The sequence below is a fragment of the Nicotiana sylvestris genome, chromosome 12 (assembly GCF_000393655.2).
Source record: "Nicotiana sylvestris chromosome 12, ASM39365v2, whole genome shotgun sequence".
Taxonomy (NCBI): domain Eukaryota; kingdom Viridiplantae; phylum Streptophyta; class Magnoliopsida; order Solanales; family Solanaceae; genus Nicotiana; species Nicotiana sylvestris.
The window spans coordinates 55,797,680-55,869,768 of NC_091068.1; the positions used below are offsets into that span (position 1 = coordinate 55,797,680).

The 72,089-nt window shown below is 38.0% G+C and overlaps 1 protein-coding gene and 1 long non-coding RNA gene across 2 annotated transcripts; one reads left to right on the forward strand and one right to left on the reverse strand.

Moving 5' to 3' along the window:
* Positions 1-35,733: 35,733 nt before the first annotated feature.
* On the reverse strand, positions 35,734-41,185 carry LOC138884137 (uncharacterized). Its single transcript, XR_011404272.1, has 2 exons — positions 40,737-41,185; positions 35,734-36,151 (listed from the first exon to the last, which is right to left on the reverse strand). It is a non-coding gene; the product is annotated as an uncharacterized lncRNA (long non-coding RNA).
* A 26,060-nt stretch (positions 41,186-67,245) lies between these two features.
* Positions 67,246-71,904, forward strand: LOC104244791 (delta(3,5)-Delta(2,4)-dienoyl-CoA isomerase, peroxisomal). The gene is made up of 2 exons (XM_009800284.2): positions 67,246-68,025; positions 71,444-71,904. Exons 1-2 carry the CDS (start codon positions 67,392-67,394, stop codon positions 71,632-71,634), a joined length of 825 nt encoding a protein of 274 aa, XP_009798586.1. The 5' UTR covers positions 67,246-67,391; the 3' UTR covers positions 71,635-71,904.
* The last annotated feature ends 185 nt before the right edge of the window (positions 71,905-72,089 follow it).

Below are 72,089 nucleotides of genomic sequence, written 5' to 3' on the forward strand. Positions count from 1 at the left end.
TGATGGCCCGAATGGAGAAACAGGTGAATGAGTCAACTCTTTTACAACGCTCAAGTGTTGGGGACGCATAATCAACAAATAGAGCGATTGTTTATGGAAAGGGACAAAATCAAGGGTAGAATCGACGATATCAGGTACTGCATCACCATAAAGTGCCTAGCTTGTGAGGATATGTCCCGTACCACCTTCTTCGCTTCAATAATGATTTATGCCCACCAGATCATGGAAGATTTGAAAGATCTGCAGAGGGGCCTTGCACCAAAGCCCGTGGCGAGGCCGAACGACACCCCGCGGGCGCCAAAATTCAAAACTCCGAGACATTCATAGTTTGAAGTTTGTAGGTTCCTTGTCTTCAGAGTCTATTGTCCGTTGGAGTTTGTATTTCCCTTTTTGCATAAAGTCTTTAGTCTATATCAAGTCTGTGAGTTTCCTTTCAAAAATGTTTTGCCTTGTAATAGAACGTTTTGCTAATGAAGATTGAAAAATTCAAAAATGGTGTCTTTATTTTTCGCACTTGTGGTCAGAACTACGTACGGTCTGATTCATGTGGGGACATGATACGTAGGCAATCCACATAAGATTCGACCACCATCAAAAAGAAAATATATATATATATATATATATAGAAAAGAGAAAAAGGGAGAAAACAAAGAAAATAAAGGAAGGCGTTCAAAAGGAGCACAATTATAAGAAGCCGGAATGACGCACGTAACTGAAGCAAATACATGATAGAAAGGGTTAACTGCCTAGTTGCATTGCATCCTCAATGTGTGTTTTCCTATCTGTTGAAAACCCTAACGGTAACAGGTTGCTCCCATTTTGTTCTCTTTCAATCTTCAGAAAGGTGGTCGGTTGTGGTTCTAAAGTAACGCTTCCCTGCAACACAAAGGCAAAAGACAATGGCGGAGAACAACAGAATTAAGTGGGTTGGTACCGATGCCCGAAAACAGCTGGTTGAACAGGACTACAGGTTGGTAGAAGAGGTAAAAATGTTGAGATAGCATGTGGCAGACATGTATCGGGCATGAATGACTGGGAAAGCACCACCCCCGCCACCACCTAGCTTCCTGAACTCTATCCTTACCCAAACACCTAACACAATAACGGATGATCCTCTATACTCTCCATATCTACCCACTTTTGACAGCTTTCCCAACCACCCGAGTAGCTCCATCACTCGTCGTCCAACTATATTTTTCCAATGCTACTCCCCTCCCCAACGCTATTTCTCTCCATGGGACTCCCAAATACATGCTTCACTTTCTAAGTACCCATCTCCACAAAATGCCTATCCATCCCCACGAGCACACCAGAAACCCCTTGGATCAGGTTTTAGGCCAAATCAGGCATTTAGGAATGAGAAGTTGCTGAAACGAGAAAAGGCTCTCACCCCTATCGGAGAATCTTATGCAAGTCTGTTTGAAAGGCTAAAGCATGCTGGCCTGATTGAGCCGCTCCCCGGATATACTCCAGATCCACGGGCAAGAAGCTTTGATCCTACTGCACGATGCGCATACCACTCCAATGTCCCAGGGCATAGCATTAAGAGTTGTCATTCGTTGAAAAGGGAAATAGAAAGAATGATTCACGGAGGAGTGATTGCGATCGACGACAGTAATAAAGAGCATGTGAACCTGCTTGGGATATTGAATAAAGCTAAAGATGTTGAAGCGGATAGTGGTCTTGGCAATATTGATGCGAAGCTTAGTGGCTAAGATATCGTGCTTGGTAATTGGGAAGACGCTCCATTCCTTGGTCAGCCGGAGTGGAGCTTTTGGTGGTTTATTTTGTTGTCATTTATGTTATCCGGGTTATTCTAGGGTTGTGATACGGATATTGTCTTGTGTCAAACCCTCTTATCCTTCCATTTTGTCATAGCGGTTTGCTTAGTTTTGTCCAGGTTTGTTTCAGGTTTGTTCCAAGATTGTACTCTAGTTGCTTTACTTGTCTTGTTGTGCGAACCATTTCACCGATTGTCTAATGCAAATTCTGGTCTTTTGTTACCTCCAGTCATCTTCTTTGTTTAGTTCTTTTTTATCCTTTTGTGTTTTCTTTTGTTCAAACGTCGATTCTAGTGACATGACGTGCGCGCACAGTTTAGGCCTAATCTTAAAAGTTAATTATAAATCCATTGGGAGATGATCCGGACACTTAAGGGAAATAGGAACAGCTTGAGATCATTTGAAGCCCGAGCCACGTGAAACTGGGGCAAGTAAAACATAAAGAAAACCATAAAAGCAAGTTAGCCATATTGACAAGGGGGTCGTTCATGGTAACGAAAGTGAGAGTGTTGCCCAACGGTGCTTTAAAAATGACAAATGAAAAGGAGAATGTGTGGATATGGTTATCAAGTCTGGCACAATCAGAAGATGTAGCGAATGTTTAATTGTGTTGTTTGTGCTTGGAATGTTTTGAAGATTGGAATGACGAAGGCATTTTATTCTTCTATTTAAACACTTTATCCTTCGTTAACCCTTTGAGCCTTATTGGTTTTCTTTCATACCCCTCGTTCGGAATCAATAGCAAAGATTAGAAAACACAAGCATGGAAGATAAAGAAAAAGAAAAAGAAAAAGGAAAAGAAAACAACAGAAACAACAAAACAACAAAAGAGAAAGGAGAAAGGAGAAATGAGAAAAGAGAAAGAAAAATAAAAAGAAAAGAAAATAATAAATAAGTGAAAAGGAAAACAAAAAAGGAATTGGGAACTACGTTTGACCTTATTCCTCAAAGAGGATACGTAGGCGCTTCACGGCTCGGTCATAGTGTAACAAAATCAAAAATCCCCAAGCAAGAAACTGGGGCATAAGTTGTGTTTGATGTAAAGAAATCTGGTTCCGAAGGTTGTAAATTTTGAACCCAAATTGATTCGTTTTGAGCCGCTAATACCCTTTCTTTCTAGCCCTATCCAAAATCTCACGTTACGGTCCAAAGAAAGACTTTTTGACCAGTCTTCGAAAGATGCCAAGTCATGCAAGTGGAAGTCGAGAATAACACTCTGATCCCCGACAGAAAAGTAATAAAATGAGAGAGTCTTATCGGTAAAAACCTTCACGGGCACCTTGAGGCGGCTATAAGTTGAGAGAAAAACCAAAATGAGAGAGGCTTGATAGTGAAAACCCTTTAGGCACTACAAGTCGAATAAAGATTGAAACCATGTCACAATCCCTTCGGTGCACGCCCACACGCCCGTCACCTAGCAAGTGCGTCACCTCCAAAATAGTAGCACGATACAAAATCCGGGGTTTCATACCCTCAAGACTAGATTTACAATTGTTACTTACCTCAATCCGAGTGAATCTCTACTCCAAAATGCCATTGTCTCAAGAGTCGGCCTCCGAACATCCCGAATCTAGCCACAAGTAATGCAATACGATCAATATAGGCTAAAGGGATCAGTTCCACAAGAAAACTACCAAAATAGAGTCAAAATCCAAAATCGACTCGAACCTGGCCCCCGATCCCACGTCACATCAGATAGGAAAGCACCAGACGAAGATTGTGAAAGGCGATTAACGACGGAGGATAGGCCACATGTTCATGTCATGGCCAATAGAGTTGGTATCCACATCTGATAGGTTTTACTTTGTAGTTTTTCTTGTTAGGAGTCATCTCTTTCTTTTGTCTTTTACTCCATTCCTTTTACCTTTGTCATTTCCTCTTCTTGAGTCTCTTTGGTCAGAACAAGTGAGAAATGATTTCAAAATTTGCCATCAGCTTTCCAATTATGCAAGACGAGATCTGACTAGTACATCAAAGTGGTATAAGTCAGGAAAGAACAAGTGCAATGAGCTGGTAATAGTCAACATGCTTTGAGGTTCGCGCAAAATACCCAAGATTGGTCCATATCAATTCATGGACACTGCAACAAAAGGAGGGCCAGGGTGATTGAACCAAGGGTATATTCAATGATGAGATTGACAAAAGGGTGGACCAGTGTCAAGAAGGATATCCCCAGCAGAAATCGAAGGTTATAAGGCCAAGGCCAGTGGAAAAATCAAGAAAGAACAACGCGGAGAGCGATAGACATAATTTGGAAATTCATAGGAAACTCAAAGGTCGGGAAATGCCAGTTCACGAACAGTACCACAAAGAAGATATTGGGTCTGCACGGGGAAAAGGTAATTTAGTAACACAGACGATGGAGAAAGTGGTTAATCAATAAACATGCAAGATCTTCAAGTGAAATCGGCTGTCATAGAAAATACATGGGGTCAGATAAGAAGACTGGGAAAATGGTTGAGAGGTTTGTGAATAAGGAATCGTCAAGAAGGTCGGAAGGTATCAGCCAAGTTTCAAGATGGTCAGACAATGCATAGCATGAAAGGAAAAAAAAAAGAAAACCATCCCCAGCAGGAGTATCACAACCAACCACCACGTTTTAAACTGACCAAATTCTTTCTTTGATTTGAAATAGGGACAGGAAATGTTATTGATGACGGAAAGGTATGATATAAGGAAAGTTATCAAACTGGGTTAGGAACCCGCCTGGAGATCGGAATGGCGTTATATTTCTAAGTTGTTGTTGAAGTCAGGAGCCCGCCTGAAGAGAGGAATGGCGTTTTATTTTTTAAGTTGTTGTTGAAGTCAGGAGCCCGCCTGAAGATAGGAATGACATTTTATTTTCTAAGTTGTTGGTTGAAGTCAGGAGCCCGCCTGAAGAGAGGAATGGCATTTTATTTTTAAGTTGTTGTTGAAGTCAGGAGCCCGCCTGAAGAGAGGAATGGCGTTTTATTTTCAAGTCTTGAAGTTGGGAGCCCACCCATATAACAGAGGAATACATTTCAGTCTTTACATTTCAAGTTTTGAAGTCGGGAACCTGCTCGTATAACAGAGGAATACATTGAAGTTTGAAGTCAGTAAAGCGAAGGGTTACAACAAAAATCCCCAGCATAAATTAAAGTTCAGAAGTCGGAAGGAAGGCAACACTAGTCAGAAGAAGGCAGTTCAATCTTCGAAGGAAAAATAATTTGAAGCTCAACAAAAGGAAATAAGCAGTTCAAATTTGGCAATCAAGAGAAGACTATGAGTCAAGACAGAAAGAAAGAAACATCAGAGGAAACACCAGTCAGCAAGACATCAAAGCAACAAGAGACACAAGAGCAAGTCTGAAGATCTAGATAAGATTTTGTAATTCATAGACTACAGTTTAGTCTAGATTCTTGTTTTCTTTTAGCATGGTGTAATAAGGAGGTCAGTAAGTAGCGGCAGCAGCAACAACAACAGTAACAGTAAATCTACAATTCCATGGTAGTCTCAGCTACCAAAACTTCCCGAACTACATTGACCTGATTCCCTTTTAGCCAGGGATATGTAGGAAACCTTCGAAGCAGAGGTTCGGTCAACTCTCTTTCAAAAATATGCTTCACACGGAGTATTCCAACGGGCAAAAATCGCTCGTATCCACTCAATTTATCTTTTCACGAAAACCCCTAGTGTTTTCGGACAAAGAGGGGCAGCTGTGAGCACGTGATTTTTGCCCTATGAGAACTGCTCCCAAAAATTCAAAATAAAATAATTTTCCTTTGTGAGCAATTTTGAGAATTCGCGTGGCATTTTTTGGATAATTATTTGTATTTCGTCTATGAATGTTTATTCTATTATAATTAATAAAAAATACAAAAAATATATGCGTTGCATTTGCATTTACGATTTAATTTTTGCAATTTAGGATTAATTAAACAGTAATTTATTTTACGAAAAATGAAAAATCATAAAAAATAATGTACTTTGCATTTTTTTTAGCATTTAATGTTGAATTGTGTGATTTTATCGTTAATTGGCATTTAACTATATGTGATAAATGTTATTAGAAGATAATTAGTATTTTTAATAAGTTAACTTGGTTTATAATTTAAAAAATAATTTAGGAAGAAAATAAAAAGAAAAGGAAAAGAAAAGAGGAAGGAAATAAATCTGGGCCAATTTAATTAATTTCCCAAGCCCAAACACCCAACCCACCAAAAACCAGCCCAAATCACCCTTATCTGGCCCAATTGACCAAGCCAACCAAACGACGTCGTATGGCCACGTTCAATCTGAACTGTCGATCTCCTAAGATCGAACGGTCCAGTCCACCCCCAGCATCGAAGAAACGACGTCGTTTCAAGTCTGTCGATCCAGGCCGTCCATTTCATTTGATCCAACGGCCGCAAATTGCCCCCATGCCCCGACCCATTCCCATCCAAAGACCGATCCGATCTCGAGGTGAATGAAACGACACCATCTCTTCAAGTGAGTTGATCCAAGCCGTCGATCTCAATTGATCTAACGGCTAGGATCAAATCACTTCCCCACATATATAAGTCCAAACCATATCTCGCCCCCCAAGCCAACCCCCCCCCCTCACCTCTTCGTCTCTAAGCCTCAGAGACCAAACGAACCCTCCGCCCCTTACCACCGTGCTCCGCCCACCGGAAATCGCCTCACGGCATTTCCGGTGGTCCAAACGACCCCAAAATTACACCACAACCTCCCCACGTGACGTCCTCTTTCCAAATCCCGAATCAGTTTTCTTCGAATCAGTACCATACACTTTGAATCTTCAATCGAAGATCAGTCCCAAAACCCTAGTTCGTCCGTTTGACCCCAAAGTTACACCACTGAACCACCTAGCTACCCTCGTCCCAAATCCCACCCCAGTTCTATCAGAATCTTGTTAGAGCCTTTCAAATTTCAAATCGAAGGCTAACCCTAAAAGAACCAAACTTCAGACTGTGTACGAAGTTAAAAATTTGAGGTTTTAACCGACTTTAGTCGAGTGTTCTCAGTCGAGAATACTCGATTAAGGTCCGTTTTGGCTTCAAAATTTCAAGACGAAGTGTCGACTGAAACGGATTGAGTTTGGTCTGAAATTTTGAGGTATTTCTTTTGTTTTCCTTTTTCTTTTGTTGCTATTTTATTTTGACTGATTAATTCGTCATTTTTGTCAAGTAGTTCTTCCTCCTCTTTCGGACCTTTTTCTTGGTCCAGTTTTCTTCTGTTGATTAACATATGTTATAAATAGTTTCGTCGATTAATCCGTTCATGTTTGTAGTTTAGTAGTTCTCGTCAAGTTGTTTGGTGTCGATTGTTTTGTTCTCAGCCTCAGGGCTCCATTCAGTATATCCTCAAGGTTCCTACATTTTGTTGTTTAAGGTTAATTTAGAACTATGAGTGCTTGCTGTTATTATTGGTTCGAATTGCTTCATTTTGTGTGATGTTTGGTTCTCTTTTCTTGGTTGTTCATCACTTTTGCATATGAGTTTAGTTTGTTTGTCGATTCAGTGCGTTTACAGTGATCATTCATTTTGCCTAAGTTTAATTTAGAATTGTGAATATAGTTGGTCATTCCCATGTATTTGTGTCAATCATGGTCTGAAATTTGACCTTGGTAGTTCAATATGATTTTGTTCGGATTCATTGGTCTTTATTTTTATGCTATTTGATCTGATCTGAGTTCTAGCTTGAACTACTGATTGAATTTGATGAGTTGAATTGGTTATAGCTATTGGGGTTGGTACCGATTGAAGGGGGAATTGGGACAGGACAGTAATTTCAGGGATATCAGGAGGGTAATATGGGGGGTTTAAAAGTTTGGCAAATGGTCTTGCTAGTGGGCTGTCAGTAAAATACTTAATTAACCATTAATCTAATATGTTAGTGGGGAACAAAACATAATGGTATGGGGAGGTTTAAAAGGCATTGATTAAAATATGTTGCTCATACCTGCTTGAACTTTAAATAAAGAAAAGACAAGGGTTAATGGGGAACAAAACATACTCTAGTGGAGTTCTAAAGGTATCATGGGCAGAATTAGTTTCTTAATTCTGCCTAGTGTTCTTACGAGCTGGCAGGGTCAGTGTTTGGGTATAAATGGAGGGACTTAGGACAGAGTTAGGGGTCTTTTTTTCAGTCTTTGAGAGAGTATTCCTTTTTGAATCAGTTTTAGAGAGATATAGAGCTTTTAAGGCATTCAGTTTTGGAGAGAGTTTAAAGATTGGGAATCAGTTTGAAAAAGTTTTGGAAAGTTTTTCTAGGATTGCAGTTCTTAGGGAGCATTTTGAAAACTTTGAGGGCATTCAGTTCTAATTTGAAACATACAGAGAGTTTGAGATATCAATTTTAAGAGTCTTTTTTTAGAGCTTTCAGATTGCTAGCTACTGGAGTCAGTAGTGTTTTCTGCTTGGTTTTCCAGTAGACTTTTGGTTTCAGTCGAGACATTCTAGGATCAGTTTGAGCGTGTTGTTGTTGTGGTATATTTCTAGGTTCAATTTGAAGGTCATTTGGGTTTATTCGAATCTGTTTTGGGTTGATCTATTGATCTTGTTGGTTTAAAACATTTCTGAACTCTTCCTCGATTGAAATATATATTTCTGGGCTGAAGCTGGGTTGATTGGTTTTGTTTGAACTCAAATACTCGGTTGCTGTGATCCACTGTGTGCTGCTGTTGCTAACCTCTCCTTCTACCTATTCCTTTCTGCTTTCAGGTACACATTCTCAGTTTGAGTTGGTGTACCTCTTTTGGTTCGAAAAATGCTGAAACGAAATGATTGCATATTCACCTCTTAACATGTGTGGGTCCAAGTTGTTATGCTAAAAATAGATAATAGTTGATTTGTATTTGCTTAGACTTACTTTAGATTTTACATTGTATAACTGAGCTGAAGATTGGATTGTATAACTTAGACTGATTCTAGACTGTAAATTTGGACTACTGGACTCTCATTTGGACTTATGTGTTCGTGTTGGTAATTAGGGAGAAATTGAAGTAGTATTAGTACTATTAACAAATCATGTTGAAACTTAGCGTAAATGAGAACACTTGTGGTTTAAGACAAAATCGCACATAGAACACTTGTGTCCATTCTTTGTCCTGGATAAAAGAAACGAAACAAAATCATCCGTTGAATCAGCTGATGGAGCCATTTAGATCCACTCCTAAGTTTTAACATGGCTAAAATGAATTGATTTCCTCCTTCTTTTAATTATAATTTTTGTGAATGAAACTCTTGCTAAGGCCCAGTTGTGATGCGATCCATGCCAAGCTGGGGCCAAGAATCAAGGTTGGCCAGTTTGAAATTCCGTGGGCCTATACTGAAGTCCAAACGGCCTGAATTTAATTAATGTCACCCCTCTCTTAGATAAAAATATTGAACTAACTAGGGCCTTTTGTTTTATTTTTAGAGACAAACAAAGATAGAAAACCATAGTCACTTTAGGTTTGCCTTCTAAAATAAAATGAGACGAGCCTCGCAAAACAAAATACGTAAATTGCGGGGCCCTCGATAATTGTATATATTAAAATACTTAGATTTCGGGACGGGCCGTTTAGCGAATTTCACGGCCTCCCCCAAAATCATAATGCGTTAGTCTCTTTAGGTGCGTATTTTAATAACATTACCTCCCTAAACTCGGGTGCGCATTTATGTGACCCAAATCCAAATCCCAACGATGTTAAAGTATGTCCAAAAACCACGGGTGCATTTATGTGACGTGGTTCAAGACTTATTTTAATAACGTTGCAACTTTCTTTTTTTTTCTTTTTTTTTTAAAAAAATGAATAAAAGTGGTTTAAGTTAAAATTTGCACATAGGTGTAAACACGTACTAAAATTAGATAATATTCCAATTATAACCGTTGAGCGACCGTGCTAGAACCACGAAACTTGGGAATGCCTAACACCTTCTCCCGGGTTAACAGAATTCCTTATCCGGATTTCTGTGTTCGCGGACTGTAAAACAGAGTCAATCTTTTCCTCGATTCGGGATTTGAACCGGTGACTTGGGACACCATAAATTATCCTAAGTGGCGACTCTAAATTTCTAAATAAATGAATCCCGTTTCGATTGTCCTTTAATTGGAAAAACTCCCTTATATACCCCTTACGGGGTATAGGTAAAAAAGGAGGTGTGACACTCCTGTCTTGTTTGTGAAGAAGAAGGATGTTTCTATGTGTATGTGAATTGATTATGCCAGTTGAACAAAGTTACAGTGAAGAACCGATATCCCTTGCCTCATATTGATGACCCGTTTCATCAGTTACAAGGTGCTCGAGTGTTTTATAAGATTGACTTGCATTTAGTTTATCATCAGTTGAAGATTCGGGAGCCAGATATCCTGAAGACTACTTTTAGGACTCCGTATGGTCATTACGAGTTCCTTGTTATGTTATTTGGGTTGAACAATGCCCCCAGCAGCATTTATGCATTTGATGCATAGTGTGTTCTGGCCCTATCTTGACTCGTTTGTTATTGTCTTTATTGATGACATTTTGGTATACTCCCGGAGTAGGAGAAATCATGAGCAGCACCTGAGGACAGTGCTTCAAACTTTGAGAGAAAAGAAATTATATGTGAAGTTCTCGAAAAGTGAGTTTTGGTTGGATTTTATGGCATTCTTGGGTCACGTGGTATCGAATGAAGGGATCAAGGTGGATCCGAAGAAAGTGGAAGCAGTGCAGAGTTGGCCTAGACCATCCTTAGCTACAGAGATCCATAGTTTTCTTGGCTTGGCGGGTTATTAACGTCGATTTGTTAAGGGATTTTCATCTATTGCAGCACCTATGACTAGGCTGACCCAGAAGGGTGCTCCGTTCAAGTGGACGGAAGAGTGTGAGGAGAGCTTCCAGAAGCTCAAGGTAGCTTTGACTACAGACCCAGTATTGATATTGCTTACAAGTTTGGGGTCTTATACTATCTATTGTGATGCCTCGAGGATTGGACTTGGAGCGGTATTGATGCAGGACGGTAGGATGATTGCCTACATGTCCAGATAGCTGAAGGTACATGAGCAGAATTATCCTGTCCATGATCTCGAGTTAGTTGCTATTGTTCACGCCCTGAAGATCTAGCGTCATTATTTGTACGGTGTTCCTTGTAAGATCTATACTGACCACCGGAGTTTGCAACATTTGTTCAAGTAGAAGGACCTTAATTTGCATCAAAGAAGGTGGTTAGAGTAGCTGAAAGACTATGATATCACTATCTTGTATCACCAGGGCAAGGCCAATGTGGTGGCCGATGCTTTGAGTCGCTGGGCAGAGGGTTTTGGGAGTTTTGCTTATCTACCAGCAGCGGAGAGGCCCATGGCGATGGATGTTCAGGCCTTAGACATCCAGTTTGTGAGGTTGGATCTTTTGGAGCCTAGTCGGATTCTAGCTTGTGTGATTTCTCGGTCTTCCTTGTTCGATTATATTCGAGAGCGTCAGTATGATGACCCTCATTTTCTTGTCCTCAATGACAAGGTTCTGCATGGTGATGCCAGATATGTGACCATTGGTGATGACGGGGTATTGAGGATGCAGGGTCGGGTATGTGTACCCAATGTTGATGGAATTCGGGAGTTGATTCTAGAGGAGGCCCACAGATCGCGGTATCCCATCCATCTGGGTGCCGCAAAAATGTACCAGGATTTAAGGAAGCACTATTTATGGAGGCGGATAAAGAAAGATATAGTTGGGTATGTAGCTCGGTGCCTCAATTGTCAGCAGGTAAAGTATAAGCACCAGAGACCGGGTGGCTTGCTTCAACAAATAGAGATTCCGGAGTGGAAGTGGGAGCGGATCACCATAGACTTCGTAGTTGGACTCCCACGGACTTTGAGGAAGTCCGATGCCATTTGGGTGATTGTGGATGGACTGACCAAATTCGGACACTTCATTCCTGTGTGTACCACCTATTATTTGGAGCGATTGGCGGAGATTTATATCCGGGAGATTGTTCATTTGCATGGTATTCCAATTTCTATCATTTTAGATAGAGGTACTCAGTTCATATCATAGTTCTGGAGGGCCGTACAGCATGAGTTGGGTACTGATGTGGAGTTGAGCACAACATTTTACCCCCAGATGGATGGATAGTCCGAACGCACTATTTAGATTTTTGAGGATATGCTCCATGCGTGTGTGATGGAGTTTGGAGGTTCTTGGGATCAGTTCTTGCCACTGGCAGAGTTTGCCTACAACAACAATTATCAGTCCAACATTTAGATGGCATAGTATAAGTCTTTGTATGGTAGGCTATGTAGATCCCTAATGGGTTGGTTCGAGCCAGGCGAGGGTAGATTATTGGGCACAGACTTGGTTTAGGATACTTTAGAGAAGGTTAAGGTGATTCAGGATAGACTTCGCACAGCCCAGTCCAGACAGAAGAATTATGCGGACAGGAAGGTTCGTGATGTTCCCTATATGGTTAGAGATCGGGTCTTGCTTCGGGTTTCGCCTATGAAGGGCGTTATGAGATTTGGGAAGAAGGGGAAATTGAGTCCGAGGTTTATTGGTCCTTTTGAGGTATTGCGACTTGTTGGGGAGGTCACTTAGGAGCTTGTCTTACCTCCCAGCTTGGCAGGAGTCCATCCGTTATTTCATGTTTTGATGATCCGGAGGTATCACGGTGATCCGTCACATGTGTTGGAATTTAGTTCAGTCTAGTTGGACAAGGATCTATCTTAAGTTGAGGAGCCAATGGAGATATTGGACAGGCAGGTTTGAAAGCTGAGGTGAAAGAACATTGCATTAGTGAAGGTTCAGTAGCGGGGTCAGCCGGTTGAGGAGACGACGTGGGAGATCGAGCAGGATATGCGCAGCCGTAACCCTCATCTTTTCACCACTTCAAGTATGTCCCTATGCACATTCAAGGACGAACGAATGTTTTAAGAGGGGGAGATGTAATGACCAAGCCGGTCGTTTTAAGAATTTACGCCCCGATCCCCTATTGATTGCTTTCCCCGTGTTTGTTTTTACTATTGTGAGTTGCCGGGAAGATTCGTTTTGAGTTTCGGAGTGTTTTGGGACACTTAGTCCCTAAATAAGAGCTTAAGCTTTAGAATTTGAACCGTAGTCGGAACAGTGTGAAGACGGCCTCGGAAGGAATTCCATCAAATTCGTTAGCTCCGTTGAGTGATTTCGGGCTTAGAGGCGTGTTCGGATTGTGTTTTAGAGGTCCGTAGCTTATTTGGGCTTGAAATGCTAAAAGTTAAATTTTTTAAGTTTCCGGATCGATAGTGAAATTTGATATCAGGGTCGAAATCCAATTTCGAAAGTCGGAATAGCTCCGTAGTGTTCAATGTGGCTTATGTGCAAAATTTGGGGTCAATCGAACATGGTTTGGTTGGTTTCGGCATCGGTTGTAGAATTCTTGAGATTTCAAGTTCATTAGGCTTGGATTGGAGGGTGAATCGTGGTTTTAGCATTGTTTGATGTGATCCGAGGGTTGGATTAAGTTCGTATGATGTTTTAGGATTGGTTGGCATGTTTGGTTGAGGTCTTGGGGGCCTCGGGTAAGTTTCAGATGCTTAACGGAAGTGAATTTGGACTTAGGCAAATTCTGAAGTTTGTTGCTTCTAGTATTTTCGCACTTGCAGTGAGGAGCCGGTAGGTGCGGCCCGCAGAAGCGAGGAAAGAGGTCGCAAGTGCGGTCTGGGGCATGAAGACTAGTGGTCGCAGATGCGACTTAAGAACCGCAGAAGCGGACCACATTTGGGAAAAGTGGAGCGTAGGTGCGGCTCCTGGGGGTTTAATGAAATCTCGCAGGTGCGGGTCCCCAACCGCAGAAGCAGAAATCGCTGGGCAGAAATATGAAAAATTGAGGGTTTGAGTTCATAACTTGGAAAATCAAATTGGAGCTCGGGGAAGGCGATTCTGTGGGGATTTTGAAGAGAAGAACATTGGGTAATGATTCCTAATCCCTTTTTGATTGTATCCCATTAATCTAAGCTTAGATTCATCAATTAATTTCGGACATAGGGTGAAAAATTGGGAGAATTGAGGAAAAGTTCTTAGGCCGAGTTTTGGGATTTTGATCGAGGTTTTGGTATTGGATTTGAGTGATTTTGGTATGGTTAGACTCGTGAGTAAATGGGTGTTCATAATCCGTAATTTTTACCCGATTCCGAGACGTGTGCCCGAGGAGGATTTTTGGGCCTTTTTTTATTTTCTTACCTTAGCTCTGATTCTTTTAGATAAACTCGTTATTTGAAGTTATATTTACATTATGAAATTGATTTGATTATCTTTGGGCCACTCGGAGTTGGATACTCGTGGAAAGAGCGTGATTTCGGATTGATTTTGAGCCGGTTCGTGGTAAGTGGCTTTCCTAACCTTGTATGAGGGAATTCCCCTTAGGATTTTGTTACTGTTGTTATATGAGTGTCGTGTACGTGAGGTGGCGAGTGCGTACATGTGTTAATTGTTGAAAAACCCCACTTTCATTAAGTAAATATCTGTGTTTCCTTTTTAATTCAGCAATACTTGTACTTGAAGCCTCCTGTTTAGCTTAGAAAAAGCATGCTTATGTGACTTAATTGTCTTACCTGCTTTAACTGCTTATATGGATTATGTGCAACATGTTTAGAGTAGAAATTCATGTTTATTCTCGAATAGAACTGTAGATTTCCTTCTTAAGACTGTTGTGTATTTACTTTGGGCTACGGATCGGTATTTTGGGAGATCTCCCCCTGCATGTTTACTTTGGGACTACGGATCAGTATTCCGGGAGATCTCCCCTGCACCTTTATGTTTGGGACTACGGGACGAGATCCCGGGATATCCCCCTGTACTGGATATTTACTTTTGGACTACGGATTGGCATTCAGGGAGATTCCCCTGCATATTTACGATTCGGACTACGGGACGATATCCTGGGAGATCCTCTGCACATTTACGTTTGGGATTATGGGACGATATCTTGGTAGATCCCCTGTTGCCATCTCTGTGTACTGAAATATATTCTTTATGAGATTTTGTGCTCGTCGACTACTAGTATTTTAATTATGCTGTCACATTTCGTACTGTTTTACCTTGTTATATATATATATATATAACCAGTAGGGCCCTGACCTTCCTCGTAACTACTCGATTGAAGTTAGGCTTGGCACTTACTGGGTACCGCTATGGTGTACTCATTCCCTTTCCTGAACATGTTTTTCGTGTGCAGATCCAGGTTCTTTGTCTGCTCAGTCGTTCTATCAGTGAAGCGGGTGATATCAGAAACTTCAAGGTATATCTGCCGCGTCCGCAGACCTAGAAATCCCTCTCTATTCTCCCCTTTAGCTTTAGACTTCCTGTATTTACTTTTGATTAGACATTTTGGAGTTAGAACACTATGTAGTTTTTTATAGCTTGTGATTTTATGAGATTCCGACTTTGGGAGTTTTGGTTCAGTTTTGAGAGTGTGTATTGTATATACCGAGCGGCATTTTAAACTCTTTTATTATGTTTTACTCGCAACTTGCTAGTTTCGTATTTCATTTTCCTTTTTCCGCAATTTGTTAGGCTTACCTAGTCATAGATGTCACACCTCCTTTTTTCCAACATCCCGGAAAGGGTATAAAAATGAGAGACAGAGTCATAATCCAAAAAAAAAAGAAAAAAAAAAGAGAGAGACAGAGTCATGAACATACTAAAATAACGTTAACATTTGCAAATCTCAATTCACTCAATCAAAGAAACATCATTCATGCGAACAGATTAAATACGAAAGAAACTTTATCAAAAGAACCAAATCAATTTGCTTCTGCTTCAATAAAGATGCTCCGACATTTTTTTAACTCAAGAGCTTGAATTACATACCTACAAGAGAGTGAATTCAAATGAATAAAATCTGAAAGTTGTAGAGTCAATACAGCAGCAACAACAAAATCTCTATCAACTCTTCTTCAAACCCAAGATTCAAGACCCGAAATATTGAAAGAAAAATTTAATGAATTTTCAACCTAAATTTCTCTCCTCCCCCTCTCTTCTTTTTTTCTTCTCCTCAAATTTTCTCTTCTATTTATAGCAAAATTTTCGAAATTTTTTCAGATTTCTTTTTAAAAAAATATTTTATTATTTTATTATTTTTCAATTAAAAGAAATCCCACTTGCAAATTGCTTTTACTTTTTTTACAAAAAGAAATCCCACCTTTCTTTACTTTTATTTTTTAAATTCCAACTTTAATTACTTTTATCTTATTTAAAATCCCACTTTTTTTACTTTTTAAAAGAGAATTCCACTTATTTAACTTTTCTTAAAAAAACAATCCACTTTCTTTTGCTTTTCTTTTAAAAATGCTACTTTCTTTTACTTTAAATTTTTTTAATTTTCAGATACCTTTATATTTGTTTTTTAATTCCAACTTTCTTTTACTTTTTATTTTTTTAAAATTTCCACAAAACTTTACTTTTATTTTTTTAATTTTCTACTTTCTTTTACTTTTTAAAAGAGAATTCCACCTACTTTTACTTTTATTTTTTTTATTCAATACTTCCCTTTTTCTTATTTTTAAATCACTCCTGAAAATTAAAAAAATTAATATTTTTTCAGAATTTTTTTATTATTTTAAAATAAAAATAAAATAATATTAATAGTAATAATTCACCTTTTAAATTTTGTATTTTTACCCTATAATAAAAAGTGTAATAAGCTAAAAATTGTAGGTTAAAACCCCTAAAATATTTACATAGAAAAAGTGATAAAAATTAAATATTATCAAAAATTAGGTGCTCACAGCTGCCCTCTTTGTTTGGAAACATGAAGAGTTTTCAAGCAAAGATAAGGTGAGCCATGTGACTAATTTTTGAACATATTTTTATTCAAAAGGGAAGAAATAAGGATAAGAGAAAAGAGAAAGGGTGCAACCGAGTCTTGGTTTTGGACAGCCTACATATCCCGGGTTATAGGGGAATCAGTTTGTGTGTAGTTCAAGAAGTTTTGGTAGCTGGTACTACCGAAGAGCTGTGATTTTGCTGCTATTGCTGTTGTTTCTGCTTACTGAACTCCTTATTACACCGTGACAAAATAAAAGAAGCCAGACTAAACTATGATATACGAATTACAAGAATCCTATCTATATCTTGAACTTGCAGTTTCTGCTGCCCTGCTGACTTGTACTCTGTGAGTGAGATTCCTTTGTTGCTGACTTGAATTGCATTCTGAGATGCTTTCCCTCGTTTTTCAGGTGGTTTCCTGATTGCTGAACTCCTTTGAACCTTGCTGCTTCCCTTCGTTCTCCAGGTGGGCTCCTGATTGCCAATACTTGCACTGCTTTTCCTCGAAACTTGAACTGCTTCCCTTCGTTATTTAGGTGGGCTCCTGATTACCAACACTTGACTTGCTTCTTCCCTTCGTTCTTCAGGTGGGCTCCTGATTACCAATACTTGAACTGTATTCCCTTGCTCTCCTGGTGGGCGCCTGATTGCCAAAACTTGAATTGTATTCCCTTGCTTTCCAGGTGGGCGCCTGATTGCCAAAACTTGAATTGTATTCCCTTACTCTCCAGGTGGTCGCCTGATTGCCAAAAATGGAATTGTATTCCCTTGCTCTCCAGGTGGGCTCCTGACTGCTAAAACTCGAATGTATTCTTTTGTTCTCCAGGTGGGCTCCTAACTGCTGAAACTTGAAATGTATTCTCTTGTTCTCCAGGTAGGTTCCTGATTGTTGAACTCGAAATGTATTCCCTTGCTCTCCATGTGGGCTCCTGACTGCTAAAACTCGAATGTATTCCCTTGTTCTCCAGGTAGGCTCCTGACTTCTGAAATTTCAACCGTCTTTCCTTGTTCTCCAGGTGGACGCCTGATTTTTGAAACTTGGTCCATCTTCTTCTTGAAACTGCTTTTCTTTGACTTTTTCTCCCTCGTTCCTCCAGCTGGGCGCCTGATTACCAATACTTGTGCCAATCTTCCTTGAAACCTGATTTGTTTTCCCATGTTCTCCAGGTGGGCTCCTGATTGCCGAAACTCGAACTGTTGTTCCTTGTTCTCCAGGTGGACGCCTGATTGCTGATACTTCAACTGTTATTCCTTGTTCTCCAGGTGGACGCCTGATTGCTATTACTTGGTCACGTTTTTATCTTTGATATCCGTGTTGTTCTCCCTATTCTTTAGATGGGCACCTAACTTCAACAAAAATAGACAAAACAAAAGAAGATTTTCTGCCCCAGTTTGGTAGCTGGGCGCATCTGTGAGTTTAAACTGAATCACATCACCAAATATTACTAAGAATTTGAAAGCTAGGTCCCATTATCCAGGGGGTCCTGACAACTCTTAACTAAATGACGATTTTAAATCTAAGCTATATCTTGTTATCTAAGGAGGTCTTAAACTACTCCCCATTATCCAGGAGTGTCCTGACAATTTTTAATTAAACGACAATTTTAGAGCTAAATTATATCTACTGAAGGTTATGTTTTATGCTAAATCTTGTTATCCAAACCAGTTTTAAACTACGTCTCATTATCCAAGCGGGCCCTGACAACTCTTAAATCAAGTCTTATCTTAAGAGTGACAATTCTAAGGCTAAATTATATTACCCTACAACAAGAACTTATGTTAAACCTTGTTATCTAATGGAGATCTCAAAGCTAGGTCCCATTATCCAGGAGGGTCCTGAAAACTCCTAATTGAATCATATCTTAAACATGTGAACTTTAAAACCATCTTATTCCTTGGGTACATTTATGCTAGATTTTACTACTCATGACTGTTTTAAATTTTAAACTAGGTCCTATTTTCCAGGAGGGTCTTGACAACTCCTAACTAAATTCTATCTCCAGAATGAAAATTTTGAAACCAACTTATATTCTTTTGGGGTACATTTATGCCAGATCTTGCTACTCAGTCGTGTATTTTGAATTTTAAACTAAGTCCCATTTTCCAGGAGGGTCCTGAAAACTCCTAATTGCGTCTTATCTCGAACATGCAAACTTCTAAACCGACTTATATTCCTTTGGGATATATTTATGCTAGATTATTCTATTTCTAAACTTTGAACTAGGTCCCATTTTCCATGAGGGTCCTGAAAATCAAAAATCAAACCTGTTTGGTGACTGCCTTTCTCCACGGAGGGTTTCTCCGAAACAAACAAACTTTTCTGCCCCTGTTTCAATCAAAGAAAAATCTTGTTAGTTTAAAATGTTGTGATTGGTTTGTGGCCTTGACTATGAGGGCGATTGCTCCTTCACTTCCTATGATAACTGATTTCCCCTCGAGGACCTTGCTTGCTTATAAACTAGCCACTTTCTCTGTTATCCTTATCACAGAAAATGCCCCTTCTCTGTTCAGACCCAATTCCTTCTATCTGTTGCACTGCTCATGAACTAACATTTACCAACCTTTGGGTTTTACCGAAAATACCTTTGATCCATCCACCTAACACCCTCCATCTGTTGCATCGTGCTCTTGTTTTGACATGTACTGCACCTTTGTATTTCTCATGAATTCCAAAGCACGTTAATTTCCATCCACTTAGTGCGCATGCTGTTCTTTCCTGACTTAAATCACTGGCCTTGGCCTTGAAGTCTATTGTTCCCTCACTCGTCATGATAACTTTGATTTCTGCTTGGAAGACCTCGCTTGTCACTGGTTAACCACTTTTTTTGTTGATCTCATCACAGAGAATACCATTGACTCGTTCACCCAACATCCTCTATCTGTTGCACTATTCACGAATTGAAATATACCAAACCTTTGTATTCCTCATGGACCCCAAAGCATGTTGATTGCTACCAACTCAGTGCACTTATTGTTCTTTCCTAACTTATGCCACTTTGATGTGCTGGCCAGATCCCGTTTTGTGCGATTGGGAAGCTGGTGGCAAATTTTTGAAGTCATTTCTCACTTATTTTGACCAAACAGACTCAGGAGGAGGAAGTAAACAAGACAAAAGGAACAGAGTAAAGGACAAAGGAAAGAGATGACTCCTAACAAGAAAACTACAAAGTCGAAACCTATCAGATGTGGATACCAACTCTAATGACCATGACATGCACCTGTAGCCTATTCTGTTGAGCAAGTCTGATGTTCGACTCTTGTTGTACCTTTAAACCGTGAAACTGGGCTTCAATGCTCCGATTATCCAATCTGATTCACAATCCTTATTCGACTTGTAGTGCCCGGAGAGTTTTCACTATCAAGCCTCTCTCATTTGTTCTTTCTCTCAACTCACTGTCGCCTCAAGGTGCCCGCGAAGGTTTTCACCAATAAGACTCTCTCATTTTTTATTTCTCTCAGCTCCCGTCGCCTTACGGTGCCCGTGAGGGTTTTCACCAATAAGACTCTCTCATTTTTAATATTTTCTGCTTGGACCAGAGTGTTGCCCTTGATATGAATCCTCCACTTCCTTGACTTGGCATCTCTCGAAGACGGATCGGAAGGTCTTTCTTTGGACCGTAATGTGAGATTTTGGATAGGGTTAGAAATAAAGGATATCAAAGGCTCAAAACAATTTGAATGGGTTCAAAATTATAACTTTCTGAATCAGATTTCCTACCACAACCACCACTTCTGCCCCAGTTTCTTTGCTTGGGGACTTTTGTATTTTTATTTTGATGAGACCGAACCGTGAGGCTGTCTACGTATCCTTAAAAGGAATCAGGTCGAACGTAGTTCATTTCATAAAAATTACTTTGTTTGTTGTGTTTTTTTTCTTCTCTCTTTTTTCTCTTTTGCTTTTCTCTTTTTCTTTTTATTATTTTTCTTCTTCTTTTCTCTTTTCTCTTTTCTTCTTTTTTCTCTTTTTCTTTCTTTCTTTCTCTTTCCTTTTCTTTCTCTTTTTCTTTCTTCCTTTTCTTATCTTTCATGTTTGTGTTTCTGATATTCGCTACTGATTCCGAAAGAGGGGTATGAAAGAAAATAAATAAGGCTCAAAAGGGGTGACGAGGGATAAAGTGTTTAGATAGCAGAACAAAATGCCTTCACCATTCCAACCTTCAAAACATGTCAAGTACAAACAACACAATTAAACAAACCAAGGAAAACATTCGTAACATCTTTTGGTTGCGCCAGACTTGATGACCGTACCCACACATTCGCCTTTTACAATTGTTATATACAAAGCATCATTGGACAACACTCTCACTCTCATTACCACGAACGGCCCCCTACAAATTTTGGGCAAACTTGCTTTTATCTTCAAATTGATGCGGCGGGATGTATTTTAATAGGGGTTCTTTATGTTCTATCTGCCCCAGTTTCACACAATTCGTGCTTGAAGTGATCTCAAAATGCCTTTACTTATTTCCCTCAAATGTCCTTACATCTTTAACATTGTTTCATTGCTTCGTGATTAAACTGACTTTTAAAACCAGGCTGAGAATTACGCGTGCATGTCATGTCACTAGACTCAATAGGAAAAGGACTATAAAAAGAAAAGAGAACTAAACAAAAATAACTAGAAATAATAGAAAACAGAAACTTGCATTAGACAGATAGTGAAAGGATTTGGACAACAAAACAGACAAACTAGACTGGGGTTACAAACCTAGAACAAACCTAGAAAACACTAAGCAGGCTACTAGATTAAACAAACTAGGCAAAATAAGAGGATAGAAGGGTTTGAGTCACAAGACAATATCTGGATTACAACTCTTAAATAACCCGGACAACAGAAATGACAACAAAATAAAGCACCAAAACTCCTCCCTGGCTAACCAAGACAGGAGCGTCTCTCCAATTGCCAAGCTCGGCATCTTAGCCACTGAATTCTGCATCAATATTACTAGGACCTTCACGAACTTCCATCACATTGTTCTTAACAAATTGCTTTAGGGTTCCCTTTGCTGGCTCGTTCTTAAGATCAGCCTCTGATAGCACTGAAAACTTTGCAGTGTGTGGACCTTTGAGGATCTCAGAAGAATTTTTATATTCCTTTTCAAAACAAATCATACTCACCATATGCGTCTCATTGCGAGCAGGCGATGGACTTTGGCTAGTGTCTGCTGCATCTGGATTTTGCACGACAATGCCACCTGCATCAATAAGCTTCTGAATTGCTTTCTTCAGATTCCAACACTTCTCTATGTCATGCCCCGGGGCATCTGAGCAATATGCGCACCTTTGAGAAAAATCAAACTTCTTTGACAGAGGGTTTGTCATTTTTATATGAATCAGCTTCAACAAGTCCAATTGCTTCAACTTTTGGAACAAACTGGCATATGACACTCCCAATGGGGTGAAAGCCTTTTCTTTTTTCAGCAACATCTCATTCTTAAATGCTTGATTGGGCCGGAAACCTGATCCAGGGGATTTTCGATAGGCTCGTGGGGGTGGATAGGTATTTTGTGGAGCTGGGTACTGGGAGAGTGATGTATGACTTTGGGAGTTCTGTGGAGAGAAGTGGCACTGGGGAGGATCATCTGGTGCATAAGGATATCAACAGGGATGATGTCGAGGCTGGAAGTGTTGATCGGGAAAGCCCATTGGATCATCTTTTCTGTTTCTCTTTCTTCCACCCAAGCTTACTGGGATGTTCTGAATGTTTTTCGAACAACTCATGATTTTGCATGACTTGATTCCCTCTTCTACTAGCTCCCCCATTTTTAACACATTAATGAAAGGCTTCCCCATGGCCGGGATCAAATAACTGAAGTAGGTGGGCCCCTAGGCTTGTAGGAAAAGCTAAACCATTTCTTCTTTACCAATCGGGATATTTACTCGAGCCGCTTGCTCCCTCCACCTGAGCCCAAACTCCCTAAAGCTTTCCTCCGGCTTCTTTTCCATTTTAGATAGGGAGGAGCGGTCTGGGGTAACACCTGATCTGTATTGAAAGTATCGAACAAAATCTTGAGCCATGTCACCCAATGTAGGCCACTTACCAACATATTGATGATTATGCCATTCCAAAGCTGCCTCAGTCAGGCTCTCACTGAAGTACGCCATCAACAAATCATATTTCTCGTCAACACTTCTCATTTCACTACAATAATCCCTCAAATGGGCTACCGGATCTCCATACCCATCATACAAGTTAAACTTTGGCACTTTAAACCCCACAGGCAGACGAACATCGGGGGACATAGACAATTCTTTGTAAGACATGTTACCCTGGTCTCCCATTCCTTGCTTGTTCTTTAGGGACTGTTCTATGCCTTTCAGCCTCCTGGGCATCCCGTATCGCCCTTTTCTTCCGGTGAACTCTTCATTTACAACATGAGGCCCATCCCGCGGACCCTGCTTGTATGAGTTGGGAACCTTGTGGGCAACCTCTGAGGGGTAATATTGGGCATCATGAGCTTTGAGTGGGTGTTCATTGTTGGGGATGGTGGATAAGGCCGGAGGGCAATTTTTGGGAAAAGTAATTGGAAGATGAGTGATGGAGCTACTAGGGTGGTTGGGAAAGCCATGATAAGCGGGTGGATCTGGAGAGTATGGGGGATCATCTGGCACTGTGACCGGTGTTTGGGTAAGGGTAGTATTTATGAAGCTAGGTGGTGGCGGGGGTGGTGCCTTCCCAGTCATCCAAGCCTGATACATGTCCGCCATGTGTTGTCTTAACATCTTTACCTCTTCAACCAACCCATTGTCATGTTCAACCAACTGCTTTTGGGCACCGGTATCAACCAACTCAGTTCTGTTATTGTCTGCCATTGCCTTTTGACTTTGTGTTGTAGAGAAGAGTTACCACTTTAAAAACCACAAACCAACCACCCTTCTGCTATGAATATAACAAAATGAGGCCATCACGTTAGTGTTAGGGTATTTAACAGCAAAAATATCACATTGCGTACCATGCACCTAGCCATAATTAACGGTTCTAGAATGACTTCGAGGGTCATAAGGTCACTTGGCATCATCCCAATTTGTCCATTTGAATCTTCTCTTTACTTTTCTTTCCTCGCACTTCTTAGCTCACTCATTTTCTTTCCCTTTTTTTCTTTCTGATTATCGCTCTTTTTCTTCCTTCTCATTTCTCACATCCCATAATTTCATCTTTTTTTTTTTGTTTTTTCTCTCTCTTTTTTTTTCTTCTTTTTTTTCTTTTAATAAATAAAAAATGATTCGATCGAACCCTATGTAGGTTGCCTACGTATCATGATACCGCATGAATCAGATCTTTGCGTAGTTCGGGAAGATCGGGAATAAAATAAACAAACTAACGCTTCCATTTTTCTTTTCTTTTCTTTTTTTAAAACAGGTACTCTATGAGAAATTATCAAGGAAAACCCCTAAAAGAGAAAAATATTTTTTGGTTCTTTTTTTTTTTTGAAGGAAATCTAAGGAATAAACCACAGAAAGACATTTTGAATTATCATTTGATATCCTGACGCAAGATCTCGAAGCAAGCAATGAAAAAGATAAAACAGAATGTTTTTGGATTTCAATTTTGATTGCCTAAAGGAAAAATTCTAATGATAAACAAAAGATAAAGTATTTTTTTTTGTACAATATCCTAAAGTTCTAATGAAAATAAAAGATTTGTTTTTTCATTTTTCACTAATTTCCCGAAGAAACACCTCAAAAGAAAATCTTTTTGGATTTTGGAATTAACACCTTCAAGAAAGCTTTTAAAGAAGTATTAAAAGAAATTGTTTTTTTTTTCTAGAATTAGTATTCTAAAGAAAATTTATAACGAAATATAAAATGCAACATCTCTTTTTTTTGGATTTTTACTTGTAACATATTTCCAAATGCAAAATAAGAAATAAAGTAACAAAAGACTATACAAACTTAACTAGACAATACAAACTAACATCACCTAAAAGACTAAATACTACTATACAGGACTAGAAAAATAAACAAAAACAATTGACTCAAAAACATAAAATGGCTCCTCGAGCAGCTCCTGAATGCAGTGATCCTGGGGTGTCTGTCATGGTCAAACTTCGGTAAATAAATCCACACATGTATGAGAAAACTTTAAATCAACACTATGTGAGATAATAACACTCCCTACTGGACACATGGAAGACATGGTTGAGGCTATTTTTGCAAACTGACTTATTTGGCCAAAAGGTGGCTAGAAGTGCAAAATTTGGCTATGACCCCGCAAAGCCAAGAACCTAAGATTTACTAGGAAGACCGGACCCTATGTGGGTTGCCTACGTATCTCGCCCCGAAAGAGAAAATCAGGATTGCGTAGTTCGGGCAAATTGGATACGGGCGAGAATTAAAACAAAAACAACTAATTTAGAGAATATATTTTCTTTTCTTTTCCCTGAAAATGATGAAACATGCAACATCTTTTTTTAGATTTTCTTTTTCCTTCTTTTTTTTGATTTTTCGGAAAATAATGAAAAAAGTGCAAAATCTTTTTTTTTTCAATTTTCAAGCTCTCTTTTTTTCTTAACAAAAATGTGACAAAAAACATAATTAGGCCCCACTCGCTTTATCTTCACACTTCACCCTCTCTTTTTCTTTTTCTTTTTTTCTTTTTTTTCATATGCCCTTAACAATCATTGGTCCGCCAAATGACCCTTTTACCCCTGAATAGATGCAACATGTAGCACATAGGATGCATCAAGATGGTCTGTTATTTTGGGTATACCTGTCCTAGACGGACCCAACCCCTGTGTTGAGTCCCCAAAGTCAAAATGCACATGATGCAAACAAGCGTTCCTACTAGGGATCCGGCATGAGGCTGAGTTATTCTAGGTTCAAAACCTGGGTATGTGTTCTAGACTGTGTACCCGAGCGGACAACTCGAGCCGAGGAGGGGGCTACGTACCGGGAACCAAAAGGCCATCTGACTTAGTAACTTGTCCGAGCCTCTTTCTTATTTCAAGGTATGACACTAACAGAATAAGGAGTCTCGACCAGCGAGCACATCCCCGAAGATGAGAAGAGAAGGGTTTCGTACCCTAAGACTAGTATATAGTAAAAGCACGAAAACCCTTAGCGAAATGTCGTTCGCATTTTGTTTTCAAAAATAAGTTTTACATTGAACAAAACAGTAATTAAATTATTCCTCAATATTTAGGAATTTAAACTCAACTAAAATTTTGGTTATAAAATCTTTCCTTATTTGAATAATTTAGGAAGTCAGAATATTTGGGACACAAAGTAAACTAAGATCTTTCCTTCTAAATGGAAATTACAATTAATTTTAATAATTTCGTTGTTTTAGTAAAAGAAATAAGAAAAAGAAGAAAAGAATAATAAGGTCTTTAATATTTGTAAGAAAATTCACGCTTTCCTATTATCTTCAAATAGGAATAGTGCTACCGGTAATACTTAAGAATTTATAACTCTATAGGAGTTCTTAGCAAAATATCTTTCGCTTTTTTTTTAATCTTTTAAAAATCACACTTAACAAAATGGTTTTTATTTATTTTCCTAACATTAAAGTTAACTAAAGTTTTAGTATTAATAATTTTTTTCTTTATTTGAATTATATTGAAACTCGTACTATTTAGGAATTTATAATTTTATTGCATTTGTTGTAGAGTTCTTATATCAATTTAATAATAATATGTTGTGATTCCTCTTAAGCTTTCTATTTTTAAATGTGTAAAAAATATATGAGAATAAGAGTTATCTGAATTTGAGATGAAAAATAAAGTAATTGTAAGAATTTTGTTAAAATAATATGATTTAATGTGGTCAAAGAAGACACATTACAGCATGACATATTCAGTGTTATTTAATATTGACACCGAAACGAAATGCAAGTACTAAAATCTTGGAGTTTGGTTGTTTTACATATATAAAATAAGTTATCGACTATGAGATTTGAGAAATTTCTGCTTTTTTATTAACATTTATTTAATAATTATATATAACTTTTATCTAAAAGATCAATGTTTTAAAGTTATTTGCACATAAATCAATAAATTCAAATCACAGGTTTGTGATGCGCGGGTACTAATACTAGTTTAATAATAATATGTTGTGATTCCTCATAAGCTTTCTATTTTTAATAGTAGTATATATGGGAACTCCTAATAATTATGACGAATATATTATTATATTTTAGAGGTCCCCAATTTGCTCCCCTCTGAAATATAATTAAATCCTATTTGGTGTAGAAAACTCCCAATGCTAGGGCTTTAAATCTTTATGTTACGTAATGCTTTAGTTGTAAAAAAAAAAAAAAAGAGTTTCCATGGCGTCTTATTAGTTGGAAAAAACAAAAGGAGGGATCAACATACTTTTGAACTTTTCCTGTATAAATTAACAGGTCCAACTAACACGAATTAAATTTGGAAATGGAATTTAGCATGCCTGAATGGAAGACTAATTGCTCAAATTCGTAAATTCTTCATTAAAATTACTTGCTAAAAACTACCGCGAAGGGTCCGATTAATTGACTCTTTTTCACTCTTCATGGTAAATTTCTTCCTTCGGCTTCAAAATTCATAGGTTCCAAGTTGAACAAATTGATTTCAGTAGGGATGATTGTTTTCATTTTTGGTTAGATAATTTAATTTTGATTTGCAGTATCTATTGAGTTAACGCCTTAAGTACCAGAATGCTAAGAGATGATTGAGTATATTAAGATGTTTATACTCTATATATCAAGGCATTTTTTTTGTTTATTTAACCTTACTTCTTACATGTACAATATGTTTTATTGTTAGTTCTATAATTTTTCCTTTTCTCAATAGATTTATATTGTTGGACTATTATCATCAAACTATTCAAGAGAAAATATTACTGAGATACGAAAAGAAAATACATAATCTATGCTCTCGGGAGTAATTTGATAATAAAATTATAAAATTAGACTAAATTTTAAGTTGAATATATTCATTGAAATGATTCAGGACTTCTATGATATATAGTTTTTTCCTTTAAAGAAGTTAATAGGATCAACAATCATCACTGTCAGGAACTACATTTTTTCCTTTAACTTTTATTTTATTACTTAAATATAATTTTTAATTTAATATATATAATTTTATACTCATTGAGACAGAGTACACGTAGGATTTCTTAAGACTAATTAATATAAAAAATTGCCGACCAAAGTTTCTTGTAACAGTGGTTTAGAATCAGCTACGGAAGTTGGAGTCCTTCACGTCACTGCTTCTATGGATGTTACATATTTTGTATTTGTGATATTTCATTGCCATGGCTAAGCACTTTATAGAGGTGCCATGGGGTAAACTATGGATTGCTGACGCACGATCAGAGTTGGGACAAAGACGAAATTAGAATTTGAAACTTGTCACTAAACTCATTAAACACGTAGCTTTATTTTAGGTGTTAACTCTTAATTAAGTATTTATCTTATTTAATAAATATTTTAATACAAATATAGAGTCTGAAAAAAAAATACTGAATTTGTTAATAATTCTACCCTCGTAGGGGATGAAGGTGTGTCGTCAATCATATGGGCAGGCGGTCATGGTAGACCACGAAAAAATGAATGGCATCATAGCGTAGGGAGGGTGATATTGGAAATATAAAAGAGACGTAAGTTCACGATGACCTGCACGGTGGAATTGTTGACTTGTTCCAAAACAAACCACTTCTTAAAGATGATCTTTTCACTTTGGACAAAAACTACTGATGTGTAGTCAGTTGGGGTTGCTTTTAGTCTCTGTGCAGCAAGGAAAAAGTCTCCAGCCTTTCTAACCCTCCTCCACTCAAATTAAATCGCCCTCTATCACATGTTAATACACCTGAAATGTGCTGAGTGTGACTAGAACTTGCAACTACATTCTGTCGTAAGAATAACACGGGCTAGTCAGTTATCGGACTGATAATTAAAAAATAGCTGGCGTTTGCAAAGTCATTAAAAATAGTCACTACTTTGCTGCAATACGGAAAGTTCCAGCATAATATACTGGAGATTGGTGCACCTTTGTATAGAGGCGGCCCTTCCATAAAGCAAGTAAAGCAACTGCTTTATGCCTCACATTTGTGGGGGGCCCACTTTTTGTTATACTTAATAGATTATGTATAAGTTTAAAAAAAAGGTTTTATGTAGTGAAAACGTTTGATTTCTTTCTTTAACAATAACAAGTATAGAGAAGAAGGATTTGCATAGTTCTTCTAGGATGCGCACATTAACCGTTGCTCTTGGCGCATGATAGCAAGGATTGCGATTGTGACCAGAAACAATGGCTCATCGCCGGAAAACTGTGCATGACACTACTATATCATCGGGGATGCTAATTACTCCAGCAAACGGTGTACAAAAGGAGTTATCAACACTCATATTTGGAAGTTTTCTACCACAAAAATACCAATTGATTGAGAAACTCATGAAACAAGCAGTTCTGATGGGGATGTGCAACTTCAACCTGTCAAAGCGGAAGGAACAACGATACATGTAGTTTGACGATTACAGTACTCTGAAGCTAGTGGATCGGAGAAGCCAACTCCTACAGTAGCTGACATTGTACGAGGGAATCGCAGCTCACAAATGGGTAAACACTTATCTTTTGTTCCTCCAATTGATAGAGATGGTAAGAGAATTGTTAAAATTGAGCGAGGAGGATCTACAATCTCAGGCAGATTATTGGAAAACCTCTCTAATTCGGTACATAATAGGGGAAAATCCTTATGAAAATCTATGGAGAATTTTTTATGAATGTGTGGAATTTTGTTGCTAAACCTCATATTCTGATTCATTCTGAGGGATATTGCATTTTCAAATTTCACACCATAGTTGATAGGGACCAAGTTCTTCCGTCAGGACCATACACATACAGGAACAAACCAATGGTGCTAAGGCTATGAGAAATTGATTTCTCATTCATCAGAGACATTCTGAGCACAGTACCAGTTTGAGTGAGATTTCCTGGGCTACCAATAGGTTAATGGTCGACTGGGGCTCTAGGTAAAATGGCAAGTGCAGTGGGCAAGCCCCTATACACTGATAAATTCACTACTCATTATGAGAAGATATCCTATGCTAGGGTCCTTGTGGAGGTAGATGTTGCATATCCCCTTCCATACCAGATAGAAATAGATCACCTTTTTGCTCAATGGTGCAGACTATTGAATATGATTGGAAACTTGTATTTTGGAATGATTTTCTGAAATTTGGTTCTGATTCTATTGACTGTTGGCACAACACAAAGTATGATGAGGAGGTGGATAACAAGGAAGAGGAAATGCCAAGAAGACAGGGGAAGAGAGCTAAGAAGCAAACTAAAACTGTCAAGCAAACATGGCTGGTGAAGAAGCTAGAAGTGAGTGCTGAAAAAGAACCAGAACCACAAAGGGAAGTAGTCCTACCAGCAGACCCTGCTCATGAGATTGAATGTACTGAGATGGGTAGAGTGAGTATAGAGCATGTATAGCAGAATGTTTCTATGCCATGTCAGAAAAAAGATGGGATTCATACAAGATAACATATGTTGCATTCCTGTGAATGAAGATTGCAATGATAAAGGGAAGGCAACTGCTGAGCTAAAGGATGTTGAGAGAAGAGGACAATAGGAGGACTCAGGTCCATCATGTCCTTTAATTTCCAACTCACTATGATCGTTGTTACCTGGAACATTTGGGGCCTAAATCAGGCCCATAAATAGAAAGAAGTCAAAACCTTTCTAGCTAAAAATAAGGTAGATGTAATGGGGTGTATTGAAACCAGAGTTAAAGAACATAAGGCAAAGAAAATACAAAAAAAGATTGCTCAGGGGTGGAGTATTTACTGCAATTATCCTTATGCTGTAAATGGTAGAATTTAGATTCTGTGAAGAGCACATATACAACTACAGATTATCCACACTACAGATCAATTCATCCATTGCCTAGGGGAGGATACCAGCACTCAAATTACAACACATCTCAGTATCATTTATGTTTAGAATGATGGCCAACAAAGGGAGAATCTATGGAGGGGCCTTAAGCAGCTAAATATGCAGGCTCATGAGACATGGATACTTAGTGGTGATTTTAACAATGTTCTATCCTCTGATGATAGAATAGGGTCCCCTGTAACTACTACTGAAACACAGGGATTCAAAGATGTGATTGTTCTCCACAGCTTACCCCTCTTAGAGCTAAAGAATGGCATTACACTTGGACAAACAAACAAGGTACTGGCTCAATCCGGCTTTGGGAAACTACCAGTGGATACAGTAATATGGTCATGTAGAAGAAGATTTTTGAATCCACCAGTCTCTGATCATTCCCCTATCCTAATCAAATGTGGTCAACAGAAGTTATTATATATTAAACTATTTAGACTGTACACAAATGTCATGGAACTTTCACAATTCCAGAATATTATTCAGCATGCTTGGAGTCAGAATTATAATGGCACACATGTGCAACAGATCTGGTGCAAGCTGAAGGCTATAAAAACATAAATGAGAGACTCTAATGACTATATGGCCTCATATAAACAAAAACTTGAGCAGGAAAGAGAAAAATTGAATATTGTTCAGAACCAAATTCAGCAGGATCCTTTGGCACTGAACCTATTCGATTTAGAGAAAGACACACTAGTTGACATTGATAAATAGAGCAATATTGGGAACAAGTGATGAGACATAAGTCCAAGGCTTGCTGGATTGAATGTGGTGATGCCAATACAAAGTATTTTTATGCTCAATGGAAGATTAGATCCAGTCAGAATAGTATAATATCCATATACACTAATACAGGAATAAAGATAACAGATCCCAAATTGGTTGAGCAGGAATTCATCAAAGTGTTTCAATCTTTGATGGGAGATTACGCTACTGAAATGCCTTGTGCAAATACAGATATAATCAAGGAAGGATCATGTTTAACTATATCACAACAAAGGGATTTAATCTAGGATGTTACAAATGAGGAGATCACTACTACAGTATGGGAAATGCCTAAAGACAAAGCACCAGGAGTTGATGGTTTTCCTGTGGGATTCTTTACTAGGAACTGGAATATAGTGAAGGAGGACATCTTTACAGCTGTGAAGAACTTCTTTTCTACCAGTAGCCTGCTTGGAATGATCAACACTACAACCATCACATTAGTACCTAAAGTTCTAGCACCTTCAACAGTCAAGGACTATAGGTCTATTGCATATTGTACAACATTGTATAAGATTATATCTAAAGCCATTACAAAAAGAATCAAATTTGTTCTTGATGGGTTGATTAGTCACTCTCAATCACCATTCATTGAAGGGGGGTGTATTATTGATAACATACTACTAAGTCATGAACTGTTTAAAAGTTACTCCAAAAAAGGTATCTCTCCTAGATGTATGCTGAAGGTGGATCTGAGGAAAGCCTATGATACTTTGGAATGGGGTTTTCTCAGAAGAATGCTTATTGACATTGGTTTTCCCTTCAAGTTTGTGCAATGGATAATAACATATGTTACTACAATGTTATATTCCTTGGTACTAAATGGAGGACTGATCAAGCCTTTCAAAGGAAAAGGAGGGATTAGACATGGAGACCCAATATCTTCATACTTATTTGTTATTGCAATGGAGTATCTAGGAAGAGAACTGGGACAATTGCATATGAATGGAAATTTCAAATTTCATCCTAGGTGCAAGAAGTTAAACACTACACATATTTGCTTTGCGGATGACCTCTTGATGTATTGCAGAGCTGATTTTGAGTCTATCAAGATCCTAAATGTTGCCTTCCACAGGTTCTCAGTTGTTTCTGGCTTGCAGAAAAATGTAGACAAAAGTTCTATATACATGGCTGGAATCTCACAAACTAAAAAACAGAAAATCCTTCCAACATTGGGGTTTACTAAATGAAAGCTTCCTTTCAAATACTTGGGGATCCCTTTAGATTCCAAGAAGCTAGCAGTCCATCAATACTTACCTCTTATTGAAAAGTTAACTGCAAGGGTCACATGCTGGTCAGCAAAACTTCTATATTATGCTGGCAGATGTCAATTGATTAAGGCTGTTATCTTTGTCATTTAAACCTGTTGGGCACAGATTTTTGTTCTTCCAAAGAAGGTGATGAAAGCAATTGAGGCAATATGTAGAACTTTCCTATGGACTGGTACTGCTACTATTTCAAAGAAAGCGATGGTGGCTTAGAAAAAGGTGTGCAGGCCAACAGATGCTGGATGACTCAATATATTAGACATAAAACTGTGAAATAAAGTAGCAATTATAAAACATATGTGGGATATAACAAGGAAGAAGGACTGCTTATGGATAATGTGGGTGCATAGTTTCTATATAAAGAACAAGAACCTGGAAACAATGGCCATACCAAAGGTTGCATCTTGGGTGGTGAGGAAGATACTAGAAAGCAAAAGTTTGATTATGGAGCATCAACAACTCCAAGGAAACATTCATAGCAGACTACAGACAATGTGTACTAATACAAAGTTCCAGATTAAGCAGATGTACTTGAAATCGATACTATTATACCCTAGAGCTGAATGGAAAAGTTTGATGTTGCACACAAATATTCATCCAAGACATAGGTTCACCCTATGGCTTGCAGCACAACAGAGGCTAGCTACAGTGGAAAGACTGTTGAAGATTGGTATCCAAGTCCCTGCAGCCTATGCATTCTGTGACATAGTTTGGAATCATGTGGCCACTTGTTCTTTGAATGCACTATTACAAAGCAATTGTGGTCCAAACTATGTTCATGGCTAGGATATAAGAGGAGCATTTGAGATTGGGAAACAGAGTTGGAATGGGCATGCAAAAAAGCCAAGAGCAGAAGAGGAACAAATGATATTACTAGTTGTGTGTGCCCCATGACTGTTGCACTGATTTAGAGGGAGAGGAACATAATCAGATTTGACCAAGTTAAGTTTGATGATATCCAAATCTATAGAGAGATAGTATTACACATACATATTAGAGGAAAGAACATAGTCAAGTGGAAAGAAGCATTGCAGCAGCTGGATTGGATTTCATAGATGATTTAGTAGTAGAAATCCTTACTGTAGTTGGTTTTAAACAAGTGTGTGTATTGAAAATAGTGTAGGATAGATAGACACAAAATTATTAGTAGCATATTGTGAAGTATAGTGGGAGCAGCATGTCAAAGCTGCTCCTCGAACTCAATGGTACATAATTTTGAGTAATCAATAGAATATAACTTTAACTCAAAAAAAAGAGAAAGATTTGCAATTGATATGATTTCTGCCAAGATAATTGCACTTGAAAGGAATATCGAACCCGAATTTCGTAGGAAAAGTATGATATATAGAAAGTAACAATTTGATGAGAATGTTGATAATAAAATCTCAGAATCTTTTGAAGAGTCATTTGGAGTTGATTACTTTATACATAGTAGACAATGCTATTTTTTCACTTCAAAATAGATTTGAACAATTCGAAGCATATGAAAATATTTTTTGTTTTCTATTTAGCGGTAAAATTAAGATCACTAGATGATGGAATTTGAAAAAATATTGCCTTAATCTTGAATGTTCTTAAAGCATAATAATCAATTCGATATTGATGGTTTAGATTTATTTTCGGAATTAAAAATATTAAGAAATATAGTACAATTAGAAGATAACAGTTTAATTAATACACTCGGTCAAATAAAAAAGTTTCATTCTTTTTCCAATGCCTATATTACTTATGAAATAATGTTAATAACTCTTATTTCCGTCGCTTCAGCGGAAAGAAATTTTCAAAAATTAAAAGTGATAAAATCTCACCTAAGATCAACAATGTCTCAATAAAGATTAAATTGATTAGCTATATTGTCAATTAAGAAAGACTTATTAGGAGCTAAAGATTATAAGAAAAGTACTAATAACTTCGTATCTAATAACGCTAGAAAAATCGACTTCAAATAAATAAATAATTTTTTTTAAAAAAAAAAAGTTAAGGCCCCTCATAAAGTTTGACTTTAGGCCACAAAACATGTTGGGCCGCCCCTGTCTGTGTATGAACTTCCAGCATATTATGCTGGAACTCCAACACACGGAAAGTTCCAGCATAATATACTGGAGATTGGAGTATGAACTTCCAGCATAATATGTTGGACCAGTATATTATATTGGAACTCCAGTATATTATGTTGGAACTCCAGTATATTATGCTAGAACTTCAATATATTATGCTGGAATATTTTTCGCATTTTGAGCAGTGTTTTCGTTCAGATTTATCTTTACATGAAAAGTAGCTAAATTTCTATTACTTTTAAAATTATGGCTATTTTTCAATGACCACTTATAAATATGACTACTTTTGAATTTCACCCCATCCTATCCCATATATTAATCTTGGATTCTTTCCTTCGTTTAACGTCAAACTTTACCCCAATAAGCACTAAACACTTATGCTGAAGGAAGTGAATATAATTACATTCGACCATTCAAAAGGTGTAAATATTTACAGCTTGTGCACAACTGAAAAGATATTAGTACCGAAATTTTTAATTTTTTCGCTTTTAGGGGATAGTTTCAAATCACATGCATTTGGAGGCTGAGGATCAGTTTTCCTGAGGTGAGACTGTTTCAGTTCCTTCGCCTAACCCTATCTATCTAAGAGGTTTCCTCAAGACTGGAATCAATCAGATTGCTGATCTATAAGACTAACTTTTTCCATGTGGGGTAGAAGAAGTAACCTGTTACGCAATGACGATATCCAGAAATGCAACACACAAGGCAAAGACAATCTCAAACGAAACATATATGAAGACGTTGCTGTCTGTGCAATAGCGTAAGACAGTTGCGTGTGAGAATGCAAGACTCCACAGAGGAAGCATGGGCCTCACTCAAAGAGAGATCATGTTAAAAGTAGCAAAAACCAACTACGACGACAGAGAATGGGCTAAAAGATGGATACATTAAGATTTAATGTGACGTTACATTAAAGGGAAATATGAAGCTCTATTCTAAATTCCTAGCTAGCTGTCAAATCAGTCTCTATGGTTTCAGAAAGGCTAAGTAAGATTGAATTTCCTCATTTCAGTGGTTTCATTTTTCCAAGTTGGTTTGCTCCAATATGGAGATGGACCACATTATTGAAGAGTGTATGACACATCATACACTTTTTTACTGCTTATATTATACCCCCAAAATTCAACATCCATTTCAAAAGGACCCACCCTTTGATATAGCAGAGGGCCAAAACTAATACTCTACAATAACGATCAGCCGAAATGTTAGAACTTACAAGCTATACATCCAATTATCACACAACTAGCTCCAGATAAAACATAGATAGACACATGATCTTAGTGGATCTGTTGAACAATTAAATTGTCACTGAAACAAACATTTGCAATACAACTAAGCTAAGAAAAGTATATTTGATCACCAGAGTGTGAGATTGAATTTAAGTACCTAGCATCGCTTAGGATCTACAAAAATTGACAAATACAAATAACTTAAAAGGGATCGGACATATTGAAATAACACCGCTGAGCAAAATCTTGATAGGTCCATTAATGTAGTTGAGCATGTATAAAAGGACCTTTTCAAGCAGGTCTGTAGGCCATATTCCGTTTTTCTGCTTCTTATTGGAACTCATTTATCAGTTACTATGGCTGCTCTTTAACTGCATCTTACTTAATTCTCCAGCATCTACTTGTGTGATTTCTGAGGGAGCTGCTTCTGAACATGCCCTCAGGACAGCTTCATTCTGTAAGAAAAATATATATCAGACTCCTTGTCTACCTGACATCTTACAGAAGAAGAAAAAGGAACTGAATTACTCCAAAATCTCATTTAAAGACATACGACTTCTTTCGTGTTCTAAATAGATGATTTTCCAATCAAATTAGATCAGACTTTTGATAGCAGGGTAGGAGGATCAAAACCTACCATCAAATATCATAGGTCTTTAGAGGCTGGTAAGACCCCTCTCTTTGGATTGAGATAAAATGAATGCCATCAGATCAAGCTTAAGAGAAAGAACAAAGCTTATACTTCAGAGAGATCTGATATTCATAGGCTGACTAGACCATATGTTGATCAGCAATTCACTTTTCTCAGGCCCATCACGGTGTAACGTTATGCTGACAAAGTGGATTTCACATCTATTGTTTCAAATAATATAAATGTTCCTAAAGGCAGTCAATGGTCATTGGAAAAACAATGAAATGCAGGATCTAGATAGAATCTAATAATCTCTATTTAAGGACGAGAAAATGGTACTGACCAGGTTTTAGGGTAATCAAAAACGGTAATTTAACATTCAGGCAAACTCATTTAAGTCAGTGATTTTTAGTTGAAAGGGATTATTTCACTAGTAGACTTGTTATGACAACTCAAGCATTTTCTTATTAATTGACTGACATATCACTTACTTAGAAAACAGTTAATGATATAGTTTGAGGGACCTCAAAGGTAACTACAGAAAACTTCATGAATCAAGAGGCATGCAGTGGAAACTACTCAAAATAATAGTAGCTTTGAGCACCAGTTTACCATTGTATCTTCCTGATTCACGTTGCATAATTCAATTCAGATATTGCCAAGCTGATTGGTTGATACAAAGCATTTCAGTTCCAGTGCCTTGTTCAGGTATATCAAGAGAAGATTTTCAATTACTCCGACCATGTTGAGCATACCTTGTGATCTTCAAACTCCATCAAACACAGACAAAAAAAAAAAAAAAAAATTCTCTATGTGTCTTAGTTTGACTCAGCCCGAAGTTTAAGAAGGTAAAGAAGTCTTTTGAATGTTGTAGTCATAAAGGGTTTTTACCAGAAAACATCCCTAAAGTATACACCAAAGTTTTAGTGCATCCTTAATGTATACCTTTTAGCACAAAACATCCCTAATGTGTTTAAAAATGAGAAGGTTTAGTCCAAAATAAACTCTCCGTTAAAAAACTATCCAGTTGTAGCCAAAACACAAGTTGTGCACATCACCCACTCCAGGAAAATAGAAAAAGGCTGCAGCCTTTCCCCTCCTTCATTAAACTATATCTTCCATGAGAGGAAAAGAAGAAACGTCTTGCATCTTTAGAACAAAATAGTACAAGAAAAAAAGTGCTTCTACAGTAAAAGCTTCTGATTGAAATACTTAGAGGAAACAAATATCAATGACATGGGCTCAAAGTTTGAGTGATAATCTAAAACGCCCAATTATGGTATTTCAGATTTTTCTGAACTTTGAGTATTATTTGTATACTGTTGTTTGCTACTCCAATGTAAAGTTGCTTCATCATTTATATCTATTTTGAGCTTCTGATGCAAACAAATGCAGAGATAGCAATGCCAAGATCTACACATTCGTGTATGGAGAACCAGAGCACGGATCCAAAGAAGATAAGACATGTAAGTCGAAGTCAAAGTGGACAAAGAAGAAGAAGACGAAGAAGAAGAACAAGAGCTAATGTTTTCCCAATTTTATCCTCAACAAAGAGCTGTGGATGGGGGAAAAGCAGCATATGGGGAGCCACTGCCTATTCTGGTTTCTAAGAATGTGTCACATGCGTAGCATGTGCTTAGGCTTCAACTGTTAGTTTTTTAACTAAGTTAACTTTGGACCAAGCCTGTTTATTTTTAGATACAATGGGGATGTTTCCTGTTAATTGGAATACTCTAAGGACGCACTTGAATTTTAGGGTATACTTTAAAGATGTTTACTATTAAAAACTCTACTGTTAAACTAAAGGTGTGAATAACATCTCAAAAAATTTCTTTGAATCTTGTGATTTTATGCAATTCTCATAAGGAAGTGTCACCAAGGGTAAAATGAGAACTTTGAATTAAGAACTTACTAAATATTAAAAGGTGGCATTCTTTTTGAAACAGACTAATAAGGAAAGTACGACACATGGATTGAAACGGAGGGAGAACTAAATTTCATGCTTAGAAAGGTTATTCTAGAAAGTTTGGTAAAAAGAAACATATATTTGTTCACTGCATTCAGCCCTTTTTCTTTTCTATTTGGTGCATGGAATCTTACAACAAAATCATCTATCCATGTAAGCAGGATTATGCTATTGACAAGAATTTAATGATTTAAAACATAATTAAATGGTATACATATTTTCTTTTAATCATACCATTTTAAAATGGTGTCATCAAAGACGAAGTCCAAAGCATCAATGTGGGCAATGTGGGCTTTATCCGCAAAGCGAAATTAAAGTGCAAGTTTTAGTGGAGAAACCACCTATTTAGAAAATATACACATGCATATAAGTGTGTGTGGGTGTGTAATGTAAGAGAAGTAGAGGTAAATACAAAAAAATTATATGGGCAAATGAATTGAAAAAAGCTCCTTTTAAGTGAAAGTATAAAGTAAAAATCATGTTAAATAAGTTCTTATACCAATTTAAGTTTTATATTCAGATGCAACTATAAGTATCTACAACTACACTGACTAGGTTTCCTCTGTCCCATATAACACCTCAATCCCAATTCAGTTGAAAAGAAACCAAAATTTACTCTATTAAACTGATTTTACCCCGTTTTCATCCAATATCATTACTCTCTAGGCTACTCTTAGATGGGGAAACACTGCCAACTTACAGACTACTTCAGCCTTGTTGGTATGCACATTAGCATCGGAAGATTCATAAGTGTCTCCATCCACTAAGCCCCTAGGTCTTTGGTTCAATGGAAGAGTGCAACACGTAATGTATGAGTTAGACACATGTTACGAGTTTGAACTTTCCGCGAACAAAAGAGCTTGCTATCTAACACATGTTGCAGTAGAGGGGCAGACCCGCCCCCAGGGCATTGATGTAGTGGTGAGAGCGCAACTTGTGGGTGTGTGGGTTAGGCGCACATCAAAGGCTCGAACCTTACAACAACAACAACCACCCAGTAAAATCCCACAAGTGGAGTCTAGGGAGGGTAGAGCGTACGCAGACCTTACCCCTACCCGGAGGAGTAGAGAGACCGTTTCCGGGAGACCCTCGGCTCAAAAAGACGAACAGAGACAATAGATCCGTACCAGCAGCAGTAACCAGAGAGATAATATCAATATCGTAAGAGACAGAAAATAGGTGAAAAGGCAATAACAAAAACCGGTACTAATTACACAGTACTATGAAAACAGAAAAATAGTGTGAACACAACATAAGCCACTAGCAGTCCAAGACAAAACACTATTAGACTAGCCCCACCCCCGATATAAAGTAGAAAAACACTCGGCTGCCACCTAACCTTCAACCCTAATACTCAACCTCCACACCTTCCTATCAAGAGTCATGTCCTCGAAGATCTGAAGTCGCTTCATGTCCTGCCTAATCACCTCACCCCAATACTTCTTAGGGCGCCCTCTAAAGAAAAAAAGCCTGGAATTAAACAGAAAAGGGTAGAGGAGCAGGTGCGCCACTCACCCTCAAGGATTTCTTGATTATTTAAAAAAAGAAGGGGTAGACCCATTATCCACCAAGTTTTGAACCATGTGCAGCTGACCCTCGAGAATTTCTTGATTATCAAAATAAGAAAAAGGCTTCTCAATCCACTCAGAAGCTTAGCAACTAAACTGTCTAATTGATCTCCACTTCAAACATTTTAGAAACCTCCTACTCGAGTTCAAGAAAAGATCATGAAACATCACAGAAGATACAAATAAAAGCCCGCAAATAAATGTTACCAAGCAACAACGGCCAGAACTGCAAATCACCATATAAGATAAAGTGCGGTTCTTTCAAGATAAAGTACAGGCAAGGACTGAGAGAAGTTATAATCCATCACAACTTACCACAGCAAAGATTCAGCAACTAATGGCCTACTGACACTGTTAAGATAGGGTGTCTTAGTACCAGCTATATACGCCAGTTGAACAAAAGCCTTGCAATAAGCTGAGGTAGCTACAGATTTTCTGGGAGACCTTTCGATCCTACAGTATTTTCTTCCATGGTATTAGTCTGATGGTTAGGAGGACAAAAGAAACAATTTTGGACGATGTAATATGCAGGTAAAACCTTCAGAGAAGCCAAACCCAGAAGCATTGATCTTAAACTGGAAATTAGGAACAATAAGTTAACCAAATTTATTGATAAAAAGGACTTTAAAAAGAAAACTCCTCTGAATAGACATTTATTGGTTTCTCATTTGATCAACTCAACCATGGCACACCTTCTCCAGACACTTGAGACGTGTAGTACGCTATCAACTCAAAAGTAAATCACCTCAACAACTAAACTACAACATTTGAAGGTAGCCCAGAATGTCATAAATGGAAATAAAACAGATGAGCCCTAAACTTGGTTATAAAAGAAAGGAAGAGTTTGGGGAAAGAAGAAGAAGAAGAAGAAGAACCTGCCAAACACGGCGAAGACGCTTTTTGGCGTTAGCTTTACGAGTAGAAGTGAGCTTAATTCTCTTCCACAGAAGGCCGCCGGAATCGTGTTTCTTCAAAATTTCCAGGACCCTTGTTCCCCAGAATGCGCCCCATGCCGACGCCATTCTCACCCTTTCTCTCTGCCAATCGATTGATATTTCTTTAAGCCCGTTTACGAAGATTGAATGGGCCACATATAACCTAAGCCCACTCGAATTGATCCAATGTGATCACACACATTCAACATACAAAGGCAAAAACAGTGCCACAAGTTTGAGAGTAGGTTTAAAGTAGTCTCCTAAGTATGTATGTATTGAGTAAACAGTGCCACAAGTTTGAGAGTAGGTTTAAAGTAGTCTCCTAAGTATGTATGTATTGAGTACCTTTTGTCTCCTCAATTTGCCAAAATTTGACACATTATTTAATAATTTTCTGTTAGATTTGATGAAAACTGTGGAAAGAAAGAAGAAGAAAACTAGCGTTGAACTCACATTTAGAGGTACAAATTTTGTACTTTCTAGTATTTTAGATATGTTTTAAAGTTCGGTGTAAATTTTGCTATTTTTCATTTTTTTTGTGTGTCTAGTATAGCTTTTGTATTGTATATTTAATATTTAAAGCAGGAGCGAATCTACATGTAAATTTTGGGTGTTTGAGCACCCATTAATTTCGACTTAGAATATATATAGTTGTACAAGAAGTTTAAGAAAACGGGTATTGTATGGAGTAAAATGGATAAACGATAGATTGATGCTCGATGAGTTGACACATGAAAGTAAAAACAAGTAAGATATGAGTCAACAAATAGTTGGCACCGATTATGAACATGTGACTGGTGTTGAATAAGTTCCCAAGGAATTGGAACCGAGAGCGAAGATTTGAAAGGAAGACAACGGGTAGAAAAGACATCATTCAATGAGTAGCCGTTATAAAGAATCTATGTGTTAGTGTTCAACCGTTATACAACCACCAAGAGGGATTTTATTCATATTAAAGAAGAGCTTGATTTGGAGATCTTTCCCCCGAATAGAGCTATAAATAAGAGAATTTGTATTCATTATAGGATAGGAAAATCATTTGTACACAAAAAAGCAAAAATCTACTATTATTCTATTGAACTGCTTTCTTTTTTTTTTGTCCTTGACATTGCTCTTACTCTTGCTACCGGAGAAGCTGAGTCCATAATCAGGCTTGAATTTTCTCCAAGTTATTTTAACCAATTTATTTTTGTTCTTAGATATTTTATAGTTTGGATTAAATTAATTTACGTATCTATAAATCACGTTACAAATTTATCTGTACTATTTTACGAGTAAATATTTTGGTGTCCACCGTGGGGCATAGACACTAGTGTTATTACTTTGATCCATTCATCTGTTACTAATGCAGTTTGACACTTTTCTTTAGTAAAAGAAAATTCAGATATGGCATCTAACGATATGAACAATTCTTACAACGTTGGAACAAACAACGAGCGAAATGATGTGTTCCAGCGTTATGATTCAACTAGTGAGACTCGCAAAGAAAGAGATGAAACAACTCCGGTTCGCGAAGAACAAAATCATCGGCATGTGGGAAGTCTAACTCCTGATGATATGGATGACAAATGTGTTGTTGAAAAGGTAAAAATTTTGAGGAAGCAACAAAAAATAATTATGAATCATTTCTCAAGACAAAAACCGAGTAATGACGGAGTTGAAGCATACGCTTTCGGTTGCTTCCAAGAACTCCAATAGAGGAATTCGAGTTCCTCCCAATATTCCCGCAAATCAAACAGTGCAAAGAACCGGTAATATCGCTTCAAGAAAGGAGTTCGATTTTAATAAAAATGAGGCAGGTGGTGCAGGTAGTAGATCCGGGAACGACAACAACATTATTTATCCTTTCAAAACTTATTTCATAAGATTCACGAGGGAAATGAATAAATGAATGGACCAAAATGCTAAATTATTCTATGCTCAGATGGATCTGATCCCGGGAGCACCATTGGTGTTGAAGGGCCCGGATTCAAAGAAGTATACACAGTTGCCGTTCAAATCAAGTGCAGCCCTGGAACTAATCCTAAAAAGATTCAAGATGTCCAATATTCCAAAATATAATAGGATTTCGGATCCACAAGAGCATATCACAACTTACACTACTGGTGTAAAGGGAAATGACTTGGCCCCACATGAGATCGAATTTGTCTTGTTGAAGAAATTTGGTGAACCCCTAACGAAGGGTCCTTTAACATGGTATTCTCTTTACAAGAGAAATCAATTGACTATTTTGAAATACTTGTAGATTCTTTCATCAAAGCTCATGTTGGGGTAAGGAAAGTCCAAGCTAGGAAAGTATACATATTCAGAATCGCTCAAGGAGAGTCAGAACAATTGTGGGAGTTCGTAATCTGATTTCAAAAGGAAAGGATATTATAGCCGACAATACTGAATGAGTGGGAAGCTGAAGCGTTCACCATAGGTCTCAAACTGATTATGATGCCTTCAGGAAATTGAAAGAAAGCCTGTTGTAATTTCAAGCAACCACATGGGCAGATGTCCATAATCGTTACGCATCAAAAATTAGAATAGAAGGTGATAAACAAAGCTCTCCGGTGTCAACCAAGGGTCGCAATCACGATTTGAATTAGGGAAAACTCAAAATTGATTTCGATGCAGACCTGAGGTCTTCTAGGAGTCATTTTCAACCTTATGAAAGAGCTGATGGGCAAATGGAAGAAGGATATCTGTGGATAGGCCACTTTCTTTCATTTACTAGATTGATAGTTTCCTTTTGAATTTGAAGGTCCAACTGGGAGTTGAGTTGAGAGGGTATGATTGTGTTGACGGTAGGGGGTTCCGCTTCCGCATTAACTTCCTTAGTTTTGTTCGTTTTAGAAGGACCACCACCAATGTGAAGGCCAGAGTTTTCAAGGACAACGGTAGTAGAAAACATGGTGATAGGAAATCTTAGCAAGGAAACTTTACTGGAAAAAAGGAGTTTGCATAAGTGCTTTGAGGGAATTCGAAAAAGAAGAGTTTGTAAAAGTGAAAGTAAAAAGCGATAAGTAGTGGAGAGGTTTATAGGTAGAAGGATTCATGGTCATCACTACCTTGAAAACTGGCAAAAATATTTGCCGAATCACGAGATAACACGTGTTTGGATCATTAAATACAAGGAGACATGCGTCCTTTCAAGTGTCAGAAGTCATTCAGGAACTTTTCAGCCAAGAAAATGTGTCTTATCTACTTTCCGGTAACATAAAGTTTTGTCACCGAAAAGTATGAGGACTATCTGTATGGGGTAAAATTGATAAATGACAGGTGGATGCTTGACGAGTTGACACGTGAAAGTAAAGACGGGTAAGATATGTGTCAGCAAATAGTTGGCATTGGTTACGAACATGTGACCGGTGCTGAATAAGTTCTGAAGGCATTAGAATCGAGAGCAAAGATGTGAAAGTAAGACATCGGGTGGAAAAGACAACATTCAATGAGTAGCCACTACAAAGAATCTCTATATTAATGTTAAACCATTATACAATCATCAAAAGAGGTTTTATTCATATTAAAAAAAAGCTTGATTTTGGGATCTTGTCTCTCTGAATAGATCTATAAATAGGAGAATTTGTGTAAGGTCCCGTAATAATTTCACCTAAAAACCTGAGGTTTTCATGATGCCAAGTTAGATTTAGGTGTTGATGGTTGTAGCGGTAGGGGCCTTTTGGGTTGAATAGCGCGTGGGGAGTTGAAGTAAATTTTTGGCAAAGCAAGGCATTTTCTGCGAACGCAGAATTATTCTACGGACTACAGATCCGCTGCAGAGTGAAGTAAAAACTTGAGCTAATTTTAGGACCATTATGCAGTCGCATAATCGTTTCGCGGGCCGCACAATCCTTTGCAGATCCAGCATAAAAAAATTTTGTAGGGGAGTTCTGCGGCAGATTATGCGACCGTAGAATTGGTCTGCGAACCGCAGACCTATCGCAGAGTAAAGCAGAAATGCCCAATTCCGGAGGGTCACTATGCGGTCCATTTTGCGGACTGCAGAATCATTATACGGTTGCATATGCGACCACAGATCTATATCGGGGCTTTATTTTTCTAATTTTTTTTAACCCGGCCCTATTTCGATATATAGTAGCTGAAGATCGTTTGTAAGGTAAAAATCTTATATTTTGAGAGTGGGAAAATGTTCTAGAGTAATAAGGGGTTCCTAAACTAATTGTTCATCAATTCTTGCTCGAGGCTTGAAGAATTCACAAGAAAACTCACTAGGTCTTCATCCTAGAGGTAAGATTCTACACCCTAACTCTCCATTTTGAAATTTAAGTAAAAAATAGGTAATAGTAATCAATTATTGGGTATGGGAGTGTATCTATGCATGCATGTACAATCATGAGTGTGGAAAAGTAGTTGAGCCCAAATGGGTAAACCTTGGGTTGTGGAGTGAGGGAAATCCACCATAGGAGAAGCTAGAGAACTTAATGCCCACCTAGTATTTGATAAAATGCTCAAATGAGCTGGAACCATGAACTCCTTCCTAAATTATGTTCAATTTTGCTATATTTCTAAATAGATTGAAGTGGATAAGTTTTTTAGAACATTGTAGTAATTTAAGGAAGCCCAAGGCGAGGTATGTTGGCTAAACTTCTCTTTTAGAATCGAACCTCATGATATCCTTGTAAGTCCCGAGTCGTTCATTCTGAATAAGCCTTGTGTCAAAAGATATATGTTCAATAGGTATTCCAAATGTTCTTGTTATATTATGTTATCATTTGAAAATGTGTTTGAAGTATGAGTTGCATATCTAAATGTTATAATTTCAAGTTGTGATTCAAATAAAAGCTATGATGCCAAATTGTGTAAGGAATCCCAATGTGCTTAACATTCTTATTTTCTCACATGTGGACTTAAAGTCTTGAATAGTAATGCTTTGTTATTGATGATGCATGATGATTTTTGGAAGTGAAAGAGAGAGCATAAAATATGAAATACGGCCAACGTGCCAAGAATGATATTGTGTTATGGCCATTGGTGCCAATGAAATGAATGATATGTAAAAGATTATGAAATGACTGGTAAATTACTTTAAATAATAAATGCTTTGGGAGTATCATTTAGTCACCGAGAAAGGGTAGGTCAAAATAACCTAACCCCAAAACTACATGTATTGGTGTATGAGTGATTGAGGGGTAAGTCCCCGTGTTAATGTGTTGAGGTTGTTTCCCCTTATATAAGATGAGAATAATGTGTTGAGATGTCTCCCCTTAAATGGGAGGAGATTATTGCTAGCAAGATATGATGTGATGTCAACCCACATGATATTGTGGTAAGAGGCTTAGCCGATCGGGATGAGATCGGACACCATGCCACACATATGGTGGTATTGTGAGTGGATGTCTCGGGGTGATACGGCTCAGCCGATCGGGCTGAGATATGAATCCATGCTAAAAACACGATGGTGTATCAGTGCTAAAGATCTCCCAACTTAAAAATATTTAACTTTCTTGAAATTTATCTTTCCCCTAATTTGACACCTTGTTACTATTTGAGTCTCTTATTGATTTCATGTCTCCTTTTCTGTTTACTGTTACTCATTCTATTGAGAGGGTGTTTAGTTTTACATACTAGTACTATTCCATATGTACTAATATCCCTTTTGCCGGGGGGCGCTGCATCTTTAATGGATGCAGGTGGTGTTGAACCGTGATAGTAGCACACCCTCTCCTCAGCTGACTTAGTGAGCTCCACTTCATTTTGGGGTCATGTATCTCTTGTCCCTTGTACATAGTATTGTGAGGTATAGCTGGGGCTTTGTTGTCAGCACTGTTATAGAACTATTTTGTTTATGTTAGAGGCTCCGTATACATAGTATGGGTTGTATTTAGTTTTGGGAAAGTTAAACTGAAAGTATTGTAAATGTATCATATGTATCCACTTCGACTACGAATGTGTAATGCACTATTTTGAAGACTCCTTAATGACGTAACTAATGGAAATGAACTGGTGTTATTCATATGATCTCTTACTTTCTAATTAATGAAATGTATCTTCTCTTCATTCATGGGATAATTAGGTAGACAACATTGTGCAAGCTTGTTAGACCGGGGTATCTCGGTTGAGCGTCGGTCACGCTCCCCTAGGTTAGGGTGTGACAATTTATATCCATTATAATGCAGGAAAATCATATGTACACAAAAATGCCAAAATCTGCTCTTATTCTATTAAACTGATTTCTTTTTTTTTGTTCTTGACATTGCTCTTATTGTTGCTACCAGAGAAGTTGAGCCCATAGTCATGCTTGTATTTTCTTCAAGTTATTTTAATTAATTTATTTCTGTTCTTAGCTATTTGATATTCATGGATCAAATTAATTTATGTATCTATAAATCACGTGATAAATTCAATTGTACCATTTTATGGGTAAACAGTTTGGCGGACAGGTTTGTTTCTGATAAAAGGGCGGATCGTGGTCGGAGTAGCAGAGTTTTATAAGAGAAGGAACCATCAGGGTCCCCGAATTCAACATACCTCGGTTATCCGATTTAGAACTGATTTCAGCTATGAGAAACATTAAAGAGGCATGATTTCTGAAACCAATTCGATCGGATCCTAGTCAAAGGGATCCTAACCTATAGTGTGAATTCCATGAAATGCATGGCCATAAGACTGGGGATTGTCGGCACCTTCGTGAAAAGGTTGCAGCATTAATGAAAAATGGTCACCTTTAGAGAATTTCTAAGTGATCAGGCCAAGAGCAATTATAGGAGGATTCGAGATGTTGAATAACTATCCAAATTGGCTGCAGGGTTGCCTCGCCTAACGATAAACATGATCTTTGGTGGTGTTGAAGTAAATGGAGTGACATTTTCATCAGCGAAGAAGACAAAGATATCGGTTACTCATGGCAAGAGGAATCGAGAAGCATCAGAAGATGATGAAATCACCTTTATGGAAGAAGATGCTGATGGCCTTATTTTTCCACACAACAATGCTCTAGTAATATCACTCAAAGTTTTAGATTTCAAAATTTACGTGTGTTGGTTGATCTAGGTAGTTCAGCCAATATCATTCAATTGAGAGTTTTGGAAAAAGCAAAGTTAACTGGAAACATAGTTCTGGCAGCAAAGCTTCTGGCCGGGTTTAACCTAACAAGTGTAACGACCCAAGAAAAGATCTAATATAAGGCCACGTAAAATATCACCTAAAACTCGGGGTTTCGTAGTGCCGAGGTAAGCTAAGGTATTTTGTGGTGTAGAATTGATTTGCGGACCGTAGACCTGTCACATACCTGCACAGAAGTGCCCAGTTCCGGAAGGCCATTATGCGGTCCATTTTGTAAACCGCAGAAGTGTTAAATGGTCGCATACCGTAGATCTGCATCGGGGCCTCATTTTTCTAATTTCATAACCCGACCCCATCTTGTTTTATCTAGACATAGGGGTTATTTTTTAGGGGTTATATGATATTCTAGAGAGAGAAGAGAGTTATTCTAGAGAGAGAAAGGGGAGGACTCAAGGATTTCACTACTCAACTTGGATCAAGCCTTGGAATTTCATCAAGAGGAACTTGCTAGGGTTTCTAAAAGGTAAGAATTTCTTCCCCCAATTCTCCAATTTCGGATTTTTGGGTTGGTTATAGGTGACAAGAGTAGACATATCACATGCATGAGCTAATAGGGATTATGGGAAAGTTGTTGGACAATCTTGGATGGTTTTGTTGTTGAATTGGTTGAGGAAAGGTTGGGTTGTCATTGTAGCAGCTCTTGCCATACAAATTCCTCTAATAATGCTTGTAAATTCTCCCCTCTTGTATATATTGTAATCGTTAGGAGTGTCGGGATATTTTTGTTACACCACGGAAAGCTCTTTCGAGATATGAAGGCTAAACTCTTCTTCTAGTATCGGAATCCCTATACTCTTACAAAACTCCATCGCGGGTAGTTCGAACTTCAAAACACCATTGACGTGGATATTCAAGCTACTAAATTGATCCCCAATTGCATAACATGTCAAAACCCTCATGTGTTAAAGACTATCTATTTTGATTTAATTATGTTATAGCCCTTTCAGGAAGAAAGTTTTGTACGGAGTCAATGTGATCAAATTCTTATATCTCATATGATGAAATCTTATGAACTTAAATTTGTTAAGGCAAAGGTTCCATAGTGTTTTATTTGGAAGGAAATCTTTTCTACAACTATTACCTTTTTGAAAATCTAGATTGTGGTATTGTGATTACACCTCCACCCGTACACATTGGGGTGAGGCGGTAGGGCCTCTTTGTGTAGAGATTATGGCAGTGTGATTACACCTCCACCCGCACACATTGGGGCGAGGCGGTAGGGATGCTTTATGTAGAGATTGTGGCAGTGTGATTACACCTCCACCCACACACATTGAGGTAAGGCGACATGGCCGATGTGTGTAAAGATTGTGGCAATGTGATTATACCTTCACCCACACACTTTGGGAAGAGGTGGCAAGGCCTCTTTGTGTATAGATTGTGGCATTGTGATTACATCTTCACCCGCACACATTGGGGTGAGGCGGTAGGGCCGCTTTGTGTAAAGATTGTGGAATTGTAGTAGAGGTTGTTAGAGAAGATCCCTAACTTGAAATTCATACATGTTATTGAAAGCTTTAAATGAATTTTCTATGGTTTAACGACTACTTAGGTTCTTTTATTGCTTCCATGATTTGTCACATTCATGTTGGGGTGAGGCGGCAGGCCGCTTTGTGTAGAGATTGTGGGATTTTAGTAGAGGTTGTTAGAGAAGATCCCTAACTTGAAATTCCTACATGTTATTGAAAGCTTTAAATGAATTTGCTATGTTTTTAACGACTATTTAGGTTCTTTTATTGCTTCTATGATTCGTCACATTTATGTTATATTTCCAATCTTTGAAGGGGGTGTTTGGTATTCATACTATTCCATATATACTAACGTCCCTTTTGCCGGGAGCACTGAATCTTTAATGGATACAAGTGGTTCCACAACATGCAACATTGATCGGTAATAGTAGTACACCCTCACCTTAGTGGACTTGGTGAGCCCCATCGCATTTCGGGGTCTTGTATCTCCTGTCCCCTATGTATATTGTTTTGAGGTATAGCTGAGCTTTGCTGCCGGCATCATTATGCTATTCTTTTGTATCTATTAGAGGCTCCGTAGATATAGCATGGGTGGTACCTTTGTTTTGGGAAGTCAAATTAGAAATGTTGTATTTGTATCATTTTGCCCCTTCTAAACTATGAATATGTAATGTATTATTTTGGGAAAATCTTGAATAAAGTTCTAACAGTAGTGAAATTTGGATTGTTCATGTAACCTTCTCATTGTCTAAATTAGTGAAATAAATCATCCCTTTATTCATGGGTGAGTTTGGGTAGAAGGTATCATATATGCTTGCTCTTGGGTTACCTCGGTTGAGCGCCAGTCGCGTTTCTCGATGGTCGGGGCGTGACACATACGATGCGGTTATGTTTGGGCTCTATAGCAAAATTCGAGTGAGATTGCTCTTGTGGTGTTGAGTGGTTGATTGTGCCTTGGTTATGGTCTTCATATTTCTGTTATATAGTGATATCTGTATCTCCATGGTTATGGTCACACACTTTGTATGTTTGTTGTTGATATGCTTATGGTTATTGATTGTAAGTATCATGGCTCGACGTACTCCAAGTAGATCGGTATCAAATTGTACCATGCATCGCAACGACATTATGTTAGGATATGATCTTTTATGCTTATTTTGTGTGTTATGTTTTCCCTTATGTGGTGGATTGATAGCATTGCGCTTCGTGGTGGTATTTGTTGAGCTGGCGGGATGGTTCCTTCATTTCCATTCTCTTTCCATTATTGGGTATATCTGAGTTATTGTTCGTTGGTGCATGAATTGCATGGTATGTGGCTCTAAGTAGGATTTGTGTGACAGTTCAATCGAGTAGCTTGTACTAGACGAGGTGAGGTTATTGGGCCTTTTGATTAAGGTATGTTTGGAAGAATATTGTCTCTATTGGTCATAGATTTTGGCTATGGTTCTTATCGGGTAAGAGAGCTCCACGACTTGTTGATCTGATGGGTGGTTATGAGTTTCTCTATGTTTCTTTCAGCATTGGTAGTTTACGAAGGTTCAGAACAAGGTTTTAGTTTATATGAGGTTTTTTACCTATATCGACTTGATTATCGAGCAACTATTACAGCCGGAAGTTATTGCTGTGAGTATTTAAGTTATGTGGTATATCATGTGATTTTGTCTTGAGATATGGTTGTGGATTGATACAACTTGTTCAGAGTTATACGGTGCATATATGCAAGAATAAGGTCATATAATGAGTTATGGATGTTGGGATATGGGTTTTAAGGTAAGGTTGAAGTAAGGATCCTATGTTAGGTGGTGTTTTCGAGCTTATATGGATTAGGGTGGCTTGGTATTACCCATGGTTATGTGTATGGTGAGGTTATATGGCGATTTGATGGCTTTAGATCAACTCTTAGCACGTTCGAGGATGAACGCATGTTTAAGTGGGGAGAATGTAACGATCCAACCAGTCGTTTTGAGCTTTAGCGTTCCATTCAGTGGTTTGAGGGTTTGAGTAGCTTCATATTATGTATTATGACTTGCGTGTATGGCTGGTTTCGATTTTCGAGCGATCCAGGATTGATTTTGAAGAATTATTCTCGTTTTAGAAGCTTTAAGTTGGAAGAGTTGACCAAGATTTGACTTTTGGGTAAACTGACTTGGAATCGAGTTTTTGATTATTTTGATAGGTTTATATGATGATTTTAGACTTGTACGTATGTTCAAATTTGGTTTCAAAGGTTTCTAGAAGAATTCGACACTATTTGTCGAAAGTTGGCAATTTGAAGAATTTAAGAGTTCATAAGTTTGACCAAAAGTTGACTTTGATGTTATTGGACTCCAATTGGTGTTTCGAGACTTTGGATAGGTCTATATAGTTGAACTGAACTTGTATGAAAAGTTTGAAAGTAATCCAAAGTGTTTAAGTATGACTCAGACACTTTTTTGAAAGAATGAAGATTTCACAACTTAAGAGATATTCTATTCAGTTTGAGCCCCGATTCTTTGTTGTGATGTTCCCATAGGTGTTTTGAGGCTTTGGATAAGTTTGTATGATGTATTTGTACTTGTTGGTATGATTGGATGGGGTCCGAAGGGTCTGGGGTGTATTTTGGAACATTGGTTAAGAAACTACTTAAGGATTTGAAGTTTGATCATGGTCAATATCGGATCAAGATGAACTCTTTTTGGTGTGTTATGTGCGCGAGCAGGTTTGTAGCATGTTTTATGATTGAAATGCATATATGGTTTGTGTTCGGGAAGTTCCGAATGAGTTTTGGATGCTAAAACGAAGATTTTCTTATTGCTGGTTTTTTTCTTGTGCAAATAATTACCAAAATGCCATTGAAAATTTTAGATTTCTTTTAAAATTTCAAATCATCATATCTCCCTTATTTTAAGACCAAATTAGGTTATTCAAGAGGCTATCTTGGTTGTAATCTCACAAAAATCATGTTGGGCTTATCAAGCGTAAGTTTCGGAAACATATTGGGCCTGAATCAAGCTAGGATAACTGCCACATCTTTTTTCATTTTTCGAAATTTAGTTACTTTTTCTCACAAGGTTTTGGAGCTCGATTTTGGGCGATTTTGGAGGGGATTTTTACTACTTGGATTGGGGTATGTATTTTTTTACTCCGATTTTTTATTACATCATAATTCCAACCTCGATTTTAGTGTTTGATTAATAATTTGAATTGAAAAAATTGAAAATTTTGGTAAAAACTTTCTAAAGCATAAATGATGGTTTGAAGGCCGATTTGAGGTCGAAATTGAATGATTTTGGTATGATTGAACTCGTATCAAAATGAATATTCAAAGTTTGTGAGTTTTGTCAAGTTCCAAGGTGCGGGACCGAGATTGACTTTTTGGGTTGACTTTTTAGTTTTTATTAAAGATCAAAGCTTTGTTATCTGAAATTATTTTCTATGGATTTTATTTATGATATTAAGTTATTTTTGCTTGATTCGAGCCGTCTGGAGGTTGTGTCACATGAGAAGGGAGTCTTAGAGTATTGATTTAGCTTCTTTGAGGTAAGTATCTTGCCTAACTTTGTGTGGGGGAAATACCTTTAGGAATGAGTTTGATTGTACTATTTGAATTATGTTGAAGACGTGTACATGAGGTGATGAGTATGTACACGGGCTTATATGTAAAAATTGACCAGTTTAGACTCTTAAGTTACTTATAAGCATTTAATTGAAGTTGCTATTAATTGTTCTATATTTCGCTGTCAAGTTTATTCTTACATGCTTTACTTGAAGTTGTTATTACATGTTCTAGTTTTCATTGTCGAGGTTACTCTTATATGAATTTATTAGTAATTGTTGTTACATGCTATTCTTTCCATTGTTGAGTTATTCTCATGCATTTAGTCGTAGTTATTATTTTATGCTATCTCTCTTATTGTTGAGCTTATGTTATGTATTTGAATTTGAAGTTGTCATTTCATGGAAATACCTTCATTGTTGAGTTATGGAAGTTGTATTTGTTAAGAGCTATTGACACGTTTGTGGTTGAAGTTTTTGGTTAAGGAATACCTTCCCTTGTTGAGTTATTCCTCGTTCATTTTGTTATTATTGAGATTCTTGTACATGTTGTGGTTGAGCTGTTGTCACGACCCCAAAACCAAGCCGGTCGTGATGGCGCCTATCATGGAACTAGGTCAGCCGACACAAACCTAAAACCAATCAGTATTTTCCATTCTTAGGATAAAATCAAATCTATTTAACAATAAACTTTTATATAGTGTTTAAAACAAACAACAGTGCAGAAGGAAAGCCCGACGTCGGGGTGTTACTAGTCATGAGAATCTACAAAGGACTTTCCGATGACACTAAGACATATACAGACTGGAAAATAACTAATAACAACCTATAGGAAGACAAGAGGGAGAAAAGTAGGGTTGTGATCACCGTGCAGCTACCTTACTATCTCCAGCAGATCCGCGACAGATGAAAATAACGCTCACTAGCATGTCCAGCAAATCCCTGGATCTGCACACAAGGTGCAGGGAGTAATGTGAGTAAGACAACTCAGTAAGTAATAAAAGTAAATAAAGACTGAGCAGTAGGAAACGATAAATCCACATCACGATAAACTCAGTAAGCACAACAAGCTTTCAAATCAGAATATGAGTCAATCGTCTCATTTAAAATCTAGCTTTTGGTAAAAATCATTTGAAGATGCTTTCCAACGGTTTCAATAGAGGTTCAATATAGTTTATAGTAAAAGTGATGAAAATCATAAACGGCCCTCGGGCAAAACATAGTTCGTATACAGCCCCTCGGGCAAACATAAATCATATACATCTCATAACATAAAAATCTTAGTGGAAATAACAAAGCCAAATGAGTGATTAAATTCTGAATATCTCGTAAAAACTCTAGTTTCAATGAAATTTGTTTAAAAGCATTTGTTTGACATTTTCAACAGAAGCTCAGTATAAAGAAGAGTGAAAATAGTAATTTCATAAAAACAAGCCCCTCGGGCAAAACATCACTTATTTATATATATATATATATATATATATATATATATATATATATATATATATATATATATATAGCCCCTCGGGCAAACCTCTCAGTCATTCGAGACTCAACTCTCATCGATCAGTGCTCACACTCAGCACTCACGCTCAATAGGTACCTTATAATAACCGATGTGGCCTTCAGCCCCATCCATAAATATATATAGTTGACTGTTCTCATTGGGGGTGTGCAGACTCTGGAGGGGCTCCTACATCCCAAGCGCTATATCATTACGGCGTGCAGCCCGATCCATATATCGCTGCGGCGTGTATATATATATCGCTGCGGCGTGCAGCACAATCCATAACTATATAACCCTCACAACCAGGCCCTCGACCTCTCCCAGTCATCAACCTCACAATCAGGCCCTCGGCCTCTCTCAGTCATCAACCTCACAATCAAGCCCTCGTCCTCTCTCAGTCATCAACCTCATAAGTTACTCGGGCTGTCATTAAAACAGGGTGCTCAACCCAAAATATCATTTTTATGAATCAAAGGAATAATAAATACTGAGTTATGAAATCAATAAAAAAACATAACATGACTGAGTACGGATCTTAAGTCAAAGCAGTGAGGAAATAATAAGGAAAAGCCCCTAAGGGTCCAAACAACTTTGCACGAGGCCCAAATATGGCATCCAACCCAAAACATAGTAATATTTTCCAGAACACAAGTGTATCAAATAGTTTTCAGTTAAATACGCAACTTAAGAGTCGCTACGGGACGGACCAAGTCACAATCCCCAACTGTGCCCTCCCCCACGCTCGTCATCTAGCATGTGTGTCACCTCAATATAGTGAAATGATGTGAAATCCGGGGTTTCATACCCTCAAGACAAGATTTACAATTTACTTACCTCAAACCAGACGAAAATCTACACCGCGATGCCTTTGCCGCTTGACCCGGCCTCAAATCATTCCGAATCTATCCAAAATCAGAATCATATCATCAATAAATGCTAAAGGAACAAGGCACAAGCAAAAATAATCGAATTAACTCAAAAATATCAAAATTGGCCAAACCCGACCCCGGGCCCACGTCTCGAAATCCGATAAATTAACAAAACTAGAAAGCATATTCGCTCACGAGTCCGCCCATATCAAATTCACCAAAATTCGACATCAAATGGCCATCCAAATCCTCAAAATCAACTCTCCAAATTTTCTTCCATTTTCCCCAATTTTCACCCTAAATTCCCAAATTAAATGATAAAAATCAAGACTTAATCATGGAATTTAACCAAATTTGAGTGAAGAACACTTATCCCAATCAATCCTCTGAAAATACCCTCCAAAATCGTCTTCTCCCGAACTCCATAGCTCCAAAAATGCAAAAATGGCTAAAACCCTCGAAATAGAGTACTTTATAATCCGCCCAGGCATTTACCCTATGATATCGCAGACAAACTAGTGCAATAGTGAAGAACAAAAATTTCAAACCCTTTTTTACCCTATGCGATCGCGGCCATTCTCCCGCGATCGCGCAGAACAAATATTTCCAACAGCCTTCTCCAACTTTTCCGGACAACTTCTAGTATAATGGTCATAACTTTTTGTACAAAACTACAAATTACCATTGGTTTAACTTTCTGAAAGCTAGACATCAATAACTACAACTTTCATTTTTGGATCATTTTCAAATTCCTTATAGATTGTGAGATATAAGCTTCCAAAGTTGGGTCAGTGCAGCAGAGATTTTACTCTATGCGATCGCGGGGAGACCTACACAATCGCATAGCACAACTTCATTTTTCCAAATTTTCTCAATGCTAACGCGGCCAGATCTATGCTAACGCACTATACGCCCCTGAAGCCAAAAACCAGCAACTAGAAATGGTTTGAAACCACCCCAAAACTTACCCGAGCCCCTTGGGACCCTGTCCGAACATACCAACAAGTCTCAAAACATATCACGGACTTAGTGAAGGCCTCAAATCACATCAAACAATGCTAAAAACACAAATCATACCTCAATTCAAAATCAATGAACTTTGAAACTTTAAACTTCCACAATCGATGCCGAAACCTATCAAATCACGTTCGATTGACCTCAAATTTTTCACACAAGTGACATTTGAAATTACGGATATGCTCCAACTTCCGGAATTGGAATCCGACCCCGATATCAAAAAGTCCATTCCCGGTCAAACTTTTCAAAATTTCCACTTTCGCCATTTCAAGCCAAATTGTACTACGAACCTCCAAATCATAATCCGGACGCACTCCTAAGTCAAAATCACCCAACGGAGCTAACGGAATCATCAGAAATCCAATACGAGGTCAAATACTAAAAAATCAAAACTTGATCAAACCTTTCAAATTTAAAGCTTCAAGCTGAAAATCACTCTTCCATATCTATTTCGATTAACCTAAAAACCAAAACCGACGATTTACATAAGTTGTAATACATCATACAGGGATAGTCATGCCCGAGAGCTGGCGAGCAAAATGCAAATGCTCAAAACCACCAGTCGGGTCGTTACATCCTCCCCTACTTAAACAGACGTTCGTCCTTGAACGTACCCAGAGTTGTTCCAAAAGCCAACAAATCGTTGTATACCCTTACCATGCACATACCCTGGGTGATACCACGTCACCCTATCCCATATAGGCCCGATAGCACAACACAACTAAAATTTCACAATCCAACCTAGCCCATTAACCTTAGAACCAAAATTTTCCACTTTCGAAATTATCTATAAGATCAGAACCTCACATCTATACTCTGAATATGTCCGAACAAGCTGGAACAAACCATATATGTAACCCTAGATGTACTTACATGATATGCCACATAACTCAAACACTCGTAGCGATAATTTCTAATCACAACAGTTGCTCAAAACAACTGAATACCTATAATAAACCTCTTATCAAATAAAGCCTCATTCCAACACTTTCGTATACTGCCAATGATGAAAGAAACACATAAAAATCATAACCATTCCTCAGATCAACCAGTCATGGAGTTCCCTCTCCTTCGGCAAGGACTATAGTAAATTTCTAAGCTGAATCCCGATATTATCCTTCCAACATGCTGAAACCAAATCCGATAGTATTTATTCGAGATCCCAATGACCTCATCTCATCCCATACGACTACTCTAGTGACATGGCACATCGATACAATCTCAATCCACAACCCGTGCAACCCATGCACCAATAAAGCAATAGTCCAAATGTACTCAAAATCATGGAGTGTGAATCAAATGAGAGAGCTGTACCGCAAGCTTACCAGTACCCCCACAATACGATGCTAAGATTTCCTCATACACCATAGAACCAGAACATACGAATCTAACCCGAAGGATCATACCTCCACATAACTTCGCTGCAATGCGCGACACTTTCCAAACACTGATCCACATGAATCATCTCAAGCCACCAGGCTCAAAGTCAACAACCACATGCCATTTGATATCTAATACCACCAGTGAATCACCATAACCACGAAGAGCAAATGACGCAATGTCATACCAGTCCGAGAGAACATATCCAATGCGCAACCAATCATGCAACACCCAAATACCCGTCTCACTTAAATTCTGCTATAAAGCCCAAAGGGAACCGTACCATATGTACATATAACCAACAAATCACAACTCCTCGTAACATAGAAGAGTAACTCATAGATCACTCCAGAACACGAATAAGCTCAACAACAATTGAATGGCACATCTCTCAACAATAGCAATTCGGAGTCAATAAATCTGACCCGGTGCAGAACACACATCCATGTTGGGCCTATCAATGAACCCCAAATCAAATCTGGTCACCCACAACAAATAAATAACCCTCCAAAAGTCTACAGTGACTGAATCATAACACTTACTACCCTCTGACTAATCTTAGCTACATTTTCATAGTCCACTACCACGAAACCATCTACTCACAAAAACTCTCAGTCTCCAAATCCATTAGAACATACGAATTGCCATTTCTGGTCTCAACTCCACCGCCTGAATATCCACACTTCTCCGATTATACAGTCATCCTATGAGGAATACTCTTGATTTTTTTTTCCTGTGCCACAAGGCAAAAATCTGAACTCCAGCAATCGATCAAATAAGAGAGTGCCACAATACCAATGAAGTATCCATAACTCAATCACATTACCCTTTCTGAAATGTATACCCTTATCAAGCCATACCAATGAGCAATATCATTTACCTAATCATATGAAACTGCCCCCTAAGAATTTATGACCTTCCTTTCAGAACTGAACTGTGATCTTACACGTGCAAATCTCAATCCTACACAACATACCGCATGTACCATACCATCCTAGGAGAAACATGAGAACTTCATATCCATTCCAAGGCACACACAACTACGTACTCAACTAGCCAAGAACTTTCTATTTGATCCCATCTAGAAGAAAATCACTATACATCACATGCTCCTCACGCCAATAGAAAATGTACACCTCCAACCGTGGTATAAACCATCAAGAGCTCTCCGAATACCATTAGCACAAAACCAAACCGTCAGGACTGAATTCCTCTAACTTAACCAAGCTACGCAGGCCATCAAAACCTAAGAGCATTGCCACGAAACACCTGTAGAAACTCATTATCTCATAAGTACCCAAAGAACTAATCATATCCCTTACCATGCCGATCCGACCTACTACCAAGATGTCCTATTTATTTAAGTTTCTTCTAAATTACCTTCGAATTGATACTTCTCCTTGCCATAATACATCAATCCTCAGCCCAGACTCACCACACGAGACCCAAGCGTAAAACCACACCGTCTAAAGCTTATAAGCCGCTGAATACTCTCTTAAATATCCCCAGAAGCACCACATTTCAAATACTTACCTTGAAGAGACTTCCTACGAATCTAAAGCCATTACCTTCACCTTCCTAATACTGATATGTAGAACCTATAATGATATAAAGATGCCACAAGTCTCGACACCCTCCAATGCAAGCCGCCGTTTCTAGCCAAATACACATCCTGAAGATCTCCAATTATTACATGTAAATCTTGAATCATTTAAAACCATTCTCGGGAGTCATCCACTCTACTCAAGTTTCAATTAGACTAATCAAATGAACCAAACGACCTATGCCGCATTAGAATAGCAACACCTATGGAAGTAACCCCACCTTAATGCAACCAAATAAATTCCTGCTCTATGCACCATATATCCTTCCCCAATAACAACTCAAGCCATTTCGTGATTCTCATACACCCATAAAGCATAACATAACCTTTATTAAAATTTCCTTTACTCGAGCCATCCTCGATCTCAACCCCTGCAAGCCACAACTGATTCACTAATATACCTCAAATTGAAACTAATACAATACATAACTGTGCGATCAACTAATCAATAGCAGACTCCCCTACTTGGCTCAAAGCCATATGTCAAAACACACAAAACTCACAATGTCCATACTCTACTACTGCCATAATACCATGGTGAGATTAAACTAAATCCTTCATAAGCTCGTGCAACACAAACCATGTAGTAATTCAAATAATCTGCAAATCTCACATTCATCCTCGTAACAATCATGCCCCCTCCCATAAGCGATCCAAATTCAAATTGCAACAACACACATATATTTCACTAGTAAAGAGGACTTATAACTAACAACATAGGGGTCACACAAACCTCAGAACACTCCGCAGGAGATAACCCACCCGCCTCACCTCAACTAACATCCCTTTATACCCTTCCACCGCCATAAACATCATGCAATCACTTAATTTTCCTGAGTCTGAACTCATATCAAAACATGAAATCTACTTCACTACCCAACTAGACAACATGAAAATATCCTTCAACACACCCACAACTCGGGGCTATACATCAAATCACGATGGAAATCAAGCACCAGATAGTTCTTGCTACCCCTAAGCAGACCCTTCTTATCTCATTCAAATCATATGAACATATCTCGCAGTCACATCACACTCATCACGTAGCTATCCGGTCCTCACTTCCCCTAATAGGGACATTATCGAACATATAAATCCAAAAGCACGTGCTCACACAATTAATACCTCAGTGCTCAAGCTGCAGACGAGCCCAGCCTAAAGTCCTCCAGACTGGCCCAACATCAACACACAGAAATCACAGTTCACCCCTCGACCAGGGAATCACAAGTCGTCGATGCACAGTTAATACTGAGCGTTCATACATGCATACGAACACGTGGAAGGAATTTCAAGAGTTACATTTCAAGCTAAATCAATGTCGCGCAATAAGAATTCAAGAATGTGAAGTTTTTCCTAAAGGTTCTTCAGCCTCTCGAAGATAAGTACAGACGTCTTCGTACTGATCCGCGAGACTCTACTAAACCTGCTCATGACTCATGAGACCTATATAACCTAGGCTCTTATACCAACTTGTCAAGACCCCAAAACCAATCCGGTCGTGACGGCACCTATCATGGAACTAGGCCAGCCGACACAAACCTAAAACCAATTAGTATTTTCCATTCTTAGGATAAAATCAAATCTATTTAACAATAAACCTTTATATAGTGTTTAAAACAAAACAATAGTGCGGAAAGAAAGCCCGACATCGGGGTGTCACTAGTCATGAACATCTATAAAGGACTTTCCGATGACACTAAGACATATACAGACTGGAAAATAACTAATAACAACCTATAGGAAGATAGGAGGGAGAAACGTAGGGCTACGATCGCCGTGCAGCTACCTTACTATCTCCAATAGATCCGCGACGGATAAAAACAACGCTCACTAGCACGTCCAGCAAATCCCTAGATCCACACACAAGGTGCAGGGAGTAATGTGAGTACGCCAACTCAGTAAGTAATAAAAGTAAATAAAGACTGAGCAGTAGGAAATGATAAATCCACATCAGGATAAACTCAGTAAGCACAACAAGCTTTCAAATCAGAATATGAGTCAATCGTCTCATTTAAAATACAGGTTTTGGTAAAAATCATTTGAAGATGCTTTCCAACGGTTTCAATAGAGGTTCAATACAGTTTATAGTAAAAATGATAAAAATCATAATCGGCCTTCGGGCAAAACATAGTTCGTATACAACCCCTCAAGTAAACATAAATCATATACATCTCATAACATAAAAAACTCAGTAGAAATAACAAAACCAGATCAGTGATTAAATTTCGAGCATCTCGTAAAAACTCTAGTTTCAATAAAAGTTGTTTAAAAGCATTTGTTCAAAATTTTCAACAGAGGCTCAGTGTAAAGAGGAGTGAAATAGTAATTTCATAAAAACAAGCCCCTCGGGCAAATCATCACTCATATATATATATATAGCCCATCGAGCAAGCCTCTCAGTCACTCGAGACTCAACTCTCATCAATCAATGCTCACACTCAGCACTCACGCTCAATAGGTACCTTATAATAACCGTTGCGGCGTGCAACCCGATCCATAAATATATATAGTCGATTGTGCTCATTGGGGGTGTGGAGACTCCGGAGGGGCTCCTACAGCCCAAGCGCTATATCGCTGCGGCGTGTAGCCCAATCCATATACATATATATATATATATATATATATATATATATATATATATATATATATATATATATATATATATATATATATATATATGTGTGTGTGTGTATATATATATATATATCGCTGCGACATGCAGCCCGATCCATAAATATATAATCCTCACAACCAGGTTCTCGGCCTCTCTCAGTTATCAACCTCACAATCCACTCGGGTTATCATTAAAACAGGATGCTCAGCCCAAAATATCATTTTTATGCATCAAAGGAATAATAAATACTGAGTTATGAAATCAATAAAAAAACATAACATGACTAAGTACAGATCTTAAGTCAAAACGGTGAGGAAATAATAAGGAAAACCCCTAAGGGTCCAAAAAACTTGGCGCGAAGCCCAAATATGGCATCCAGCCCAAAACAAAGCAATATTTTCCAGAACACAAGTGTATCAAATAGTTTTCAGTACAATACGCAGCTTAAGAGTCACTACGGGACGGACCAAGTCACAATCCCCAATGGTGCCCCCCTCACGCTCGTCATCTAGCGTGTGCGTCACCTCAATATAGTGAAACGATATGAAATCCGGGGTTTCATATTCTTAGGACAAGATTTACAATCATTGCTTACCTCAAACCGAATGAAAATCTACATCGCGATGCCCTTGTCGCTCGACCCGGCCTCAAATCATCCTGAATCTATCCAAAATCAGAATCGTATCATTAATACATGCTAAAGGAACAAGGCCTAAGCGAAAATAATCAAATTAAAAAATCCCGAAATTGGCCAAACCTGACCCCGGACCCACATCTCGGAATCCAATAAAAATTACAAAACTAGAAAGCCCATTCACTCACGAGTCTACCCATATCAAATTCACCAAAATCCGACATCAAATGGCCATCCAAATCCTCAAAATTAACTCTCCAAATTTTCTTCCATTTTCACCCTAAATTTCCAAATTAAATGATAAAAATAAAGACTTAATCATGGAATTTAACCAATTTTAATTTAAGAACACTTACCCTAATCAATCCTCTAAAACTCCCCTCCAAAATCGCCATCTCCCGAGCTCCATAGCTCCAAAAATGCAAAAATGGCTGAAACCCTCGAAATAGAGTACTTTATAATCTGTCAAGGAATTTACCCCATGCTATCACAGACAAACAAATGCGATAGCAAAGAACTAAATTTTCCAGCCCTTCTTTTACCCTATGCGATTGAGGCCATTCTCCCGCGATCGCGTAGAACAAATATTTCCAACAGCCTTCTCTAACTCTTCCAGACAGCTTCTAGTATAATAGTCATAACTTTTTGTACAAAACTCCAATTTACCACTGGTTTAACTTTCTGAAAACTAGACATCAATAGCTACAACTTTCATATTTTGATCATTTTCGAATTCCTTATAGATTGTGAGATATAAGCTTCCAAAGTCGGGTTAATGCAGTAGAGATTTTACTTTATGCGATCGCGGGAAGACCTATGCAATCGCATAGCACATCTCCATTTTTCCAAATTTTCTCTATGCTAACACGGCCAGATCTATGCTAACGCACTATACACCCCTGAAGCCAAAAACTGGCAACTAGAAATGGCCTAGAAATGGTTCGAAACCACCCCAAAACTCACCCGAGCCCCTTGGGACCCTGCCCGAACATACCAACAAGTCTCCAAATATATCACAGACTTAGTGGAGGCCTCAAATCACATCAAACAATTCTAAAAATACAAATCATACCTCAACTCAAAATCAATGAACTTTGAAACTTTAAACTTTCACAACTGATGCCGAAACCTATCAAATCACGTCCGATTGACCTCAAATTTTGCACACAAGTCACATTTGACATTATGGACATGCTCCAACTTCCGGAATCGGAATCTGACCCCGATATCAAAAAGTCCATTCCCGGTCAAACTTTCCAAAATTCCCACTTTCACCATTTCAAGCCAAATTCTACTACGGACCTCTAAGTCACAATCCGGGCGAGCTTCTAAGTCCAAAATCACTCAACAAAGCTAATGGAATTATCAGAAATCCAATACGAGGTCAAATACTAAAAAGTCAAAACTTGGTCAAGCCTTTCAAATTTAAAGCTTCAAGCTGAAAATCACTCTTTCCATATCTATTTTGATTAACCTAAAAACCAAAACTGACGATTTACATAAGTCGTAATACATCATATGGGGCTAGTCATGCCCGAGAACTGGTGAGCCAAATGCAAATGCTTAAAACGACCGGTCGGGTCGTTACAGTTGTGGGCTATGTGTTTTGTTAACACTGTTGTTGTTGACCATTTGGGAAGTTATGGCATATGGGCATTATGGTGCGAGTTGTGATTGTGTTGTGATATTGATATGAATGCGGTGGTATAAGGTCAGGGGCTGATACACATGCGGTGAGATAAGGTAGGCTTGATTCACGTGTTGCTAGTAGGGGAACTACTTGAATCCACGCCGTGAGATAAAGTGGACTAAAAAGCATGTAGCTATTTAGGGAAAATTAATTTTCAAAACTAAATATAATACGCACGCGGTGATATAAAGAAAGGTTGTGATTATGACTTGTGAAATGTGATTTCGAGGCGGTACCTCAGTTGTGATTCTTGTTGTACATTCTATGTTGGGACAACTTGTTGATTTGAATGGTTATTGTTCTTCCGTCAATCATTCATCCGTATTTTGATTGTGTTTGGTTTTTCTTTGTTATATTGGTGTTGGAACAATTGTGGCTTCTTGTGTGAGTCATGCATTCTACGTAATTTGTTCTATTGCTTTAACATGCCAATCTGTGCCTCCATTATAACTTGGGAAATTGATTGTCAATATGAATCTAATTGCGTGAAGTCATTATATCATATTCTGTTGAGTTGTTGGTAACATAATGATTTAAACAATGAAATTATTAACACGTTTTATTTTATGTGTCTCTTAAGATAGAACTCGCTATCTCACTCGGTGCCTTATTATTTTAAATGGTTATCGCCATTTTGCTAATTCGATTCTCAAATTATACCCAACACCCTGTTGATTGGTTACCTTACTTAAAATTATTATCATGTTTCTCTTTTAACAAATTTTATATTTAATTCGTTAATATAACTTATTTTTTGCTTTGTTTAAATATGATATTTTACTCAATTTTATTGATTTCTAAACTAAACCCATATGATACTATATTTTGTTTAAATTATATTTTATTTTACTTTAATTGATTTCTAAAATAAACTTATTATTTCATTTGACGCCTTATTTTATTCAAGATTGTTATTATTCTTTATGATGTTTAAATATAACTCTCAATCATTTTAATTGATATTTGGTACGATTGCAATGCACATGGTAGCACGTGGGCCTTGCCATATGAAGGTAATTGTTATTGTGAGCACAAGGTGCCATACGTGTGAGATTTGGAAATTGTGGTCCATGATTTGTGATTTACGAGGTGTGGTACTTTGGGGTAATTCTTGTTTTACGACATGCGTCTGCAACGATTTGATTATTTGAGCTATCATTAGTTCCTCCTTGTTTGAATTCATTTATATCTCATCGGTGTCCTGATTATGTTGCTTCTCTATCACCCGTTTACTACTTGCTTCCATTTGCGTTCTTATTATTTCGTTGTTGGTTGTAAATCAATAATCTTTCCGCCGTTAGCCTTACATTGATGTTCTTTCCATTATTAGCTTCATGCATATCTTGTACAGATTTGTATGTCTAGTAGGTGTCTTGGCCTGGCCTCGTCGCTACTCTACCGATGTTAGGCTTGATACTTACTGGGTATCATTGTGGTGTACTCATGCTACGCTTCTGCATATTTTTGTACAGATCCAAGTATTTTGATCGTGCTATTGAGAGTTGCGTCTGCGCGATGAAGACTTCAAGGTATATTTGCTTGACGCTCGCAGGCCTCGGAGTCACCATCGTACTTACTTATGCTACTGTTAAATTATAAATCGAACCAATTAGTATTTAGAAATTCTAGCGTATTTCAGTAGAGCTTATGACTCCGTACTACCGGTTTTGGAAAATATATAACTATTTGCCGTTGAAGTTATATATGTCAATTACTGGTTTATGATTTAATGATTAAATAGTTCAATTCTTTTATTAACTCAGAATGTATTAGGTTTACCTAGTCTTGGAGACTAAGTGTCATCACGACATCTTAAGGTGTGAATTTGGGATAGCGACACATCACGACCCCTTTGGTGGAATTTGGGCCGTGACAATATACTAGAGTGATTAAGAACATTATGATGGGGCTAAGAACCGGATGGGGATTGTGGGAGGAGACTCGAAATACTTTCTATTTGTGATGGGGTTGCACCATGGATCAAATCTTAGCACGCTTTTATTCGCCTAGATGATGGACGTACTTACGCGTCACATTCAAGGGAGGTGTCATAGTACATATTATTTGTAAATGACATAGTACTGTCCGACGAGACACAAGACAATATTAATGCGAGGATAGAGGTTTGGAAATAGACCATAGAGTCAAAATGTTTCAAGTTGAGCAAGACCAAAACAGAATACTTGGAGTGCAAATTCAATGACATGAGCCATGAAGCGGACGTGGAAGTGAAGCTTGATATTCAAGTTCTTCCTAAGAAAAGAAGTTTTAAATACCTAGGGTTAGTAATTCAAGATAATGGAAAGATTGACAAGGATGTCGTATTGGAACAAGATAGATGAAATAGAGGTTTGTATCCGGTATTTTATGTGATAAGAATGTGCCGCTTAGATTTAAAGGCAAGTTCTACAGAGTGGTGGTTAGACCTACTATGTTGTATGAGACAGAGTGTTGGCCAGTTAAGAACTTTTGTGTCCAGAAAATGAAAGCAGCAAATATGAAGATGCTGAATGATATGCGGGCATTAGGAGAGATAAGAGTATGAATGATGTTTTTTGGGACATGGTTGGAGTGGCCCCTGTGGAGGACAAGATGCGAGTATTGAGGTTAAGATGGTATGAGCATGTGAAGAGCAGAGGCACAGATGCCCCTGTGAGGAGGTGTGAGAGGTTGACCTTTGTGAGCTTAAAGAGAGGTAGAGATAGGCCTAACAAGTATTGTGGCAAGGTGATTAGGTAAGACATGACGCAATTTCATTTAACGAGGATATGACCCTTGATAGGAGGGTGTGGAGATCGATGATTAGACTAAAGGGTTAGTGGGTAGTTGAACATATTACTTTGTCATACCAGAAGCACTAATATTTAGTCTTGTATTTTCTTATTCATAGAGTTATACTTGACTATCTCAGTATGTCGATGTTAGTGTGCTTCTTCTCATTTTTAAGGTCTTCAAAAATAGTTTCAATATCTCCTCGAGCTAGGTATAAGGTCTGAGTATACACTAGATTTTCCGTACCCTGTCTGTGAGATTTTACTTGTTGCAGTGATAAAGAAAGTAAACGGTCACGTAGTGTGAACGAAGCTAATTGGATATTTTGTTTTTATATAATCCAGTCCAAAATAGGCACCTCTCGCTGAGCCTAACTCATCGTTTCAGTCCAGCTCACCTTTTAGTTAGTAGTATCAATCTTCTTGTACTGCACAAACAATGGATTACAAATCACTGAAAATCATACAAAAATCCCCAACTTCTCGGGTCTATTACTTGTATCTAAACCGACCCGGCCAATTCAACGCTCTGTCACGTGACTTCTTCACTGAATTCCCCAAAGCCATCTCCTCACTCGATCACAACCCCGATGTCGCCGTCATCATCCTCGCCGGCTCCGGCAAGCACTTCTGTTCCGGCATCGACCTTCAAACACTATCTGACGGTTTCAAAGAAACCCACGCCGCTGATCACGGCCGCAACGTCGTGAAGCTCCGGCGACATATCAAGTTCCTGCAAGAGGCTGTTACTGCCTTAGAGAGTTGCAGTAAGCCGGTAATTGCTGCCGTCCACGGCGCATGTATCGGTGGTTCTATTGACATAATTACGGCGTGTGATATTAGGTATTGTTGTTCTGATTCATTTTTCTCGGTGAAAGAGGTGGATTTAGCAATTACGGCTGATCTCGGGACACTTCAGAGGCTTCCGAGTATTGTTGGGTTTGGGAATGCAATGGAGTTGGCTTTAACTGGTCGCAGGTTTACGGCTTCGGAAGCTAAAGATTTGGGCTTGGTCTCTAAGATTTTTACTTCTAAAGAAGCTTTGATGGAAGGTGTCAACGTTGTTGCCGAGGGTAAGGGTATCGTTTTTCAGTTTTTCTCAAATATTTTTTGTAGTAAAGTTCCATCCTTTTTTCATTTACCTCTTCGCTTCAATATTTCTTGGTTGAAGAAAAAAATTGTTGTTGTTTTAGATTGATGCCTAGTTAAGTTAAGTTATTTTTGAAGACCGTACACTAGACATGTGAAATTTAAGCGCATCATGATATCCGGGAAAAAGGGTTGGCTTCTTACTTTTATGAATTGTACCTCTTAAGTTTTGAAAGGATTGTTAAGAAATCTGTACACTGAAAATAACAGAGTGTACTTGGTAGAGGATACTGCCATTCAACATCTAGGCATCCACAATATTAGCTACTAATAATATGTAAATTTGTTTTGCTTCTCAATAGTGATTCAACTGATACTCCCAGCTTTCCAATTTATGTGCATAGTTTGACTCGACACGAATTTTAGAAAAAAAAAAACTTTTGAAACTTGTTGTCTTAAACATTTCGTAACATTTGTGTGGCTGTGAAGGCTTCTCATTGTGGGTAAAATGGAAAGTTTAAACTTCAAACTTTTTCCAAATATAAAAATGTCGCATTTCTTTTTGGAACAGACCAATAAGGAAAGTGTGTCACAAAAATTGGAGCTGAGGGAGTAACTAATGAGTTTGAGCTTTCGCTCGCACCGACACTAGAAACCATCTATAACTTCATTACACCTCCGGATTTTCAAGGCTATGGTGGGAATCACACTGCCCATCTTATCGCCTTCATGCATAAATGGTTCTGAATCTCACTTGGCAGTTGTCCATTCACAATCCCCCTTCGAAGGCTTCTTCATTTATAAGCTTTTTGCGTCCTCCATGCTTAAGAGGACCCTAATGGATTTGGTGCGAAGCAATAAGGCAAAATGGCATTACTGACATGAAGTTATTTGCTCTTTATCTTTGCGTTAAGATGGGAGTAATTGCTTCCTCCATCATGATAAACTTAGCCACTTGACCACAATTGGATAATTCTTCACTCCTCAGACTTTAAAAATTATTGTAATAGCAAGAATCCAGCACTAGCTATTAGTTCTCATTCAATTGTTTTTTGATTGTTCTCGTTCAATGTTTCCTCTACGATATTAGCTTTATTGGCATGATCTTACGAGCTGGGGGCCTGGAACTTTGTAGCGAATGTTAATATCAACCACTTGACGTCCATCCGATGCATCTGTTATGTTTATAGCGGATGTTGGAATCATTGATTGAAGCATTTTTGACCGTTTATATTAGCTTTATTTATAGGATAAATAGTCACTGATAGAACTTTTATATTCAGACTTCTTTTCCCATTTTTCTTCTTGTATTCTAGTCTTTGACTTATTCAATGTAAACATCTTTCTCTTATGGCTGAGGGCTTATAGTAGTTTCTCACTATCCTAATTAGCGTGACCTCAAGTTCTTTTCCTGCAAGTTGGAACGGTTTACTTGTGTATGATCAGTAGTTTGAATGTCTGAAGAGAGACGGATAAAAGTGTAATCGTTTCCATTTCTTATTATCTTTGGAGCAAATTGACCTTCAGTTTACTAGCATCTTACACATGCTTACTCTTCACGTGGAGATTGTGTTACAATCTGCCAAGTTGGGCTTTCTGTAATTGCGATGTCAGGTTGACCACCTACACCACTACCATTAATAAAAGGTCTTTGTGGATTACTGTTTGCATCATAATACATCAGCTCTGTTTGCATCATAATACATCAGCTCTGTTTGCATCATAATACATCAACTCTAGAGAGAGGGAAGATACTCTCCAGATTCGACCATAGTTTTAACATATGCAGCACAAAGACAACTGCTCAGCTCTGTTGCAAGCATTTCCCTACTAGAGGCAACTTTATTTTCTAGAGCTATTTGACAAACCATATCTGTATCCATGGCTTATTATTCACGTTATGTATCACTTGAATTCACATCAAAAGAGCACAAAAAGTATGTGTACCTGCTTGAATTCCTACGTCATATGGAACAATGCAAGTGTTATTCTGGCCTAGGCTCACTTTGGAGCAGCTTTAGCTATTTAGGTTAAGCTTCATCTTCTCCTCCGACCAGAACCTTTTACAAGTTTATGAGTACAACTGGGCAATTCTTATTATAATATTGGACTGCGATGAGCTTAAATGAAGCAACACGGACAATGAGGATTCATATAGCCTTGACGTCTAATTGATGCATAGCTGCTGTTGTTGTATGAGTATAACTTGACCCTGCATCTCTCATTTGGGAAATAGTAAGTTAAACTTTTGATTCAGCGCTTTACTTAATCTCATGCTTGAGTGATGAGAATCGACACTGACACACTTGTGCAAAGTTGTGGGGAGTGTTCCTGAGTCTAACATTCAAAAAGGCATGTAGGTAAGGCTCGATCACCCATGTCTCTTTGATTGTTTAACCTGTCAACATAAAAGCATTGACTTCTGAATGATCTACTTTTATATGTTTTTTGGTGAAACTTTATTGATTTGTCACTGCTGAAGAAGATAGTTGGAATTAGCTTTTGGATTCACAAGGGTCTTTGTGAGATAAAACAGTAAAACAAGGGACGCAAAATGTGATTTGCCATATCTGTTTCATATGAAATTTTTATAAAAATGGGGAATTGAAGATTGAAAAAGTTAAAGTCGAACAAACTAGAGATCCAAGGCGATTCAGATCTTCTATCCTACTTTCTTTCCTTCTCCGTGTATACTACTGACATTGGTTTAATATGGTAGTCTGTGTCAGTTAACTTATGCCTTTCTCAAATCTAATGCAGGCGGTCTTCAATTAGAAAACACTTATGTCTGGAATTACGCTGCCTTCTTTACCTGAAATGGAAGGTCATAGGACCTTGGCATACCATGGTGTGTGGCAGAGATTTGAACTGGTGTCATTAGTATATATCTTTGCATATCTGATTTTGTTCCTTGCTTAAGTAAAATGCGAGCTGTCAGTCAAGTTCTTATAAAATAGGTTATTCATCCACTCAATTGTTTCCACCATGAGCTTTTGGTAACTTACCAGGCCTTTTACTAAGTAGTTTATTTCTTGTGTCTCCTCCTCAATTCTCTCTGGCATTGGTGAATTAGTTCTTTTAGCTGCGTAGTTCTTGCTTTCTTGGAATTGATATTGGTATCTTATGCATAATTACTGTGACATTGATCTTTTACAATTCTTGGCCAAAAAGAAATATTTATATGTACTGGTGGATTTTATATTGTCAAAGTTTCTTGCTTTCTTGGAATTGATATTGGTATCTTGTGCATAATTACTGTGACATTGATCTTTTACCGTACTTGGCCAAAAGAAATATTTATATGTACTGGTGGATTTTGCAGTATTTGTGGTTCTTCATCAAAGAGGAGGGTTTGAAAGCATTGCTGGCTAATATGTTATTGATACTTTTTCTTAAATGCAGAAATAGCTGCAAAGTCTCCACTCGCTGTTATTGGAACAAAAGCCGTGTTGCTGAAAAGTAGGGATTTGACAGTGGAACAAGGCCTAGATTATGTTGCCACATGGAATTCTGGTGTACTTTTATCAGATGACTTGAAAGAAGCAATTTCAGCACATAATGAGAAAAGAAAACCTAGATTTGCCAAACTCTAGTTTGGTAAATGATGACACTGATGGAGTTTGAAAGGGTTAATTGATCTGCATATGACTGAATAAGACTGTCTGTTGGTCGAGGGACGAGATTGATAAGACACACAATGATGCATAAGTGGTCGTCTGCTTATGTAGCTTTAGCTTTTGTCAGAGTTTCTAGTATGGTTATAGTCGACGTGAACATTTGTCTTGTGAAATTGTACTTCTTGTAAGCCCACAAAATCATATCATATCATATGGAAAAATCACCATATATTTTTTTTTTTTGAACGTTCTGCTACATCGTACAAATGTTGCAGCATATGTATCGTCATTATATGACCTAGCTCACATGAAACTTAGGGAACTTGTGAAAAATGACATCTCAACAACACCAATGTCCAGCTTTAAATCACATGCATAGTCCGGCTTGCAGTAAACAGTCAAATGCACTTGCCTAGTATGGTAAGAAGTCT

Bases quoted from the DNA above. Each gene is read 5' to 3' on its own strand.
- LOC104244791 (XM_009800284.2), top strand. From the start codon at position 67,392: ATGGATTACAAATCACTGAAAATCATACAAAAATCCCCAACTTCTCGG. The intron at 68,026-71,443 runs GTAAGGGTATCG...TCTTAAATGCAG, and splicing joins TGTCAACGTTGTTGCCGAGG to AAATAGCTGCAAAGTCTCCA.